Source organism: Mustela lutreola, chromosome 4 (genome assembly GCF_030435805.1).
Source record: "Mustela lutreola isolate mMusLut2 chromosome 4, mMusLut2.pri, whole genome shotgun sequence".
Classification (NCBI taxonomy): Eukaryota; Metazoa; Chordata; class Mammalia; order Carnivora; family Mustelidae; genus Mustela; species Mustela lutreola.
Genome location: NC_081293.1, coordinates 120,352,754 through 120,424,842, shown reverse-complemented (window position 1 = coordinate 120,424,842; position 72,089 = coordinate 120,352,754). Strand labels below are relative to the sequence as shown.

General features: G+C 35.5%; 1 long non-coding RNA gene across 1 annotated transcript; it reads right to left on the bottom strand.

The window, feature by feature from the left end:
• Positions 1 to 21,802: 21,802 nt before the first annotated feature.
• LOC131830380 (uncharacterized) lies at positions 21,803 to 30,085 on the bottom strand. Its single transcript, XR_009353133.1, has 3 exons — positions 29,987 to 30,085; positions 27,580 to 27,698; positions 21,803 to 21,959 (listed from the first exon to the last, which is right to left on the bottom strand). It is a non-coding gene; the product is annotated as an uncharacterized LOC131830380 (long non-coding RNA).
• Between the last annotated feature and the right edge of the window lie 42,004 nt (positions 30,086 to 72,089).

Here is a 72,089-nt window from a genome sequence, read left to right as displayed (position 1 = left end):
GCATAAAGTCAGTTTAAATTACTCAAATTTCATGAATTTATGCCAACAGTATTTTTCACTGAGAATGTATGGCTTTCCTTATTGTGCTGTATGCCAAGAGCTTCCAAAATAAAATACAGTATTAAGGAAAATTTTTATTTAATTTTAATTTATGTTGTTTTAAATTGTATTACCAAATAATTTATATGATCTGAGGAGGGTATTTAAATGATTTTAATATTAATTAATTAAATTATTAACTGATTTAATCAATTTAATATAAATAGTAGTAAAAACTTAAAATTTCTGAAATTCATTTTAAAACTCTTAAAATAATTCCATTCTGTCACAGAGTTCTGTAAAATATTAAATTTGCAATATAAATACCAAATTGTTATATAATATTGTTAAGAAACAGTATCATAAGATTTTAGGCACAAAGCTATGATAATCACCCAATAATCAAAATTAAAAACATTGTTCTTTTGTAAAGGGTAAAGAAAAGAGAATGTGAGAATGAAAGACAATAAGGAATGAGAATTGTTCATACTAATTTTACATTGGTAGTGGTGAAGTTTTGAATGGATATGACATAAAAAAGAAATTTCTGTGTCCTCAAAACTAAATTAATAGTTAAAACTAATTATATAGGTCAATTCAAAACATACAATTCCATTCTAGAATTTCAAAACTGGGATTGTACTATCACACTAATATGTTTAACCTTTCTTGACCTGACAGGATTTATGTAAATATTTTAAGCATGAATATGATTAAAATTCAATCTTAATGTTATATATTTTTATTGTCAGAAGATTAAAAATCTATAACATGCTGTTTTGTATGAATTTTTATATTTAAAAAGTATAACTATGTATATTTTTTCTTAAATCTTAGTATTTTTAAAAAGATAACACACAGTTCATGAGTCATAGTTCCATTAAATTCTTAATCTACTAGAAGTTCTGCATACCCATAATTCATCTGCCTAAATATTGGATGACTTAATTGTTTTTAATTGTATAAAGGGTATGTCTCCAGCAGTCTTCTTTAACTTAAGCAAGAACGATTGGTGTTAAATATAAGGAAGAACTTCCAGGCAATGAGATTTGTAGCACAATGGCCTAAATGAGAGGTAAATTATAAAATCTACTTTGGGGAGCTTTTTCTAAGAGCTCAATTACTTATCTTCTTTTCCTTGCTAGGTAAGACCTTACGCAAAGAGAGGGGTTGAGGGTAACATAATCAGTTTCAAATGTGAATGCATCTATGTCTGAGTAACACCTACAGACCTGTTGATTCAAGATACTCCTTTAAATTCATTAATTTCCATTAATTCTAGCCTTTAGTCATCTTGAGCAATGATATTGTATCAATGAAATCATAGTTTGATGAGCTAATTATATTTTATTGATGTACACTAAAATATATTATAGAAAAATGACACATCTTTGTTGTGTCCACCAAAAAAAAATGACGTATGTTCAAGTTAGAACCTTCAGTACCTGTGAATGGGACATGCTTTGGAAATAGGTTTTTTGCAGATATAATCAAGTTAAAATAAGGTCATTCTGGATTATGGGTTCTAATCCAATGACTAATATCCTTATAGAAAAAGAGAAATTTAGACACAGATATAGATATATAGGAAAAACATGATGTGGCAAAGGAGGCAAAAACTGAAGTAATGTGTCTACAGTGAAGATACACCAAGGATTGTGGGCTACCACCAGAAGTGAGGTAGAGGCAGAGAAGGATCCTCTCTTAGTGCCTACAGGGATAGTATTGCCCTGCTGACATTTTAATTTCAGAGTTTTAACCTCCAGAACTATGAAAGAATACTATTCTGTTGTTTAAAGCCATCAACATGGTCGTAATGGCTGCTGCCTTACCAAACTAATATATCAAAGAACAATCTGAACTCACCCCTGTCCTATCAGTAGGATGCATTCAATACTTGGGGGAAAAGTGCTGGGGTAGGTGCTCTGTGAAGGTCCTTTCAGTCCTGTGGTTGAATGATGATGGCCTTCTTTACATCAGCCATTTTTATACTCAGTTATGATGTGTCAGCACCCATACTTACAAAGGTGAAATAAAAGCTATTTTAACACTATCAAATAGAAAAGCAGTTATATCTTATTTGAAGCTATGTTTCAAAAATTTTAGGGAAGAAAGGATACCTGTGTTCCATTTTTTTCGGTCTGTAAAAAACTAAGGATAGATGATTATTGTAGACTTTTCTTTATACTTTCCATTTCTTACAAGATAAAATGGGTATTTCTGTATTTTAAAAAATTAAAAATACTGTATTTCCTATTATAAATTTTATTTCACATAAATAAGGTGCTCAACTACTACATGTTTCCTTACTCTAGAGTTTGTGGCTACAGCGATATGGAAATAATAGGAAGCTTAGCTTTTTTAGACATTAATTTCTCAGACCTATCATTTAGAAGGAGAAAGAGTTCATAATATATTATCATTTAGAAATCTCTTATAAATAAAAGAGGAAAGTGTTGTTTTCCTATTCTATGGCACTATAAAAGATTAATAGACAACACTCTTATAGAATTCTCTTTCAATTTGTTGGTAATACCAAAACCTTTTTTTGCAGGGGTGGGGGTGAAAAAGTTAATCTATTCTACATTTCACAGATAGACCTATAAAACTATATTCTTTAAGTTGAAATATGGTTTTTTACAATGAAAAATTTTTTGTTGATGTATAATGTATTATTTGCCCCAGGGGTACAAGTCTGTATATTGTTAGGATTATATACTTCATAGCACTCATGATAGCACATACCCTCCCCAATGTCCATAACCCAACCACCCTCTCCATACCCCTCTCTCCCGGGCAACCCTCAGTTTGTTTTGTGAGATTAAGAGTTGCTCATAGGGGCACCTGGGTGGCTGAGTGGATTAAAGCCTCTGCCTTTGGCTCAGGTCATGATCCCAGGGTTCTGGGATTGAGCCCCACATTGGGTTCTCTGCTCAGCAGGGAGCCTGCTTCCCTACCTCTCTCTGTCTGTCTCTGTGCCTACTTGTGATCTCTCTCTCTCTGTCAAATAAATGAATAAAATCTTGAAAAAAAAAAAAAAGCTTAAAAAAAAGTATTGCTCATAATTTGTCTCCCCTCCCACCCGATCCCATCTTGTTTCATTTGTTTTTCCTTCCCTACCTCCCAAACCCCCCACTTTGTCTCTCAAATTCCTCATATGAGGGAGATCAAATGATAATTGTCTTTCTCTGATTGACTTATTTCACTCAGCACAATACCCTCTAGTTCCATCCACATCATTGCAAATGGCAAGATTTTATTTCTTTTGATGGCTGCATAGTATTTCATTGTGTGTGTGTGTGTGTGTGTGTGTGTGTGTGTGTATGTATATGTATGTATGTATATACCATCTCATCTTTATCCATTCATCTGTTGATGGACATCTAGGTTCTTTCCATAGTTTGGCTATTGTGGACATTGCTGCTATAAACATTCAGGTTCATGTGACCCTTTGGATCACTACAATTGCATCTTTAGGGTAAATACCCAATAGTGCGATTGCTGGGTCATAGGGTATCTTTACTTTCAACTTTTTGAGGAACCTCCATGCTGTTTTCCAGAGTAGCTGCACCAGCTTGCATTCCCACCAACAGTGTAGGAGGGTTCCCCTTTCTCTGCATCCTCGCCAGCATCTGTCATTTCCTGACTTGTTAATTTTGGCCATTCTGACTGGTGTGAGGGGGTATCTTATTGTGGTTTTGATATGTATTTTCCTGATGCCAAGTGTTATGGAGCACTTTTTCATGTGTCTGTTGGCCATCTGGATGTCTTCTTTGCAGAAATGTCTGTTTATGTCCTCTGCCCATTTCTTGATTGGATTATTTGTTCTTTGGGTATTGAGTTCGATAAGTTCTTTATAGATTTTGGATATTAACCCATTATCTGATATATCGTTTGCAAATATCTTCTCCCATTCTGTCAGTTGTCTTTTGGTTTTGCTGACTGTTTCCTTTGCTATGCAAAAGCTTTTGATCTTTAAGTCCTAGTAGTTCATTTTTGCCCTTGATTCCCTTGCCTTTGGTGGTGTTTCTAGGAGGAAGTTGCTATGGCTGAGGTCGAAGGGTTGCTTCCTGTGTTCTCCTCAAGGATTTTGATGAATTACTTTCTCACATTGAGGCCGTTCATACATTCAGAGTCTATTTGTATGTGTGGTGTAAGGAAATAGTCCAGTCTCATTATTCTGCATGTGGCTGTCCAATTTTCCTAACATCATTTGTTGAAGAGGCTGTCTTTTTTCCATTGGACATTCTTTCCTGCTTTGTCAAAGATTAGTTGACAATAGAGTTGAGGGTCTATTTCTGGGCTCTCTGTTCTATTCCATTGATCGATATGTCTGTTTTTGTGCTAATATCACCCTGTCTTGATAATGACAGCTTTGTAATAGAGCTTGAAGTCTGGAATTGTTATGCCAACTTTGATTTCTTTTTCAACATTCCTCTGGCTATTTGAGGTCTTTTCTGGTTCCATATAAATTTTAGGATTATTTTTTCCATTTCTTTAAAAAAAATTGATGGTATTTTGATAGAGATTACATTAAACATGTGGATTGCTTTAGGTTGCAAAGACATTTTCACAATATTTGTTCTTCCAATCCGTGAGCATGGAATGTTTTTCCATTTTTTGGGGAGTTTCATTTCTTTCGGGAGTACTTTATAGTTTTCTGAGTACAGATTCTTTGCCTCTTTGGTTAGGTTTATTCCTAGGTATCTTATGGTCTGGGGTGCAATTGTAATTGGGATTGACTCCTTAATTTCTCTTTCTTCTGTCTTGTTGTTGGTATATAGAAATGCAACTGATTTCTGTGCATTGATTCTATATCCTGACACTTTACTGAATTCCTGTACAAGTTCTAACAGATTCGGAGTGGAGTCTTTTGGGTTTTCCACATAAAGCATCATATCATCTGCAAAGAAGTTTGACTTCTTTGCTGATTTGGATGCCTTTAATTTCTTTTTGTTGTCTGATTGCCGAGGCTAGGACTTCTAGCACGATGTTGAATAGCAGTGATGATAATGACATCCCTGCCATGTTCCTGAACTTAGTGAAAAAGCTCTCACTTTTTTTCTATTGAGAATGATATTAGCTATGGGTTTTTCATTGATGGCTTTTATAGTATGATATATGTACCCTCTATCCCTACACTTTGAAGAGTTTTGATCAAGAAAGGATACTGTACTTTGTCAAGTGCTTTTTCAGCACCTATTGAGAATATCATATGGTTCTTGTTCTTTCTTTTATTAAGGTATTGTATCACATTGATTAATTTGCAGATGTTGAACCAACCTTGCAGCCCAGGAATAAATCCCACTTGGTCATGGTGAATAATCCTTTTAATATACTATTGGATCCTATTGGCTAGTATTTTGGTGAGAATTTTCGCATCTGTATTCATCAAGAATATTGGTCTGCAATTATCTTTTTCAGTGGGATCTTTGTCTGGTTTTGGGATCAAGGTAATGCTGGCCTTATAAAATGAGTTTGGAAGTTTTCCTTCCATTTCTACTTTTCAGAACAGTTTTAGGAGAATAGGTATTAATTCTTCTTTAAATGTTTGGTAGAATTCCCCTGGGAAGCCATCTGGCCCTGGGCTCTTGTATGTTGGGAGATTTTTGGTGACTCCTTCAATCTCCTTACTGGTTATCGGTCTGTTTGGGTTTTCTATTTCTTCCTGGTTCAGTTTTGGTAGATTTATACATCTCTCAGAATGCATCCATTTCTTCCAGATTGTCAAATTTGCTGGTGTATAGTTTCTCATGATATGTTCTTTTTTTTTTTTTAAAAGATTTTATTTATTTATTTGACAGACAGAAATCACAAGTAGACAGAGAGGCAGATAGAGAGAGAGAGGGAGGCAGGCTCCCCACTGAGCAGAGAGCCCGATGCGGGCCTCGATCCCAGGACCCCGAGATCATGACCTGAGCCAAAGGCAGAGGCTTTAAACCACTGAGCCACCCAGGCGCCCCATGATATGTTCTTATAATTGTTTATAATTCTTTGGTGTTGGTTGAGATCTCTCCTCTTTCATTCATCATTTTATTTATTTGGGTTCTTTCTCTTTTCTTTTTGATAAGTCTTGCTAAGGGTTTATTAATCTTACTAATTATTTCAAAGAACCAGCTCCTAGTTTCGTTGATTGTTCTACTGGTTTTTTTGTATTCTATTTCATTAATTTCTGCTCTGATCTTTATTATTTCTCTTCTCCTGCCGGGGTTAGGCTTTCTTTGCTGTTCTTCTCCACCTGCTTTAGGTGTAGGGTTAGGTTGTGCATTTGAGACCTTTCTTGTTTCTTGAGAGAGGCTTGTATCACTATATACTTTCCTCTCAGGATTGCCTTTGCTGTGTCCCACAGATTTTGAACAGTTGTGTTTTAATTATCATTTGTTTCCATGAACTTTTTTCCCAATTCTTCTTAAATTTCCTGGTTGGCCCATTCATTCTTTAGTTTGATGCTCTTCAGCCTCCATGTATTTGAGTTCTTTCCAAATTACTTCTTGTGATTGAATTCTAGCTTCAAAACATTGTGGTCTGCAAATATGCAGTAAATGATCCCAGTCTTTTGGTACCAATTGAGACCTGATTTGTTACCTAGGATGTGATCCATTCTGGAGAATGTTCCATATGCACTAGAGAAGAATGTGTATTCTGTTGCTTTTGGATGGAATGTTCTAAATATATTTGTGATGTTCATCTGGCCCAGTGTGTCATTTAAGGCCTTTATTCCCTTGTTGACTTTTTGCTTAGATGATCTATCCATTGCAGTGAGGAAGGTGTTAAACTCCCCTACTATTACTGTATTATTATTGGTGTGTTTCTTTGATTTTGTTACTAACTGGTATATATAGTTGGCTGTTCCCATGTTAGGGGCATAGAGATTTAAAATTGATGGATCTTCTTGTTGGATAGACCCTTTGAGTATGATATAGTGTCCTTCCTCATCTCTTAGTATAGTCTTTGGCTTACAATATAATTTATTCGATATAAGGACTGCCACCCGAGATTTCTTTTGATGTCCATTAGCATGGCAAATTGTTTTCCACACCCTCACTTTAAATCTGGAGGTGTCTTTGGGTCTGAAATGAATTTCTTATAGAGAGGATATTGATGGGTCTTGTTTTTTTATCCATTCTGATACCCTGTGTCTTTTGATTGGGGCATTTAGTCCATTTACATTCAGGGTAACTATTAAAAGATATGAATTTAGTGTCATTGTATTGCCTGTAAGGTGACTGTTACTGTATATTGTCTCTGTTCCTTTCTGGTCTACTACTTTTAGGCTCTCTCTTTGCTTAGAGGACCCCTTTCAATATTTCCTGTAAGGCTGGTGCTGGTTTGATGTTTACAAATTCTTTTAGTTTCTGTCTTGGAAGCTTTTTATCTCTCCTTCTATTTTCAGTGATAGCCTAACTGGATATAGTATTCTTGGCTGCATGTTTTTCTCATTTAGTGCTATGAATATATCATGCCAGTTCTCTCTGGCCTGCCAGGTCTCTGCGGATAAGTCTGCTGCCAAATTAATATTTTTACCATCGTATGTTACAGACTTCTTGTCCCAGGCTGGTTTCAGGATTTTCTCTTTGTCACTAAGACTTGTAAGTTTTACTATTAGATAATGGGGTGTGGACCTATTTTTATTGATTTTGAGTGGGGGTTCTCTGTGCCTCCTGGATTTTGATGCTTGTTCCATTTGCCATATTAGGGAAATTCTCTACTATAATTTGCTCCAATATACCTTCTGCCCCTCTCTCTTTTCTTCTACTGGAATCCCAATTATTCTAATATTGTTTCATCTTATGGTATTGCATATCTCTCAAATTCTATCCCCGTGGTCCAGTAGTTGTTTGTCTCTCTTTTGCTCAACTTCTTTATTCTCCGTCATTTAATTCTCTCTTCTGCCTCATTTATCCTAGCAGTAGGAGACTCCATTTCCTATTGCACCTCATTAATAGCTTTTTTTTTATTTCAACTTGGTTAGATTTTAGTTCTTTTATTTCTCCAGAAAGGGATTTTATTTCTCTCTAATATCTTCCATGTCTTTTTTAAGCCCAGTTAGCACCTTGAGAATCATTGTTCTGAAATCTAGATCTGATGTATTACCAATATCCATATTGATTAGGTCCCTAGTCTTCGGTACTGCCTCTTGTTCTTTTTTTTGTGGTAAGTTTTTCTACCTTGTCATTTTATCCAGATAAGAATATATGAATGAGAGAATAAAATACTAAGAGGGTATCTAAGACCCCAGAAAAATGTACACTAACCAAATCAGAAGAGACCCAAAATCAGGAGTATATGAATGGGGGTAAAAAGAAATTTTAAAAAATTTTTTTGACACATATATGTGTGTGTGTGTGTGTGTGTGTGTGTGTACACACACACACACATACTGGTGAATAGAACAGAGCCACCCACTTGATTTTGTGTGTATTTTGGTCTCTTAGAAGAAACTACCTCCCAAAATTTTAAAGAAAGAAAACACACACACACACACACACACACAAACACAAATAAGGGTAAACATGATGAAGGGATGGAATATGACTGTAAAGATGAAAACTTTTAAAAAATTCTAAGAGAGGGATTGATAATATAAGTTGGTTGGAAAAAGAAAGTGTAGAGAATTTGCTCAGGCTGGAGACTAGAACAAAGCCCTTTGCTAGATTTAGTGTATATTTGATCTATTAGAAGAAATTGTATCCCAAAATTTTTTAGAAGAAAAAACCCTATATGTATACAAAAAATAAAGTTAGATGCAATGAAGGATAAGATATGACTATAATAATGAAGGTTTAAAAATATTTTTTATAAAGGCATTGTTAAGATAAACTAGTTAAAAAACATTAAAGTAGGAAAAAGGAAAAGTTAAAAAAATTAGAATAAGAAAAATATCAAATTTGAAAAGTTAAATTAACTTTGCAAGACTAAAGACTCATGAGGAGAAAATCATGAATTCCATGCTTTGCTTTCCCCTCTTCTGGAATTCGACTGTTCTCCTAGATCAGTGAGCTTGGTCTTGGCTGGATGTTCTTGCTGATCTTCTGGAGGAGGGGCCTGTTATAGTCATTCTCAAATGTCTTTGCCCGAGGTGGAATTGTAATGCCCCTGCCAGGGGCCAGGCTAAGTAATCTGCTTAGGTTCATTCTCAGGAGCTTTTGTTCCCTGAATGCTTTCTGTAGAACTCAGGAGGATGGGAAAGAAAATGGCGCCTCCCAATCTCCGGCCCAAAGAAGCTAAGAACTCATGACCCCACTCCATAGTGCGCCCTCAGAGAAAAGTGGTCAATCCCTCCCATCTCCCTTGTCTCTGGCTGCACTCTGAGCTCATCTGGCCTTTGACCGAGCGTTTCTGTCTCTGTCACACAGCCCCACTTAGAGTCTCCAAACCCAGCAGATTCCTGCTTTGCTGCTCTTCCAGTGAAGGAAAGTGGGGTCTCCCTAGATCTCCCACTCGTGGGGTCCCTGCTCAACAAGCGTGGGTCCACCTGTGCTGCGGATCACAGTTTAAGGTAACTGAAAGCTGAGATCTCACTCCTCGGCTCAGTTTCTGTAGTTGGCTTCCCCACTCTAATACCAGGGAGCTCTGCCACAGTCAGACACCCCCAATCTTTCAGTGACCCTACAGGTCCTGAGACCACACTGTCCCTGCGAGGACTCCACCCCAGCTTAGCCTCTGGAGCAATGTCCCTCAGTGGAGCAGACTTTTAAAAGTTCTGATTTTGTGCTCCAGTGCTCCACTGCTTTCTGGGAGCCAGCCCCTTCCCCCAACAGTCTAGCTTCCTGCCACTTTGCATTCACTTCTCCACATGTCCTACCTTTCAGAAAGTTGTCAATTTTCTGTTTGTAGATTTGCTGCTCTTCTTCTCTTCAATCTCCTGTTGGGTTTGTAGTATTCTAAATGGTTTGATAACTATCTAGCTGAACTCCTGCGACCTGATGTTATCTCAATTTGCTACTGCTCCACCATCCTCACTCTCTTCCACAATGCAAATTTTTATAAATTACTTTAGAATGAATAAATTCTCCATACATATGTTTTATTCATAATTACATAATGTAATATATTCACCATCTACCTATATTGCATAATATAATAATAAGCTTGGCCTCTCACATTTTGTAAACCTAACAAAGTTTGAATGAAATTTCAGTAGCACAATGGTTCTTCCATTGATTTGAATTCTAGCTTTACCATGGTAATTCAATACTATTAATTTATAGACTCTAGAATCTTCATGGGTGTATATCTTTTTAAGCACAAATTTCTTCCGTGTTCTCAACTCTGTAAACCATTTCTCTTGAAAACACGAAATGCATCACTTAGAATTTGTTAACTGTAATGAGTTCATTAATTGTAATGAATCAGGTTATTAAAAATCTCAGTGGCATGAAAATATAACTGTACAGATCTAAAGTCCTAATTAATATGAATATTCTCTTAACATTAGACTGGAGCCCAAATTTTAAATTTTAGCTACTCTTTTATAGTTTTTAATATTTATGATCCTCCCATGAGGCCCATAAAATTGAAGTAAGTTTTTAGGAAATGATTTCAAGGTGCTTACAATTTGGCAAAAGCCAGGTAATAGAAGAAACCATGAAAATAAAGATAGAGAGATAGTGTCCCAGTGAGCTCTAGTGTTTATAAAAATTCTGATACATAATAAAGAATATCAGAAAAGGAATTGGGGAAGGAAAAAAAATCTTCAGGGCTCTACGTATTCTAGATTTTTTTTTTTAAAGTGTCTATGATAGCCATCTGGATGTCTTCTTTGCAGAAATGTCTGTTCATGTCCTCTGCCCATTTCTTGATTGGATTATTTGTTCTTTGGGTATTGAGTTTGCTAAGTTCTTTATATATTTTGGACACTAGTCCTTTATCTGATATGTCGTTTGCAAATATCTTCTCCCATTCTATCAGTTGTCTTTTGATTTTATTAACTGTTTCCTTTGCTGTGCAAAAGCTTTTGATCTTGATGAAATCCCAATAGTTCATTTTTGCCCTTGCTTCCCTTGCCTTTGGCGATGTTCCTAGGAAGATGTTGCTGCGGCTGAGGTCGAAGAGGTTGCTGCCTGTGTTCTCCTCAAGGATTTTGATGGATTCCTTTCGCACATTGAGGTCCTTCATCCACAAGTGCTCCATATCACTGGGCATCAGGGAAATACAAATCAAAAGCACAATGAGGTATCACCTCACACCAGTCAGAATGGCTAAAATCAACAAGTCAGGAAATGACAGATGCTGGCGAGGATGCGGAGAAAGGGGAACCCTCCTACACTATTGGTGGGAATGCAAGCTGGTGCAGCCACTCTGGAAAACAGCATGGAGGTTCCTCAAAATGTTGAAAATAGAACTGCCCTATGACCCAGCAATTGCACATTGGGTATTTACCCTAAAGATACAAACGTAGTGATCCAAAGGGGCACGTGCACCCGAATGTTTATAGCAGCAATGTCCACAATAGCCAAACTATGGAAAGAACCTAGATGTCCATCAACAGATGAATGGATCAAGAAGATGTGGTATATATACACAATGGAATACTATGCAGCCATCAAAAGAAATGAAATCTTGCCATTTGCGACAACATGGATGGAACTAGAGCATATCATGCTTAGCGAAATAAGTCAAGCTGAGAAAGACAACTATCATATGATCTCCCTGATATGAGGAAGTGGTGATGCAACATGGGGGCTTAAGTGGGTAGGAGAAGAATAAATGAAACAAGATGGGATTGGGAGGGAGACAAACCATAAGTGACTCTTAATCTCACAAAACAAACTGAGGGTTGCTGGGGGGAGGGGGCTTGGGAGAAGGGGGTGGGATTATAGACATTGGGGAGGGTATGTGCTTGGGTGAGTGCTGTGAAGTGTGTAGGCCTGGTGATTCACAGACCTGTATCCCTGGGGATAAAAATATATGTTTATAAAAAATTAAAAATTAAAAAAAGTGTCTATGATATTTAGTGACTGTCATTGTTTTTCCATCTATGTATTATAAGAATCCATCTTTTTTTTTTTTTCAGAACATCATGGCAAAGGTAATTCCTGCAGTTTGTATTAACTTTTAGATGAAAATTTCATATTGCTGTGCACATATACTTTGTAAATAGGCCAATAAATAGCTGTCTGTGTAAAACCTGGTCATCTCAACAGACTGTTATACACCCTTCTCCACTCTCAAGCTACCTCTCCCAATGTGAAAAACACAGGATGGATAGTTACATAGACACACTTACAGAACAAGTTAAAGATAAGATTGATTCCATAAATGGAAAACAAAAGCTTTCAGATGTTAGAGTATTTTATACCTGGGGTGGGAATAGATGTGGGGATAACATTTGTAGTAACAGATATCAAGTAGCTCAGGTAAAAAAGGTAACATTGAATAGCATATCTGTTTCATGACCAGAAGAAAAAATGTAAAACTATACCAGGAACCTATAAATCAGAAGTTTAGCTGCTAATATCTGAAATTTGTAGTTGAAGAGAGCAAAGATAATCTTAGTCTGATTGAAAAGGAATGCTTGAGATTGAAAGAATTATAAGTAATAAAAATCGTGCATAAGAGTATATAGTTATATGTATAGGTTTTTTTTAGGGAGAGGGATACAATTTTCAGTTGGGAAATCTCATTCATATTGTTTCTTTCTTCCATACTTTTTAATATTTTTTCCTCTCCCATTGGACTATAAAATTATTGAATATAGGGATTCAGTCATACTCTTCTTTCCAACTTTCTCCTAAGTCAGATAAAATATTCCCATCCCTGTTCTCATTTCTCAAATTAAAGAAAAATAAAAAAGACCAACTGCAAATACATATTACCATAAGTGTTCCTTATAAATGTTTTAAAGTGGAAACAGACTTTTAAAAGGAGAAATGTCTTCATCCCATTTACTGCCTTTTATTGTCTACAGCCTGGCAGGAGTACATTGGATATGAAAACTCATGTTACTAAGCAAAGACTGTTTGGGTAAACAAGCTGTTACTTACTTAAACTTTACTTCACCTAAAGAATCTATTATGTGTCTCCAGAGGGCCTGAAATATAGAACATAAGAATCTAGACTGTTATTGTTTGTATGCTGTTGAAAATCTCTTAATCCTGAATCTCAGAGCAAAAGGAAAAATCATTTTACCAATCCTTCCTGGTATTTTTCTACCTATGAAATTGTGCCATTAATTTTTAATTATCTGAATCAAGAACTAATAATGTTTCAGCAACAATTTTTTATCCTTAAATCTAACTCACCTAGATAAAATGGTAATTGTGAGGTTTTTGTCAGGTTAAATTAGAATGCTATTTTGATTCATGATAAAGTCCTCAGTACACAAATTGATCTAACATACAGTTTCATTTAGTTTCACTGCATTAACAATATTGTGCTAGTCTTCTGGAGTATAGAAATATAAAATGTGGTTCTTGTTATCAAAGGATTTTAGATCTAGAAAGGCACAGAGACATATGAAAAAATAACTATAAAATCAGCTAACTTTAATGGGCCCTTAAGAAAAGTGTTAATAAAGTGCCTTTGGAATTAAGAGGACTAGCAAAACAATATTGATTTAAAATTATTTCCATCGGTATCAAATTTTAAATAAAGTGACAAAGATCATTCTTCATATTTTCTTTGCATTATAAATCCTCTTTGGACTTTCTTACAACATAAAATGAATATGTGTGTTTATATTCTCCCACATAGTATTGGCTTCTTAAAATTTTTCTGGAAATGTTATTATTCTATCTATATTATTACGGAGATATGATATCATAGATAATTTAATTTGAAATTTTTTAAAGAAGTCAATTTCATTATTATTTGCAGTCTATCTGATGCTTTAACTGCCCATCTGGTACTAGAATTTTTTAAATCTTGAAATTTATTTTTAGTTTTTTTTTTTTATCAATTTGCACAGGTGAGTCAAATTTTGGTCTCTTGCAAATAAAAGAATCTACAGAGCAATATTTCTTGATTCTCTTATTTATCTCATACATTACTTGTACTATCTGAATCCTGGTGTTTTTAAGCTAGTGAGTTTTAAATGATCTGTATACAGAATAACATCAGCGCTAAAGTCATTGCTATTCTATTTTGTGTTTACTTGATTGTTGCTAAATACACAGATGTGATCTTATCATCTGTAAATTCTGTCATGATTTAAAATCCATTTTTGGTATGTAAAAATGAAATCTTTTGGCAAAAAATAAATAAGTAAACATGGACTATGTCCTTCTAAACATTAATGTGGCCAGTTTGAGTAGGAAGCTAGAGAGGGGGGTTGGGAAATAAAGATAACTAACTAAGTAGGTCCCAGGAAAATTACTGCCTTTGCCTTAAATATTCTTTAATCTCACCTCATACCTTCTTCCCAGTTGTATCCCTATTGCCTTTGAAATTAATATCCTGTCCCTATCTTCATGAAAAATTTTGTAAGTGGAATATTTTAGCCGAGCAGCAGGAGCCAAATTCCTGGGAATAATCTCAGACTTCTGTCTCTCTCTCTCTCTCTCTCTTTCTCTCGTGTTCCATACCCAGTCATGTGAATCATCAGGTCAGGTAAAGTCTGGCTTCCAAACAGCTCTCCTGTCTACCTACTCTACTTATAACCAGGGCCTACCCTATCCAGGGCACTAACATCTCTCCCTTGAATTAGAACTCACTTGAAGCCATTAGAAAATGAACTATACTACTTGCTCCAAGCTTGTTGTCCCCACTCCAAATCACATCAATATTATAAGAGACAAATATGATTTTATCATTACTTTGGATGGCTTCCATTGCTCTTAAGTAAAATTTAAATTAGGCAGAATTGCCTTCAAAACCATACCACATTATCTCTCCATCCTTCTTTCATCCTCTGGAACCTATTCCATTTCTTCCATTGGACTATCATCTCTGTTAATTCTAGGGTCTTATATCAAGTGTTCCTTCATCCCTCCACAGTACTATCCTGGCACTCTTATATTTGTTTAGCTCCTCTTCCATTTTAAAATCTCTTCTTGTTATAAATGTCTTCTCATTTTCCCAAGACACTGATGCCCAAAAATGATTCTTAATCATTACTTTAGAGTTGCTGTGGAAATCCTAATGTGATTATGTTGCAGAAAAATCCGCATCATGTCTGTAACACTCCCTAGAATAGAAGTTCTCAGTGTGGAGGTGGGAGGGGCTGTTTAGACCTCAGAGAACATTCTGAAAATGTGTGGGGCTATCTTATGATATCACAGTGATTAATCAGCGCCATTGGTAGGAATATTAGCCATCCTGCAGAATGCAAGCAGACTGAAATGACTAAAAATGGTCCCATTTCCTTTGCAGTTTTTGACAATCTTATAATAATTTGTATAGAAGAAAAGACTTTATATAATTATTCAAGACTAGAATCTAACCCATTATATGTGTACTAAATATATACTAAAATTACCAAGAATGCAACTAGAGAATAAACTGAGGAAAAATTGAAATTAACAAACCTGATTAGAATTTTACAGATTTTGTTTTCTACTGTGGAAAATTTTGCCAGTTTGTAACTGAATTGACATTATAACACATAATTATCAGTCAACATTATAATTGTTGCATTCACAGTGATTTTACCTATAGGTGAAACAATCTGATTACTAGCCTGTTGTGTCTTTTAGTATAATAGTGACTGGGAATTTAAACACTAGGTATTTAGGTAGCTTAGTCGTTAAGCCTCTGCCTCCAGCTCAGGTCATGATCAGGCTCCCTGCTCAGCAGGGAGCCCGCTTCTCCCTCTCCATCTCCCTGGAGCTTATGTTCCTTCTCTTACTATCTCTCTCTGTCATGAATAAATAAAATATTTTTTAAAGATAAATAAATAAATAAACACTCAGTGTACATTTTGTGACAAATTCCTTTGATTCTTCCTTTATAGAATAGTTAGAGCATAATGTTAATCTTTTTATGAGTCTAGGCAGGCAATTTTATCTATGATCTTTATTCTGGACTAATAAAAGGGATATTGTAAATACATATTTCAAAAGAATTTGCCATCTGCCAAAGAATTCTCTGGAATTTACATACATGTATGTGATAATAGAGCTTGGGAAAACAATCTACTGTACCTCTGTTTAGGTTGATTGTTGATAGTATTGTCCCACAGACCTTGACTGTTTTCACACCCAGTCTTATTCCCACCAAGGTTCTGGTCAATTCCCCTATTACTGGGCTTATTAACTACCACCTGGTCATGAGGCTACTCTGACCATACCCAAACAAATTGCTAGGGTCAAGGCTTATGGTTAATAGGGATAGGCAAGAACCAACACATCATTTTATTAGTATCCTTTAGTACTGAAATGTTTAAGGAGTTATAGGAGTACATTAATCCTTTCCAGAAAGGTTAAAGTTCAAGACTTAATAATTCAAACTGAGTTTAAAGAAAAATGTGAAGTTCTTAATTTATGTATTGACTCTTTTATTCTCTGTCACATTCCAACAAAGTATTTGTCTTGGAGAATTGTAGCAGCACTCATGAAGATGTGCTCTTCATTTTCTCTTTAAAGAGAATTTGTCCGTGAGTTGCTTTCAGCATCCACATCAGCTTTAGTGCTTAGATTACATTTTTACTGGCAAGTCACAGTGCTCAGCCAATAACAGAACATGGTAGGGATACCAGGACCTGACCATTTCTGCTCCATGTGGGTACTCTACATAAGGCAGTCTTCATGTCAGAGCTCCTCTTTGAGGTCCCCAAGACTTATTCATAGTTGTGCGGTACCCAGTCCTCCTTTCTTCCTCTTCTCCTTTGAATGAAGGAGGTCAGACCTGCATTCCAAACTGAAGCCTTTCTTTGTTCACCTCTGTTCATCCCATTTACCTTTCACAGGCTTTATCCCCAATAAATCTCTTACAGTTCCACCTTCATCTTACAATGTGCTTTCAAGAGGATCCAGCTAGCTCAACAACAACAACTGGGGATCTTCCAGTCAAAATAGTTTATACAGCAGCTCAGAAGACTAAAGGAACAAGGCTTGTAAGAATCTGATGGAAATTTAGTTTGGTTAAAGCATAAGTACGTTTTGGAAAAGATGTTAAAAATGAGACTGAAAAATTAAAGCAACATGTGATCAAACACTTACGATTTTATTCAGACATATGTGGAACACTCTTAAAAACAATGTAGTATAAACAAATGAGAAGAATTATGTTTTAAATAAAACAAAATTTTTAAAGGCAGTATGGTCTGAGGTTGAATTTAGTGCTACGAAACTATCAGAAGAGATTGATCAGGAGTATATAATAGTATAGATGAATTAATGCAGAACTAAGATGATGTCTACAAATAAATAGCTGAGAAACCAAAATAAATACGATGAGAATCAATTAATTTACAGAGGAGGGAGGTGATGTGGCATAGAGAAGCATAATGAGTACATAATGAAGGCATTAATTCTGATGCTGCTGGTCGCTGAGATACAGATGTGCAGGGAGAAGCTGACTTGGTGTTTGCGGATATGTTCATTGGACACTCTGAAACATGAATATGGAGCTCTAAAAAGAAGAATGGATCAAGAATAAGAATTTATTATTAGAAGAACTGTTGTCTTATTTTGTAAGTTGGTAGTTGTTGAAATTATCTAGAAAGAGAACATAGATATATGTTCATTCAAGGGAGAGCAGTATCATTCTCTGTGGGCTTTTTTCACGTTCTTCACTGCTATTATTTATTTGTTATAAGTTATGCAAGTGGGCTCTTATTCAAAATTATGTTAAAAGTTTTAATACAATGACGACAGACCATTAAGTATGGGGGCCTTCTAAGCATAGCGTTCTATGTGAATGTATGAGTCTCACATCCATAAAGCTTGTTCTGTACAGTCGTTCCCCTGCACTCAAAGATTTTCATATACTATAGGACAATGGTTTTCAATCCTTCTGAACCCAATATCCATTCTATAAAACAGACATTAGAAAAATCTTTTGTTTATTAATTATAAGTGAAATTATAGATAAAAATGTTTATATACTCTAGTACATAATTTATTTTTTTTAAGATTTTATTTATGTATTTGACAGAGATCACAAGTAGGCAGAGAGACAGGCAGAGAGAGAGGAAAGGAAGCAGACTCCCTGCTGAGCAGAGAACCCAATGTGGGGCTTGATAAAGTCATCCCTCTAGTACATAATTTAAAAACACTTGCCATTATGCCTCAACTAAAATACAAAGGGAAACTAAAATTTGTGACTTTGTGATTAAAAATATGTATTTAGCTAAACGTTTGGTTGCAAGTTCCTTAGAAGATACAATGAGGTGACCATATGCTTGTACTTATTTAAAATAAGTTTACATTTATGAGAAATAAGAGAAAGCCATTCCATAGAAAAGGTATAGATAGCTGAGAGAGCTACCTTATAGGTATGGGAACATCAGAGTTCAAAAGGTGAGAAGTTAAAACCAGACTTATTTATATATGGAAAATTAAAATTATCTTAGTTGAAATAGGAATATCACATCAATACAAATCGCCAACTGTCAGAGAGGCAATACTATAAACAGTATTCTCACAAAGATCTAACTTAGAAGTGTAGTGTCAAAATAATTCCTTACCGGGGCACCTGTGTGGCTCAGTGGGTTAATGCCTCTGCCTTCAGTTCAGGTCATGATAGGGTGCTGGGATAGAGCCCCACATCAGGTTCTCTGCTCAGTGGGAAGCCTGCTTCCTCCTCTCTCTCTACCTGCCTCTCTGCCTACTTGGATCTCTGTCTGTCAAATAAATAAATAAAATCTTTTAAAAAAAATAATAATAATTCCTTACCTTACGACAATAATTCCTTAATAGTATGGATTAATCCTATGTTGAGACTATTCCTATATATTCATGCCAAAACATAAGTTTTATTCTTAAAATAAAAGAAACAAAATAAAAAATTTAAGTTAAATAAACATTTAAAAATACAATAAAAGTTCCTACGGGCTTAAAATGAGTTTCTTGGAGGCAACATATAGATGGGTTTTGTTTTTTTATCCATTCTGATACCCTGTGTCTTTTGATTGGGGCATTTAGCCCATTAACATTCAGGGTAACTATTGAGAGATATGAATTTAGTGCCATTGTATTGCCTGTAAGGTGACTGTTACTGTATATTGTCTCTGTTCCTTACTGATCTACCACTTGTAGGCTCTCTCTTTGCTTAGAGGACCCCTTTCAATATTTCCTGTAGAGCTGGTTTGGTTTTTGCAAATTCTTTCAGTTTTTGTTTGTCCTAAAATACCTTGAATACTTTTATATTTCATAGATAAGATGGAATAAGGAATGGAATAGAAAAAGAGATAGTACCATAGGGTAGGTATGGTATATCTCCAGGGGTAGTATCAGAATTCTGCCTAAATAATTGCAGGCAATCTAAACATAAATATATTTTCAATAAACATTTATTCAACATAGATTTACAGTCATTGTACTATAAAATACTCATAAGTAATATAAAATATTTCTAAATGACATTTATTAATAAAATTCAGTGAGATCACTGAACTTAGTATATTTTTTTGGTTTAATAATAATATTTACCCTAAGTCTGATAAAAGTTGCTTCAAGTCTCCTCTGTTACACATTTGCTATAGATTATATTAATCTTGCCTTGACTGTTCTAGTGCATTGGATCTTCTTTTTTACCCACCGAAGAACAGTAAGCATCCCTGCATCTGATTTTAAGGCATTATTGCACTTCCAACACCCAATCTTTGTTCAAGCACTTTGCTTCTAAAAATTTCCAGTACCTCTTAAAGCGCCCACTCTAAAAGCACATGTGTGTCACAGTTTCACAATTCATATTCAATGATGTGACTTTTCTCTATACCACAGGTGTTTAGCATGGAGAAATCTTAAAAATCAGTGTTGTGGAATATCAAAGGGCCAAGCAGAGCCCTAGTAATCATGAATATTACAGGAACAAATAGAACAACTGAATCCCTTGAATCAAAGAGGAATAGTCAGAGTTGAGAAGTATAAAATGGAGAAGTGTTTTACTATTTCAGTGACTTTTTTTCATTTTAATGGAAAACTTACAAATCTTAATAGAAGGGAATATATTAATAAATATGTCATTTTTATGTGATAGAGTGGAAGAGAATAGAAAAAATCATTTGAGACCCAGTTTCTTCTCACTAGATGGATGATTTCTAAATTATGATTGTAATTATTTTCATAATATAAAATGGGCTTGATCAAGCTCTCCTGGATACAAATAAAGGAACATAGATCTTGAATTTTTTATTTAAAATTTTATCAATATAATACTATATATACAACAACTGACATTAAACAGATATAATATTAAAATAAGTTGCAGATTATACACCACAAACTGTCATCTAAATGTACTGTCACTATAAAATCTTGTTGTACATTACAAAAAAAATTTGAAATTCATCTGTCCAGGATATTTAACTCTATAAATACCTCATATCTATCATAATTATATTTAATACTTAGCCAAATTACTTTATTTTCAATTGACTAGAATATCAGGAAGATCAAATAAATTTATCTCAGCTACAGAGATTTCTGTGTGTGTGTGTCTTACCTCCTCAGTTAAGGTAAATAATCTTTGAAGATTTTTAAAAACAACAACAACAAATTGGACTAACTGTCCTAATATCAAAATTAGAATCCTTGTAACTATTTAAGGACCATAATTTTACATAGGCTAAATTCTTACCAGGGAAAGTGAAAGAAATGATCATTTGCTAATGCCAACTTTTCCATCTTTATAAAAAGTAATAAGTCTATCTCTACCCCTGTGATCACATGGATAGGAAGGAAGCAATTTCCAGGAAAAAAAAGTTTGGGAGGAAAGAGCTGCAAATAAGGCCAACAACTAGTAGACCCAAAATGAGGTCTGTTTTCTGTTTAAAAACAGAAAGAAATATAAATAATTGTCTGCCAAACGCATATTCTAAAAACAATAGAAGAATGGATCAGTATCAGATTAGGACAACCTAGGAAGAAAAAGTCTCATCAAATTTTCAGAATGAGTTAAGAACGATAACTTATAGGTTATGTGGTAAAATATGCATCAAAAATATCTCAACACAGCAGTATGAATTAACATGGTTAAATGTAATACATCTAAATGTACATTCTGAAGTCAAGATTAGAAGTGAAGACAAATGAGTATATGAATCACCACTAACCAACTGAAGGAAAATTCTAAGCTGGCATCTGGACCTTGCAAAAAAAGAAGGTGGGGCTATAATTAATTGTCAGTGTCTGCCATAGGTAGTGGTAGGAAGCAATGTAGTAGCATGATATATTTCTGTCATTTTAAAGTACAGAATATGTAAAACTAAGCTTAACAGTAAATAATGAAAGAAAAAGTAAGAAAACAAACATACAAGCAAAAGCAAGAAAGCTACAGCAGAAATAATTTTAACCACAAGACTATGAAAATCCTAACAGTCTGATGAGATTCACAAAATAAATAAAATCGTGTTTTTTATTAAAAGAAATACAACTCTAGAGTATATTCAATTGTTTCATTTGCACATCAGCTCTTTCACTGTATGCCTTATTTTGAAAAAAATAGAAATAGACTGTAATAAATATCCTTTATGGAATAGATTTTGCCCTGGGAAAGGTTATTTGTTGGTGTGTTTATACGGGAAAGGTAAAGACTTGAAAACCCAAAATAGTTACCTTTAGCATTATGGAAGAGGGTGAGATGATTTTGTGTAGTTACAAGAGCAGAACTAGGGCTAATGGATGAAAGTTAAGAATTAAGTGAGGTTTGAATCCGTTAATTCATTATACATTTATTGAAAAACCACTATATTTAAGGACAGAATATTTGATGAATACAGCAGTTCAGTTATTCAACAATAACATTAAACTCCTTGGTAGAAGTGAGGTTTCTGCCATCTTCAACAGTCATCAAATGACCTCTTTCCAGGAATTTCTCTGCCAAATGGAAATTAACATTTTTAAGATTTATTTATTTATTTTAGAGAGAGAGAGAAATGAGGGTGATGCAATGCACATGGGGCAGAAGGAGAGGGAGACAATGTTGAGCAGACTCTCTACTAAGCCCAGAACCCAATGCAGGTTTCGTCATACAACCTTGAGATCATGACCTGAGCCTAAATCAAAAAAGTCAGACACTTAACCAACTGAGCAACCCAGGTGCCCCAAAAGTTAATTTTTTTTTAAAGATTTATTTATTTATTTGACAGAGAGAGATCACAAGTAGGCAGAGAGGCAGGTAGAGAGAGAGAGGAGGAAGCAGGCTCCCTGCTGAGCAGAGAGCCCGATGCGGGACTTGATCCCAGGACCCTGAGATCATGACCTGAGCCGAAGGCAGCAGCTTAACCCACTGAGCCACCCAGGCGCCCCCAAAAGTTAATTTTTAAGACCACTCCCCAGGGGCCTCTGGGTGGCTCAGTCATTAAATGTCTGCCTTTGGCTGAGATCATGATCCCAGGGTCCTGGGATCAAACTCCGCATCAGGTTCCCCATTCCTCCTTGTGTTCCCTTTCTCACTCTCTCTCTCTCTCTGTCAAATAAATAAATAAAATCTTTTTAAAAAAGATCATTCCCAACCTAAAATTCAGTTATTTAAAAAAATCTATTCACTAAATAATACTACATATTATATGAATATAATACAAATACAATGTACAAATATTGTATAAATGAATGTTCAGATAGATATAAATTTATGATATATATGTGTAAGATACTGTGTGACATTTTAGGTATTCCAAAATTTTATTTATTTATTTATTTGTATATGAATGAAAAGGCTTTTAATTTTATCAATAATCATTTTAGGAAATCAGTGGTGTTGCAGATATGATGTCACTAAATTCTTAAGTTTATATGAAATATTTGACCTTACTTTAAAATCATACCCATAGCAGACGTGTTTTCTTGGCTTTATTTTCTTGGTGAAGAATGAGATGGTTCAAACATACAGAAATCACTTGAAAAATAACCACTTTATAGTTTCTGAAAAAAAACCTATGCTTCTAGGGTTTTACTATCCAAGAACAGATGTGGAAAACAAAATTTACGATAGCTCCACATAATAAATATCTGGGTAGTCCAGGCAAAACTGATATGGATATATTTGAAGTTTTTTAATTGTTTAAAAACACCATCTCAATCTGCTTTCTCACTTAGACTGTCAAAATGGAGTTTAAAGCTTGTCACCATAATGCCAAGCCACTTTTCAGATAGCAACTATAAACTTTAATGAAATATATGCCTAACTGCTTGTTTGGCTGAATTTAACCCACATTGAAATAAACTGATTAGTTCAATTCCATTTGAATTATAAGAAAGGATCAGTTTTCATTAATAGAAATATCATTAAAGTAAGATCATTATTAAAATTCTATATTTAAAGTCATTTATACTATTTTACTAATCTTGAAAGTAATATTAGACATCTTTAACCCAAATAATTAGAAAGATTAATATTTCCAGTTTAATTATAAATTGAACATAGGGAATTTCCATATTTTTTTAAGATTTTATTTATTTATTTGACACAGAGAGAGATCACAAGTAGCCAGGGAGGCAGGCAAAGAGAGAGAAAGGGAAGCAGGCTACCTGCTGAGCAGAGAGCCCGATGTGGGGCTTGATCCCAGGACCCTGGGATCATGACCTGAGCCGAAGGCAGAGGCTTTAACCCACTGAGCCACCCAGGTGCCTCAAGGGAATTTCCATATTTAGAATTGAAATTCATTTTTGTAAAATTTAAACAGTAATAAGTTTATATTTTATTTTATTCATTAATCCCACTATGTTAGGCAATAAAAATATGTATAACAATAAGTCATATTCCAGCCTTTGAGGAATTCATTGTTTTACAGAGCTGTTAATTTGGGAAAATTATTTTTATATCAAAAGGACCCACTGAACTTAATTTTTATAAAATTTCACTTTTAAATTTTAATTTCACTGTCACCCCTACTACCTGCAAAAAGATCCAGAATTATTAGGTCATGGTTTATCTCTCCCTTGAATTTGCAGTTTCTCTACTTTACTACATACATGAGCTTTCCACAAGTGTTACATTAACACTTGTTATTTTCTATAGTTCAGGAATTAGGGGGTTAAATAGAACAAGTTGTATGTATGTATTTCTCTATTGAGTTCACATAAAGACAGAAAGGGCGATGTGCAGATTTACAAGTTGTGTGGAGCATGATTGCCAAGCAACAACATCCTTATTCAACCTCTTGGGAATTACATACTAAGGTAGAAACATGGGCTCCAGAAATACTGTAATCCATCTCCACTGCAAGAGCCAATACAGAAAATGTTGGTATGTATTATGTTAATTAATCTTTTGACAGTTGTAATTTTTTTTTCAGTAAGAAAATTGCAAATCTTGGGGCACCTGAGTGGCTCAGTGGGTTAAAGCCTCTGCCTTCGGCTCAGGTCGTGATCCCAGGGTCCTGGGATCGAGCCCCACATCGGGCTCTCTGCTCAGCAGAGAGCTTGCTTCCTCCTCTCTCTCTCTGCCTGCCTCTCTGCCTACTTGTAATCTCTGCCTGTCAAATAAATAAATTAAATCTTTGGAAAAAAAAGAAAGAAAAAGAAAATTGCAAAGCTGAAGGAAAACTAAAATGCATTAGCTAACAGTTCAAACCAACCAAGACAATGTCTTTTCATATAGTTTTCTATAGATAGTCTAAATAATTTCCAAGTTTACTGGGTGAATTTTTAATGCCTTAGAAACTTTAAGTTAATCCTTAAGCAAAATTTATTTTCTATTTTTAAAATTTTTTTTGTTTAAATTTAATGTAGTTAACATACTGTATTACTAGTTTCAGGGGTAGAATTGAGTGATTCATCAGTTGCATGTACCACCCAGTGTATGAAATATACCCTTGTCTTTCATTTGCTAACCTCTGTAGTTCTAAAAATTCTGTCTATATAAGTACATGAGACATTCATTTCTTTCCTGCCTTCCATTTTATTTTCCTTATATTGAGCATGCAGATTCCTTAATAACTACTTGGCTGCTAAGACTGACTACACCATACATTTTCCAATATGTTAGGAAAGTAATTTTATCTTGCTTTATTTTATTTTCCTCATTAGTAAAAAGAAGATGGTAATAACTGACCTTCATAATCTTAAATGTTGAGTATGATAAAAAGGTAGATGAAACACTACTTCATGTAGATTAAAGCTCTCCCATAAAAGTTATTTTAAACTTTTTGTAAATATATTTCCAAACCTGAAACCTTTGGAGCTCTAGATCACAAAATGACTCCTTCCTGAAGCCTTCAGTCATTTTTCCAGACTTCACTGAGCAGGCTCACCTCTGACACCATCCAACACTCATTAGCACTTACCGTTAAGGAGACAAATGATTTGATTTTTCAAAACACAATATAAGAAACTTCACAGTCTTTAAAAATGTATGGTTTTGAATACTAGTAAGTATAATTATATTAAATTATATTAGAATTAGAAAATTAATCTAAAGATCCCCTAATTAGGGAACTGAAAATTACACCAGAGGACCAATGTCCATTGCCTCTAAGCAAGTTTTTCCTAAACCAGGAAACTACATAGCTATGCTTTGTGTGAAAGGTTTTCAAAGGTAAAGATACAGCACTATAAAATGATTGTCTATACCAGTATTCACTCATTCTTACAGCAAACAATTTTTCTTAACATACGGTCTACATGTAGATTGTTTAATTTGCTTAGTGTTATTCATTTCCTTCTTTTTTGCTGTGCTTCTCTATAGATAAATTGTAGTAGTTTGAATGGTTCTCAAAGATACCAACTCCTATTCTCTGGGACCTTTAGTGTTACATTATTTGGGGGAAAACATGATCTTTGACAGTGTAATCAAATTAATGATCTTGAGATGGGGAGACTGTCCTGGATTATCTGTATGGGCCATGCATGTCACATATCCTTATAAGAGGGAAGCAGAGAGAAATTTAATGCATGCAATAAATGCATGCATTAGGAGTCCATGTGAAGACTGAGGCAAAGATTAGAGTTATATGGCCACAAGTCAAGAAATGCTGGAAGCCATCAAAAACTGGAAGATGCAAGGAACAGATTTTACCCTAGAGCCTCTCAAGAGGAGTGCCACCCAATCTGCATTTTTATTTTAGTCCAGTGACACTGATTTCAGGTTCCTGGCATCCAGAATTTTGAGATAATAGATTTTTATTTTAAACCACCTAGTCTGTGGTAATTTGTTACAACAGCCATCAAAAACTAATACATAAACTACATTTCTCTGTCTCATTCATTTTTGTACTTTCCCATGTAACTTGTTTTGACCAATGGACTATGAACAGATATTATGGATGTCATGTTCAAACAGAAGTTTTAAATGAGCGCTCCTGTCCTCTTGCTCCTGTCATCCTTCCTTATAATATATCCAAGATACAGGCTACTCCTTCAGCCTATGTACCAGAAGAAACACATAGATTCAAGCGCAGCAAAGCATACACAACAACAAACACAACCAAGCCTGACCAAGTCAAGCCAAACTTAAGCTGAACCCAGCAGAGCTGCAGATAACCTGTGGCACTCACATAATGCAAGCAAGAAATAAATGTTACAAACCACTGATATTTTAGGTTGTTTGTGAATTATATTGTACATAAAGAGCCAAAGGTAAATGATAATAAACATAATGAACTTCTGAATATTTTACCCACTCTTGTTTTTTTCCTTTTGATTTTTTTCATGATTATTCTTTCTTTTAACTAGAGAGGTGTTTCTTCTAATTAAATACTGCATTTCTGTTAAAGTTCTCTAGGGAGATGAATACTCAGCACTCTCAGAATAACAAGCCCTTTTGTAAGTGAAGTGGATTGATAATTCCCTAGTCTTCCCTTCTTTATCACAACTGATGTCAGCCTCTTAAATATTTTCTAATTGTAATAACGTTCTAATTCTTTGATATTACCAAAAGTTTATATCCTTTCAGAGATGTGAAAACTGTTATATCACATTCATGACCATATTCAGACAGCATAGTTTATGTTCAAGGATATCTTAAAGAAAATAGATGAGACATTTTTTTACCATAGTGTTTACTTTTTTCCCTTCATTTTTTTTGCCCAGTCTCAATTTTCCTCCTTCAGATCCCCACAATCAACATTCTGCTTCTTTTGAATGTATATTTTCTTTTCCATCAAAATTTGCTTTCCTATTCCTAAGGTTGATTCCAAGTACTCGATTCTATTTTTATTTTCAAATTTCCATAATAAAACCATTTATCTTTTGTTGGTGAATATGCCTTGTGAAATATTTGCAAGTGATTCTTATTTTTATTGAAATAATTCTCCAATGCTTATATATGTATTTTGGCATCTTTAACAGAGAAATTATGGTAAGTGAGGGCGATTATTTTAAAAGTTATCACAAAGGTTTATTGATTACTTACAGATTGCTATTTGAGGAAGGTCAATTTTAGAAATCTAGACAAGGAATCAAGGCTCCACACAGGATTGTACAGTCATCTCCTATACAAGAGCACCCAACCCAAAGGGGAAAGTGGTAGTTGAAATTCAGCCTGCCTGTCACTTACCAAGCCCTAGAACTTTTCTATGAAATCACAGCCACACAGAGGGAGAAGTGGTATAGTTTTGTGTTTTCCACAAAATTTCCATACAGACCCCAAGACGTGCCATTGTGTTTTGTATCCGTCTGGAAGGAGTGCCAGAGAGAAGCAGTTCAGCAAGGCTCTGTAGCCAGGTCAGACACATTTGCCTCTGACTCTATAATCTGGAATGTATAAAACCAACACTGAATTGAATTGGTTGACTCAGAATAGCTGACATCTGACTTGTTCTTTACGTTTCCTGCCAGGTGTAAGTGTTCTATGCTCACAATTACTCACTATAGAGTGACTTCAGTCAGAAGGCTTTTGCTGAGTCTTGCTTCAGACTGAGGCAGAAAAATTCAATTCTAGGATAATCCCTTGAGATTCCTGGACATGTCAATAAGGGTATAGATGGAACACATGGATCCATGAAACTCATGAGTTCATATGCCAAGTTATAGCAGTGAGTATTTCTTACAGATAAGGAAAACTTGTGACCTTACTTCCGAAGGCCAATATTGGCTTATGATTGCAATCTTTTCATTCTCTGTTTGTTAGTGTATAAAAAACTTAGTTTGACCTAGGTAAAACAATGAAGAAAATGTCTGGTTTTCAGTCTTTGCTGTTCACTATCACCACCATTTTTCTTTATGGCCTTCTATTAATTGATCATTTTATGTTGCTTAAAGATTCCCTTATAGTGTTCCTTTTCACTGGCCACAGGGTTGGCATAAAGAATCATTAGCTGAAATTGCAAAGCTAAAGCCCTCAGAGACCACCTGTTCAGGTCCCTCTTAAGCACCTTCCAGGGCCCACACTCTTTCTTTAGAAGTGGCTGAATTAAAACCCACCCATCTCAGTAACCACCAGGGTTCAGTTTACTCTCTTCTCTTTCTGAGATTAAATGGCCTCAAACCGCTGCAGGCCTTATCCAACATTGCAGCCTCAAAAGCTCAGATTTTCCAAATTAGAGACTTGGGAAGGACAGCTTTTAGCAGTAAATACAAATAATATCTTTCTGAAATAGGAAAACCTAAGACTCAGGTACATGGAGTTGGTTGTAATAGTATTTTTGGTTTTTTTGGCTGATGATAAAAAAGGCAGTTGTATTCCCTACATTAATAATAACAGCATTAATAATAACAGTCCATTAAATAACAAAACTACTAAAGAGTAGAATAAAATAACATTTTAAATAGCTTTTTCTTGCAGTGTATGTGGGTGTGTGCTTTGGAGCTTGGAAAACACAATGTCTGTAATAGGGCTTTCAAATTTTTTGAGAGTCTGCCAAGGAAGTAAGTCCAGTTCTATGACACAACTCACCATAAGATCCAAATTAAATTTAAAAGCAAGAATATGAGAATATGCTAGACATAATAATCAAAATGGTAAACTTCTTTTGAATTCTTTTGCAGTGTTAAGCCATGACAATTTCTTGAGCAATTTCCAACTTTGCATTGTGGAAGCTTTAAAGTGTGTTAATAGGTTATCTAAAATAAGAGAGTGGCTGAAATGAAGAAATTTTACATAGAGCACCTGTGTTCAATTTCACTCAAATATGTGTTAGATTTATCACTGGTTTTAGCTAAATTCAATAATGTGTTCACTGAGTAAAGCCAGTGATGAAACCTTGAGTCAGTGAGCTAGCCAGACTGGAAGTGGCCAGGTGCTGGATACTAAGAGATCCCTTGGGAGCTGATGGTGGCCACAGGTGGTCAGGACAGGTTTCAACAGCAGCAAGTGCAAGGAACTGCAATAAGAAAGCATATTCTGTCAGAGGGACCACGCCTCAGTGGTAGGCAGTGTCTTGGAGGACGGGACAAAAGTGAGAGAAGTATCAGATGGTGGAAGGATTGAGCAAGCAGTTTCAGAGGCCCAGACAATATGCTCCCATGACTAATTGAAAAAAAGAATAGTAATAATTTCTCTTATGATGTACAAGACCTTCTGAAATTATTAAAAATCAGTGAAGTTGATATGATTATTACCATTGTATAGATGAGGATACTGAGGCTCAGACAAGTAAGCAACTTGCTTAATACACACAAATAGTCAATGAATGGGCTTACACATCTAATTTAATCTGATGTTTTGGAAGACTGTGGGTGGAAGACTCAAAGGGACTAGGATATCAGGCATGAAAGCAACTAAGAGCTTTAAGTATAAAGATATAAGGTAGGGATGTGAAATATGAACTGTAAAGTGGAGGGGGAAAATGCCATAGATTCTAAAGCCCTTTCTGCGAAGTATCTTTTAGGTTAATTTTCCAGACAACTAACCTTAACTGTCCTTTTATCCCTGACATCAGGTTTCAGACACCCTTATATAAAGATGACATCTTTCCTTATTCATGTATTCATTGAAAGTACAGATATGCATGAGACTGACTCACCTTCTGTCTTTAAGGAGGTCATTTTCTGTCAGGATACCCTGGGCAAAATAGAAATTCTCCTCAGCTTTCCTCTGCTCTCTGCCATTCCTCCAAAATCTATGCTACTTTTAAGTATATATACTAGCCCCTTCCATTGTGGAGTCTTACTGCAAGAGAAACAGGTGGAAGAGCAATCATGACAAGGTACACATCCCGTGGAGTACTTAAGGTCTGTGTATTTCCTGAATGTGTTTTAATAAGGTGTGTGTGAGCATCCCACATTCCATTTTTATTCTTGAGTGGGATGTTTCAAACGTCACCTCTCCTTCTAACCTAAATTTTAGTAAGGGTTATGGCAGCCTCTCCTCATTTCCTGGACTGAAGGAGCAAAGCAAGGTATGAGGGAAGAATTAAGCTCACAAGTAGCTCATTGACATCACTGAGAAGCTCCAATCTAGGACTAGTGGGGATTAACCTTTCACAAGGCCTCTGCCCCCAACTGAACCCCCATATATGACTCAGTGCACATTTTCTCACTTCTTTGGAAGGGAACAGCAGAAAGCCTGCCCTGATGCTGAGACATGAATCTGCTCTCATTTGTTTTTCCAGCTTGGAATGGCCTGAAGTGGAGCCGAATCTGCAGATGGAATTCAAGTGCCCCCAGATGTGAAGGCCAGTGTGCTGAAGGGGCAGGAAGCCAAGCTGGCTATTATATTTATGATCCTTTATAGTCTTCCAATGTAAAGCCTTAATTGCTAAGGATTTCCTTCCAAATTAACATTGAATTTTTTAAAAAGATTTTATTTATTTATTTATTTGACAGAGAGGGAGATCACAAGTAAGCAAAGAGGCATACAGAGAGAGCGGGGGAAAGCAGGTGCCGTGTTGAGCAGAGAGCCTGATGCGGGCCTCAATGCGATAGATACCTCAGTCTGGGATCATGACTCGAGCTGAAAGCAGAGACTTAACTCACTGAGCCACCCAGGTGCCCAACATAGAATTTTTTGTCAATTGTGATTTGCTTATAACAATTTATACGTAGATAAAGTATTTTACAAAAAGGACATTTTAGGAAAGTTTCAAGGTACTACCTGTCTTACTTTAGCCCTTAGTAACAACATGAGAGTAAATGACAGTATAATTTTATCCTCTTTTTCTCAAGCTTTTCAAAGGTACTGTTTCCTTTGCTTTTGTCCATTGGACCATCTCTTCAGGTGTCATCTCTCATTTTAACACCTACTTTTATTTGTCATTATCTCGTAGACCAGAAGGTAGTTTTTCTTTATATTTTAAAAAGTACTTAGTTATTTTGAAACCTTTCAGAATAAGCATTTTTAAATCCAGATGGAGTGTTTTGAATAGTTTAAGAAAACAAATTCTTGAAAATCTTGCCCTGTAATAGCATTATGGACCTCAAACTCCTAAGACATTCATTCTTTTGTGGTAGGGCTTGTGTTTTGCCTTTGGGTAAGTAAGAAAATAGACTGATATTTTGTATGCTTATTTATGCTACCTGATGTGTGTTGCATTTTTAGATTAAAATTAATTAGAGTTTTCAGAACACACTGGTGTCATATAATAAACCTGGAACAAAAAGTGAAGAATTAGTTCATTAAATAATTTATTTAACTTATTTCATTTCACATATTTTATATCATATAAGCTTCACAAACACTGAGCTTCAGCTAGGTTAAATGTTTTATACAAGGATCTGTGGTTAGTAAATATCACAGCTGGAGTTCAAAGGAAGAGCTTCTCAGTCTGGACCTATTATTTATTTCAGCTTAAGCATTTTTAAAGTTACCTACCTAAAATACCTTGTGTAGAAAATGACCTACCATTGTGTTTGAGTGAAGCAGGAAGGAGTGAAAAGAAAAGGCAGGCCATGGGTTGGAAGCCCTAAGCACGTAGTTTCCCAGCGATGCTCCACAAGAGTGTAATTTCTGCTTCTCAAACTGTAGTAAGTCCTCTTCCTTAAGTATTCCACTTTCTGCCATGCGGGCAAGAAATGCCACAGAATTCAAGTTAGTAAAGGACATAAACAGGCAGTTTATCAAAAAATAAATACAATGACTTTTAAATGTATTGAAGTGCTTTCAACTGTGTTTTTACAAATTATACAGGTAATGACATGTCATTGTTCATCTACCAGATTGAGAAAGCTAAAAAGTTTTTAATGGAGTATTGGTAAAAATACAAGGAAACTGTGAGTGGAACATCATACATGTTTTGGAAAAAATTGGCAATGCTTATCAGAATATTAAAAGCACTTCCTATTTGAATTCTACTTCTAAGAATTTATCGCATAAAATACGAACACAGGCAAAATAACATAAATAATGAAAATATTTACAATAATTAAAAAATAATATATATTTCTATCATCACAGGACTAGAATAATTTATGGTATACCTGTGCAATGGAAAAATACTACAAATATATATAAGGATATATATACACATACATATACATTTGTTGTTAATGATATATTTTGGAGACTAAGTGATAAAGCAATGTGAAAATGTGTTTTTAGCACATAGATGCATAGGGAAGCTAGTATAAAAATCTTTTAAAATATTGTTGCCTACACACAGGGAAGGAGACCAAAGCCACTGATGACAGACAAACATATTTCATTACATACACTTTTGTCTTCTTTCACCTTTTTTACATTTACATGTATTTTAATAAATACATAAATAATACATAAATAAATTTTAAAAAATAATAGCTAATGCAGAAAAATAATCAAAATGAACAAATATTTATTGCTGTGGTAACTAGGATTCTAAAATGGCCTCTAAGATTTCCTGCCTCCTGGTGTACACGCCCTGTGTAATCCCCAATCTTTGAGTACAAGTGGAGCCTATCAACATGATGGATTTCACTCCTGATTACATTACATTAGATTAGATTATGGTAAAGGTGAAGGGGTTTGCAAATGGAATCAAAGGCTCTCATCAGTTAACTTTAAGTTAATCAAAAGTGAGATTTCCTTGGAGAGCTTGAGGTAACCAAGTGTGCCCTTTTTTTTTTTTTTTTTTTGCTATTTTTTTTTAAATTTTTTATTTTTTTTATAAACATATATTTTTATCCCCAGGGGTACAGGTCTGTGAATCACCAGGTTTACACACTTAAAGAGGGTTTAGAGGTTGTAAAAATATTCTTTTTGGTCTCACAAAAGTAAGCTGCCATGTTATGAAGGGGCCTGTGCAGCAGGAACTTGAAGATAGTCTTTATTAGCTGAGAGCAATCTCTGCTGACAGCTTGATTACACCCTTGTGAGGTTCTGAGCAGGGGACCCAGTTAAGCTATACTGGACTCTTGGCCCATGAAAACTGTGAAAAAAATACATTTGTGTTGTTTTCAGTTGCTAAGTGTCTGGTAATTTTTTATGCACATATAAAAAATGAATACAACTGAATACTCACTGTGCACCAAGTGAATAGGTTTAAGCACAACATGGTAAAGAAAGTATTCTCTTTTGTCAAGTAAGGAGAATTTAATTCCATAAAATAAATCCTCATAATGTAACACCCATATGTGGGTATACAGCAACCATCACAGCATCTGCCAAAACAAAAAGTAAGCAGTGAAAGAGCAACCTTGCCCTACATATTTTAATGTAGATTGGTGAATTTAACCTCCCAGAGCACTCGTATTTATATTGTCTGCTGAACCAGTACTGCACAGAACAACTCCCATTGAAAAAGGCGTGTCTTGATGGACAGGCAGCAGAAGGGACATATGTGAGCCTTCCTCTAACAACAGTCATGGCCTGAGAAAATAAGTAAGGATCAGAGTGATAGCAACTGTGAAAAAGTTAAAGCATGTATGAATGAAGTCACGGAATCATGGTTCTAAAACTTAGGTCTCCATCACTTAACACACTTTAAAAATCAGTTTCTTCAGCTCTAAACAAACCTAATCAGTGTGACTAAGAAGGTTAGGATGAGGCATAGGAACTAGCATCTTTAATAGCAATGTCAGGTGATTGTGACGCAGGGGTCTAAGGACCACAATTTGAGCAGCTCCAGTGGAGCTGTGAGTCTCATTCATTGGTGACATCCTATCAATGCAGCATTGTACCCAGATAAAGTGAGATAAGAAGAAAACAGGCAAGAACAAAGGGTATAAACCTCAGATGCTTCGGGAAAAGAGGTTCTAGGGTGATTAATACGTTGGGTAAATGAATTATCCTCTCCATAATGAGGGGAATTTACTTGAACAATGTATATGAAAACACTGCTCCCCCTATTTTTTTAATTTTATTTTATTTTATTTTATTTTATTTTATTTTTACTTGAAAGAGAGCACGTGTGAAAGTGGGGTGAGAGGGAAGGACAAGCAGACTCTACTCTGAGTTTAAGCCCAATGCGAGGCTCAATCTCACAACCCTGAAACATGACCCTAGCTGAAATCAAGAGTCGGACACTCAAGTGACTGAGCCACCCAGATGCCCCTGCTCTTCCCTACTTTTGAAGGTATTATGGAAACAAAATGTATTATGTATATGAAGAGCTTTGAAGGGCAAAGTTTTTTTTTTTAATTAGTGGAAGATATTTTAAGAAATTTCAAAATTATGTAGTATTATTAATACTGTCTTAAAATGTGATTTTTCCCTCTGTGGCTTTGGTGTTTATGGTTAAATACAACTTAAAAACACATAGAATCTTCATTTATCTTTACCTATAAGAATAATTTTCTTGTAGTTTATATGAAGGTCTGTCCTAGAACTATATTAACCTAAATAAATTTCTTAATTGATACCCATTTTCTCATGCTTTCTTCATATGCAGATGGTAAGAACATAGTATGTGCAAAGCACACAAAGAGATGTCTTGAATTTGTCAAGCAAAATATTGTAATGCTGCCTGATAAGCACATGTAGAAACTATATGAATACACTAAAATGGCACACAAAAAAAGTGTATTCTAAGGGGGTGGGAATTTAGGAAAGTCTTCACAGAAGAAGTGAATATTACCAAAGGTGAGCTATGTGTTAGCAAAGATATGCCTCTTATGAGCTATGGGAATTTTTATCAATTAAGATGTTTTTAATAGTAAAGAATGGAAGATCCATTTAGAATTCACTCAAATAATCTGAAAATTGCCATCTCTTAAAGCAAGATTGGAGATAGATAACCTCCAGAGTTAATGCAGTGGTTTGTGGACATCATTAAGGAATCAAGTTTCTTTTCTCTTTCTATTATGTTATTCTCAGAGTTGTGTTTTGTCCTTGAATTCTTCCCCCAGAAGTGTTTAGAGTATCCCCATCCTCCCAAAATATCTACCAATAATAGGAACAAGGAGATATTCTGGTCTTGTTCTGGCTTTAAAAGTGAGAAGAACTTTACTGGAAACCTTGTCTCACATGCTTATACTAAAAGTGATCTCTGGCAAGAAGAAAGGCTAGGAGAAGAAAAAAACACGATAGTGGGTTTAGACTAATCATGATTCATCCCTGAGAGCTGTGGAGGGCTCGGTGCCCCCACTCAATTCCAAGTATGGAAATGCTATAAATGTTATGTGGAGGAAGCAAAAAATTTAGTTGTTGTTATTTTTTATTTTTTTTTCTTTGCAAGGGAAAATGGGATGAGGATGACTGTTGGTGGCAAAAAAATTTCAGAAAGTGTGTGAATGAACGGAACCATTAGCAAGTATGCCCTTTTGGGAAATTGCAACGAATTCAATATAATTAGGTCATAGAGACCAAGCCAAGCTTGACAGACACAGATCAGGGAGTGTCTCGTGTTTATCCTATAGCAGATAGAATGGTAGGAAATTACATGGTGAAACCTGTGTTCTAGAAAGATCATTATGGAAAGATAACCGATTTTGTAGGCAAGTAAACTATTAGGAGGACATTAGGAAGTTCAGGGGAAGGATTAGACTTTAAAGTACTGGCAGTATATGTGGAGGCAAAATTGCTGGTTCCAGAGATACTTGAGAGATAGAACTAATAAGATTTGCTGCCAGTTACTTGGTGGGAAAGATGGTGGTTAAGTCAAGATCAATACAAAGTAATATTCATTTCTTTTCATTTTGTACATTAAATATGTACAGTAAGAAGTTAAAAACAGAATTCTGTTATGTAGAACTGCAAAAATACTGATTTAATTGAAATAGTTTCAAAGATGATAATGGATAAATCCACTTAAAGTTTGATGCATAAATAAGTGGCAAATTTCTGAAATTTCCCACATATGAATATAATTTCAAAAGCTTTTTTCAAAAACTATTGATTGATTCTTTGTTAAACATCCTCACTTTAATGTCTTAGGCCAGAAATATTTATTCTCACCCCTAAAAATCTAGTCCACTTTATAAAAAAAAGGCAATCTTAAAAATATGCATTCTAGGGTTACCTGGGTGGCTCAGTTAGGTGAGTCTCTGACTCTTGATTTCAGCTCAGGTCATGATCTCAGGGTCATGGGCTCCACACCTGGTGTGGAGACTGCTTAGGATTCTCTCTCTCCCTTTCCCTCTCTTCCTCCACCCCCACTGCTTGTGTGTGTATGTATTCTCTCACTCGTTCTCTCATATATATATATATATATATGAAGAACATATTCTAGTTAAAATTTTGTACACTACTTTTTTTAAGGTTAATATTCATTAACAATTTTTTTTTCCAGGAAACACTAAAAAAGACCAAGTGATTTTCTTTGTGATTGCTTGTCCTTACATTTTAGCAGAAATTATTTGATATGGAAAAGAATTTATGTGTTGTCCATTGGGGGACCTATCAGGTCTTTAGAGAACCTGGTCCCTCTTATGGGAATAACCTCACACTTGGAGTTCAGCTGGCACTGGCAGGAATAAGGCTGTAATCCATGTCTGTTACAGAGCTTTCTCTGTGTGAAGCAAAGTGATCTGCTCAAGTATTGAACTCATGACCTTTCACTCACTGGCAGCAAACTCCAACCAACTAGCCTAGCAGCTGAGTGTAGAATGGAAGAATTCCCCCCATAAATGTCTGCTTTAGGGCTTGATCCAATGGAAAATACACTCTGGCCTCCTTAGCTGGAACACACTCCCTGTGAGAAATCAATTAAGTCACAAGAATTGTCTTTTGTGAAAATCAGCCTTTATAAATCTCAGAAACAAAAATCCTTTCCACAGTCAAACAAGGCAGCCAAACAAATCCTACAAGTGGAAATCCAGTCATTTATCAGGGCAGATATCTAAAACTGATATCTTATAACATTGTTCTGGCCTTTTTTTCTCCTTTTGATATGTTAAAGGGGAGAACCCCCTTTTCATTCATTATTTGCTGAATTTGTCTAAAAAGTTTAATTACTATGTAAACATCATAGGCAACTACTTAGATTATTCAAAACATATTTCCATACCAGATTCACTGATTCAGTACTCTGAGATTATAGAAAGTGAGTATTTTGCAAGGAAGACAAACTTCATTAACAACTCTACTGTTTTTACAGATTTCACTCTTACATTCGACATTTCTTTTTATTTTTTTAAAGATTTTATTTATTTATGGGGGGGGGGGTAGGCAGAGCAGAGGGAGAAGGACAAACAAACTCCATACTGAGCACAGACCTCAGGCTCTATCTGAGGACCCTGGGATCATGACCTGAGCTGAGACCCAGAGTCAGGTTGCTTAACCGACTGAGCCACCCAGGTGCCTTCAACAGCACACTTTTATTTATTTATTTTTAAAGATTTTATTTTTTTATTTATTTGACAGAGAGGGGGAGATCACAAGTAGGCAGAGAGGCAGGCAGAGAGAGAGGGAGAAGCAGGCTCCCTGCTGAGCAGAGAGCCCGATGCAGGGCTTGATCCCAGAATCCTGGGATCATGACCTTAGCTGAAGGCAGAGGATTAACACACTTAGCCACTCAGGTGCCCCAACAGCACACTTTTAAATCAGTCTATGAATCAATCAGAACCTCATTGTTTCTTGAGACCTCATCTATCCAAAAAAAAGCTAATTAAGGAAGCAGAACCTTAGAGAACAGCTAAAACTTCAGAAACAGAGGGAAGATATCTGTATTAAATATTGAAATGTAACTGCTTTTATATTTTGATCTCAAAGATTGCTTTAAAAGTGAATCCTAGAGACCAAGACAATGGCGCAATTATCTCATATGTTTATAGTTACCATGTACAACATTGTTCATTTAAAAGCTCTTAAATTTGCTGGGAAGCTGACATGATAAAAGAAAACCCAAAATCTCTTCGATATCAGCCACAGCAACTTCTTTCAAGATATGTCTCCAAAGGCAAAGGAAACAAAAGCAAAAATGAACTTTTGGGACTTCATCAAAATCAAAAGCTTCTGCACAGCAAAGGAAACAGTCAACAAAACAAAGAGGCAACCCACAGAATGGGAGAAGATATTTGCAAACGACAGTACACACAAAAGGTTGATATTCAGGATCTATAAAGAACTCCTCAAACTCAACACACACAAAACAGACAATCATATCAAAAAATGGGCAGAAGATATGAACAGACACTTCTCCAATGAAGACATACAAATGGCTATCAGACACATGAAAAAATGTTCATCATCACTAGCCATCAGGGAGATTCAAATTAAAACCACATTGAGAGATCACCTTACACCAGTTAGAATGGCCAAAATTAGCAAGACAGGAAACAACGTGTGTTGGAGGGGTTGTGGAGAAAGGGGAACCCTCTTTCACTGTTGGTGGGAATGCAAGTTGGTGCAGCCTCTTTGGAGAACAGTGTGGAGATTCCTCAAGAAATTAAAATTTAGAACTTCCCTATAACCCTGCAATTGCACTCCTGGGTATTTACCCCAAAGATACAGATGTCATGAAAAGAAGAGCCATCTGTACCCCAATGTTTATAGCAGCAATGGCCACGGTTGCCAAACTGTGGAAAGAACCAAGATGCCCTTCAACGGTTGAATGGATAAGGAAGATGTGGTCCATATACACTATGGAGTATTATGCCTCCATCAGAAAGGACGAATACCCAACTTTTGTAGCAACATGGACGGGACTGGAAGAGATTATGCTGAGTGAAATAAGTCAAGCAGAGAGAACCAAGTATCATATGGTTTCACTTATTTGTGGAGCATAACAAATAGCATGGAGGACATGGGGAGATAGAGAGGAGAAGGAAGTTGGGGGAAATTGGAAGAGGAGGTGAACCATGAGAGACTATGGACTCTGAAAAACAATCTGAGGGTTTTGAAGGGGCAGGGGGGTGGGAGGCCGGGGTACCAGGTGGTGAGTATTAGAGAGGGCACGGATTGCATGGAGCACTGGGTGTGGTGCAAAAATAATGAATACTATTATGCTGAAAATAAATAAAAAATAAATTTAAAAAAAAAGAAAACCCATTATGCCTTTATCTTTAAAAATATTTTTAAAGTATTTTTTCCCAGAAATAGAGGTCTAAATTGTGTCAATTTATTGGCAGCATCCAGTTTTGCATATTCCACATTAATTATTTTGACTTTGCTACCCCAAGTTAACCCATTTTCCCACCTTTGGATTAGAATGTATCTGACTGATATGATAATAGTAATAATACCAACCTATGTTAATCTTAAATTTTACCCTCTAATATGCAACAGAACAACATTGATTGAATTGATAAAAAGTCCTCATGTCCATGCTTTATCAGTTCTTTGTGCTGTTATAAGGGAAATTGTTTTTCCTACAGTTACAAAAAGGAAACTAAGAAGTCTCCATTACTACATAGCTTGATAGAATACAATTTCATATTTTATAATTATATAAATAGTTGACAAATTATAAAACTGCGTAAACCTCACTTGGGATTTACAACATTTCAGATTTTCTATTTTTGATCTGTTTTGGTTACATTATTTCTAAGATCATTTTCATTTTACCAGCGTTAGTCTTTAGCTTTTTACAATTAGATCAATTCTCTCTTCTCTAAATTTGATCCTAGTTTCAGAGGAACTGATTTTATATATAAACCCAGATATAAAGATGCACAAAATCTATAGTATGCTTTCAAATCCATATAATCTCTATACTCTTAGTAAAATACAAAAGAAAAAACATATTTGCAATCATTGCTTGGTGTCAGATAGAGTTTGAAGCTAGGCTTTTTTGTTGATTTCATTGGGGAGATTATTTAAATTCTCTGAGCTTTGTTTCTCCATCTGTAGATAGGGGAAATAATTCTACCTTAAAAATCTCATAGATGTGCAAGAGGGATGGCAAGAGTTTTATACAAAATGATGATTATATAAAGGGTATTATGGTACTTGGCACATATTAAAAAGTAGTACCTTTGTTTGTGTACACAGCTCTACACAGGAAATTGTTTAAAGCTCAAACATATCCCGATCCAGTGTTTAGGTAGTTGGATATTTACAAGGACAATTATGTGATTGTTAAATCTTTAAATAGGACTGTAAATCTAGGGATTAGAAAAACAGTGTTATTCACAACTACTTTTACATAAAAGGCAAGAGGATCTGAAATGCCTAGATTTATAGACCTCTCTTGTCCTTTGCTGTAATTACCATGCACAAGTGATACTGATATGAAGAGAAACCCTCCACTTCAGGGAACTGGAAATTCACAGAAGGCTTGAAATTACAGGGAATCACCATATTCAGAAAATATGGCAGCCACCTGGGAGAATAAGTTTTCAGTGCAGTTTTCAAAGCATAAGAACAACGATGTTTGGAAAGCTTCTGCACTTACAGGGGAAAATAAAGGAAAGTTCATCTTTTCCCTTAAGGAAGTTCTTAACAATATTTATAGCTAATAGACAGTAGAACTGTGGGAAGACATTTTGCTAAACATCAAAACCAATTGGGCAACTACACTTAATCTCTCTGAGTGGTGACTTCACTTCTCTGGAATAGGAGAACTTAGTATCAAACTGTATTTTATTTTTGGAAAGAATTAGTTATTGTTAGTTTCAAGAACATGGCTTCCTGTCACAGACATAATAATATTTAGTGAAAGAAGCCAAAAGAAAGTACAGAATATACAGTGCCACTTATGTGAAGTCAAGAAATGAAAGAAACTAATTTCTTAGTGATTGAAGTCAGAAGAGTGGTCTTTGTGGAGAGGGATTTATTGAGAGGGAAGAAAACAAGGAAGCCTTCTGAGGACTGGAAATGTAGTTACACAGGTGTGCACATAAGTTAAAAATTCATCAAACTGTAAACTTGAGATATGTGCACTTCAGTATTGTGTATGTTACACATTAAAAAATGTAAAAATATATGCCATAGTCTTTGGAGCATCTTCTAAAATACAATATGGTTTCGACTTTTACAAAGTGACTACAAAATGATTACTCCTGATTGCATTTTACGAGGCTATAAATATGATGAATTTTTTCATGGAGTCTCAAGAAAAGTAATTGACATTCTTGAGAAAATTAACACACAGCACTGTATGAATAGTGTATAATTTAACAATAAGATATTTTCTTATAGGGCATCTGGGTGGCTCAGTCAGTTAAGTATCTGACTTGTTTTCAACTCAAGTCATGATCTCATTGTTTATGAGACTGAGCCAGGCACAGGGCTCCACACTCCATGGGGAGTCTGTTTGAAGAGTGTCTACCTCTACCTGTCCCCCAACTCATGCATGTGTGTGTGCACGTGCACACGCATGCATGTGCATGCACAGGCCTGCACTCTCTCACTTTCAAGTAAATAAATATATCTTTAAAAAAGAAGATATTTTCATATAAAGATAGATTTTGTGCCCCTTTTCCTTATCTGTCCTATTAACTAAAATCTCTTATTCTATGACCATGAAGACAAGTAGAAAAGAAATGTATACTTGGTATTGCATTCTATAGAAATGTTGCCCAATGAAACTATCTGTGATGATAGAAATATTCTATGTCCTTTCTGCCAATATAGTAGCCATTAGCCACATGTGACTGTTAGTACTAACGATGTGGTTAGTGTGACTAGGGAACTTAATTTTAAAGTTATTTAAATTTTATTTAAACTTATATAGCCACATATGGTTAGTGACTACCATGTTGGACAGTACAATTCTGGAGTTTAAAAAAATAATTTCATGTATTTTTTCATGTTTTAGAACAAACCTACACATATTATTTCCAGTTTACAAATGTTCAGGCTAAAGCTGAGGTTGGCAAAGGGATTCCAGCAAGATCCACTTGGCAGAATTGTAATCTTAATTCTTTTATAATATACCTCACAGCTTCTCTGGCTACCCCATGGTCTCTATTGTCTGCTTTCCTGTCAGTTACTCTCAGGAAAAAAAAAAAAAATCTTCTTTAAAAAAATGTAACACATTTTAATAGTCTAATGACATTAAATTAACATAGAAGAAAAAATACTTAATTTGTCATCCCCAAACTTCAAATGCTTTACTGGCTCTTAGAATGAATCTTAAACCTTTCCACATGACTCACAAGCCTCATATCATCAGAACCTGATTGCATTTCTGCATTACACTAGAACTCATTTCTAGTGTAAAACCTCCTTATTCTTAATTGAACCTTGTGACTATCTAATTGTTCTTTATACTTCCTGGAAGAGTGGACTGTCAAGGCATAGCGTGGTTGATGTCTTGTCACCTCTTCAGACAGCTCTTGGCCAGCCAGGCTAAAGCCAAATCTATACTCTCCCCTGTTCTCCTTTTCACTTCTTTTCTAATACATCAAATGTTTCTCTGGGCTTTTTTTTTTGTTGTTGTTGTTGTTGTTTATTTCCAATTTATTTATTTATTTGAGAGAGAGAGAGAGAACACAGAGGGAAGGGACAGAGGGACAGAGAGAATCTCAAGCCGACTCCTCACTGAGTATAGAGCCCAACACTGGGCTCGATCCCCACGACCCTGAGATCATGACCTAAGTTGAAACCAAGAGTCAGACACTTAATTGACTGTGCCACCCAAGCACCCCTTTCCGGCTTTATTTATAGTGTTTTCATATGAGTAAGAGAAATTTGGAGTTATATTGATCTATTCAAGTGTGGTCACTGGCTTATGTAATTGGTTAACACGAGGCCATTTTTTTTCCCTTTCTCTTAACAGTGAAGCAACTTCTTCTCCAGAGGTTCAGCACAATCTTCCTCTCATGTTTAATTGGCTAGAATTGTTTATATACCATCCTGAACCAACATCTAAGGTCAGGTAAATTAAAAAACTGCTTTAATTAGGTTTGAATTGCTCAACCAATTGCTTACAAAGAAATGGAATTACTTTCAGAACAATTGTGTTCAGACCTATTACTAGGGCACATATCAGCTTGCCCTGAAGTATATGAGCTATATGGGGAAAGAGTAAATCCCCAAACATCAGAGCAAATAGATGCTGGGAGACAAACATAATGTGCACTACAACCCAGTTTTAGTTCTCATACCACCGTTGCCACCTAAAATGGTTCATTTATAGGCTTTTAAGTTGATTTTCTTCATTTCCCCCAAACCCATAAGAACAAGAATCTGGTATGGTTGGTCCATTGCTGCATCCTCAGAGACTAAGTTTGACACGTGGAATATTTAAAAATTTCTGCTATCAAAATAAATGTCACTCTACCATTCCACTTGTGCTTTTTTCCTGCAAAATTCCACTCATTCTTTTGATCTTAACCTTGACATCACTTTCTCCACTAAAAATATTCTTTACCTACCAAATTTAGTATCACAGAGCAGCACAGAATAATTATGTGTTTAATAATGTCTATCACAAGACCGTAAACTCATGTTGATCCTCTCTTTCTAACTTGGTCACTGCTGTATTGACAATGTTGAGCAATTTTTCTATAACACAGTAGGTTTCTCTCCACAGTTGCTGACTAGAGGAATAAATAAAGGAAACAATACATATAGGTTCTCTTTGAAAGTGTCCTTTCAGCTAATGTTACCTTTAGGGGAGAAAAAATATTGGAATCACTACTTTAGTGTATGGCAACCCTACTGTAACAATTTAAGGTGGCAAAAGCCTATAGTTACCATAAATAACATGTAAATTAAGAAATAGGTAGCAAACAAGCAGATGGATGTCAGTACTGAAATCCACAGGAAAGTCTGCTGAAATATCGCTGGGCCTTACCAAGTAAAATATTGATGTTAGGGATCTGGCCCCGTGCTTTACAAGAAACAGCTTTTGGTGCACAGGAATAAAGAGGTCTTCAGGGAACTGACAAAAGTTAGAGTTTATTAATTTGTGATGAGAAACAACTGTGACATGAACCATATTAATTGAAGTCCAAATTACCAGAGCATTCTTTCCCTGAATCATGCTGCATAGGGAGTCAGTCATCAGTAGTGTGCTTTACCAGGAGTAAATTTAAAAATCAAACAAAAATATCTATCTTTCTATCTATCTATTTCTATCATCTATCTGCCATTTTGTAAATAACTTTGCCAGTTGTATGAATATTAAAGTCAGCTGATCAAGACAAATTTTAGCCAAAATAATGAGAAAACTGCTTATGATGGAGCTTTGCCAAGTTAACTAGAGTATTGGAATACTTAGGCAATATATTACAGAATTCTGCTTTAATATCCTGTGCTTTCTGTTTGATTCCTGTCCTGATGGTCCTAAGCTTCTATTTCACTTTACACTGTTATGTATAGATACCATGTTTTATGTTATAGTGGTTTTTGTTTGTTTTTGTCATAGTCTTAATTACCGATGAAACTAGCCTGTTCCTACAACAGGTTCCTTGATTAAGGAAATTATTTTCATCATATTCAAACTTTTTGTTTGACTTAGTACTTCATGGCAAGCTAACTTTTCATTAAGTATGAGTTTATGGTTAAAACTTCTACATAAACTTTAAAATATACTTCATTTAAGTCCAAAAGAAGGAATTGTTTTCTGTTTCATTTTCTACACTTTCCTTTGTCAAGATATCTACTCAAGTTTGGAATTCTGTAAAACTTTTGATGTCAACTCATATTACCAGCCACTTTTTCTTTTGCTTTATTCAGCTGGACTCCTTGTCAACTAGAGCTTCTGACAACTGTGAAAACACTATTTTAGATTCTTTGAGTAAATTCAAAAGAGATGAGTTAATTTTGCTTTGTAGTCTTTGGTATTATAAGTCATCCTCAATATGTCATTGCTCTTATTTCTTTATTATTTCCACATAGCCACATATTGTTTTCCTTTTTATATTTTCTTTTCTGTGGTTATCTTGATGTAAGATATGAGAGATGTAAGATGTGAGAGATGCAAGATGTGAGAGATGAACTTTATTTCTGAAAAAAAAATCAATGTGACATGATCTAAGCAACATTGACTACGCAGAGGGATTATTGACATGCTTGCCTGAGATCTTCAGTTATAGATGTGTTTGTCATCTGAAAGTTTTTCATGGGAACTTAAGATGTTTTATGTGGGGCTGGAAATATTATTTTAAATAAGATAATGTCTTCTCAAATCTAAATAAAAAATTAGTAAACCTTTAATTATTTTTGAAAGATTTATTTATTTATTTTAGAGAGAGAGGGAGAGCATGAGGTGGGTAAGGGAAGAGGGAGAGAGAGTCTTAAGCAGACTCTGAGCACAGAGACCAATGTGGGGGTCCATCTTACAACTCTGAGATCATGACCTGAGCCAAAACCAAGAGTTGGACACTTAACCAATTGTCTACCCAGGTGTCTCAGAAAATTAGTAAACATTATTTTTAAGATTTTATTTATTTATTTGTCAGAGAAAGAGAGAGCACAAGCAACAGGCAGAGGGAGAAGCCGACTCCCGGCTGAGTAGGGAGTCTGATGTGGGACTTGATCCCTGGGATCAATCATGACCTGAGCTGAAGTCAGGCTGTTAACCAACTGAGCCACTCAGGCATCCCAGTAAAACCTTCAGAGTGAGTTAATTTTTTGGAAAAAAAAAGAATAGTATGACTAGTGTATATGATAATTGGAAATAGAATGTAGTAAACAGGGGACTTCTCCCTTTCTTTCCTTCCTTTCTTAGGCTTTCTAGGAGTGAGTGAAAATGATCTTCTAAACTATGGCAGGATTAATCAGAAGAAATTTCTTATCTGTATTAGCTAAATAGCAACCTATAAGCAAGACTTACAGATTGATATTAGAACCTAGTACATGTGCGTGCATGCACACACATGCAAAAACAGTTATGTCCTACCTACTTGTTTTTATAAACATTTGCCCCATGTAAGAGAAACTGAGTCATTAGTACCCCTTAAGAAATCGGTTGTTAAAAGCACATATTTTCATGTGTTAATGCTGCATGGGTACACCACTGAGGAATGAACAAACAACTAATGCTCCTGCGGCTGCCACATAACCCCAGCTCTACTAAGACTGCCACTTCCCTCTCTGTGCTGTCTTTCTTTGCTTTCCTGACACCATCATTGGTGTCTCTACTAAAATTTGAATGAAGGTTAAAATCATACAATTCTATATCCATTAAAGACAGGGAAAGAGTATTAGGAGGGGGATTAAAAGGAAAAAAAAATGAATGAAGACAGTCCAGTGTAACCCAATAACCCAGCCAAACAAGACAATGAGTACACACTGAAGTCACAGTGACATTATTACCAAACTTTACTAGTTTGTCTTCCATAATTGGATGACTTCATTATCCCCCCCCCTTTTTTTTTTAAGATTTTATTTATTTATTTGACAGAGAGAGATCACAAGTAGGCAGAGAGGCAGGCAGAGACAGGAAGAAGGGAAGCAGGCTCCCCAATGAGCAGAGAGCCCGATACAGGACTCAATCCCAGGACCCCGAGGTCATGACCTGAGCCAAAGGCAGAGGCTTTAACCCACTTAGCCGCCCAGGTGCCTCCATTATCCCATTTTTAAGTGTTCTCACCGTGTGTCATGTTCTTCCATCTATAGTCCTGAGTTTTAAAACATGTGACAAAGGTGCTTCACTATTGTCATGATAGCAGTACCTTTAGAAGGGTGATTGCCATGTCTAGACTTTATTCAGCTGGTGCCTCAAAAGCTGCAAATCACTGTGGGTGACTGTGACCAAACATTATACTTTTAGTTTCCTATACTGGTAACAAAATGTAGAGACCTCAGATTGGCTGCTAGAGACAGCTATGGACATGCTACTGTGGAAAATATTTTTGAAATTCCTCCCCCACCTTCTGCCTTAGAATTAGACAGACACCTACCAACTCTAGCTATGCTGAGGGTAGTCCATTCAGTTTGCTTAGTTAGCATCTCCTCCATATCTGAAGCATTTTTGTATGTGTCTCCATTGGATCCTTCTCCTCAATGATGACCATGATTTAGTACCTTTGAAAATCATACTCTTCTCTCCTTACAGAGGCTTAGTGGTGTGGAGGGCTAATAGTTTGCTTATTGTCTCATGACATCTGGACTGAGATATCTGTTTTTTCCTTAGGGCTTCTGTTACAAAGTAGGTCCCAGCTATTAACAATCACCACCACCCTAGGACTGTTTAGGTATTTAACAAAATACATGTTCCATCCTCAGAGTGTTGCCCATTTTATCTGCTTCTCTGTTCTCTTAGTTCTGCTATGAAACACCATACGTTCGGCAGACAGGTCAGTATCTAAAACTTCTTGATGACTGCCACTCTCTATGAACAGCAATAAAAATTGGGTAAATCCAAGATTTTCTCTGTTAATATCCATTTCTTTACTTTGTTCCCTGTCTTGTTTGATCTTTAGTTCAACAAGGAAGGAAGAAGGGAAAAGTCCCACTTGGTTCCACATTCAAGTCACATTCTCCAGTTCAGATTCCCCCCCTGAAGTTAATATGTCTGTTCTTATCTTACTTCTGTATCAGTGTCTCAGTTGGTTTAAAACCTAACTGATAGAGAAGATGAAAAATAAGTTTCTCCAAACTGCAACACATTGTTTTTGTGAGACTGTTCTCTCTTCTCTCTCCCTTTCCTTCTCTCCTCTCTGATGCCTCCATCCCATTCTTACTCATTTTTCAAGCAGAGTTCTTAAAAGTTCGTTTTTTGTCCTTTTGCAAACCATGCTGTTAGAGTCTAATTTTTTATTCTAAATGGTTTATCAGTTTATTTTGCTAAACAAAGCTCTTCTCTAAAAGAAATCTTAAATTCAGCTGTGATGATTTTCTCTTTTTACTGTCAATGGATCTTTGCCTTGTCTTATTCATTTGTTTAATGCATAACCTTTAAGTATTGATGCTTCATTCCTTGATAATTATGAAAGAATAAGTAATTATTCTATATTAATTAACAAAATATTGTCTCAGCTATGTTCTGTCTTTTCATTTTCTGCTTGAGAATTTTATGTGTACATTCTGGAGGGAGAGCAGATGAACAAATGAACAAGTAAACCAAAAATCAAAACAAAATGAAATAATTCTTCACCTTTTCACATTTCTGCATTAGCTCATTAGTTGGGAAAGTTTTAGTAGCAAATAAATATGTGCCCTTGCCCCCACCTTTCATTATCTCTCATAACCTCTTTCACAAGGGAGGAGAAATGACTTTCTTAATCTGAAAAACCGGAGGAGTTTCTGAGCAGACATACTTGAGCCTGAGATTCTCTCTTAGAACCAGCTTACCTACAGATCCCATTAGTACTTCTCTGTGCTATGTCTGTGATGTAATCTCACCAAGACAGCCCTGCCCTGGTTGTTGGATGTCACCATTGCCCATCTCTTCAACCTATGAATATGTGCGTTAGTTCCATTTAGGAGGCGAAATAACAGAAAATCCAATCTGACTCTAAATTCAATCCTGTAATCCAATACTACCTCCATTTAAATTGATATTCTCTTCCTTATCTAACTCCTATATCTATTTTTGAGTTGGTACAGAATCTTTGTGGGGGAACTGATAAAAAACAAGATTATTCCATACTATAACACATTCTTTTTGTGGTGTTAATATTCTTTCCACATCTTTTCTTATCATATCTATTCTTAACATATCTTGATATGGAAATCAAGATGATGTGGGGTCATCTTGTTGAATGGATTCTTTGATTAGACTAGGAGCTGAAAATTGATAACTAAGTATCTATGTATGGACACAGTGTTAATTCTTGCCTAGCAGTAGTTACTAGAAGAGACCAAAAGTAGCTTGGAATAATTAAAGTTTTGTCTTATAGACTGAAATGTGTCCCCCTCAATTCATATGTTGAAGCCCTAACCTCCAGTGGTATTTTGAAAATGGGCCGTTGGGAGGCAGTTAAGTTTAGATAAGGTCATGAGGCCACTTGGGGCCCTCATCATGGGATTAGTGCTCTTATAGGAAGAGACATGAAAGAGCTTGCTTTTGCTCTCTATCTGACATGTGAGGATACAGAAAGAGGGTAGTCTGTAGGCCAGGAAGAAAGACTCACCAGGACCCAGCCATGCTGACATCCTGGTCTTGGACTTTCAGCCCCCAGAACTGTGAGAAAATAAATGTCATTTGTTTAAGCCACCCAGTGTGTGATATGTTGTTACAGCAGCCCAAGCTAAGCCATTTCGTTATTCAAACTGTATCAGCAGAACTTTCTGTCTTCATGGTAGGGAGCAAGGTACTTCAAGCTTTTCAGCTTTTGAGATTTTATGGAGCAAATAGTTTATTTTATGCCTACTGAAGAAATCTGAATTTTTTCCTATATACCTCAAAAACCTATATATGTTTTTAGGAGTGAATTATGTGTTCTGGATATGTTTAAAAGAAAGCAATTAGTGATAATGTGAAGAACAAAAAAGAATATGGAGAGGACAGACAGAGGTTTGAAAGACATAGCCAAATAAGTGAGAGTTTCACTGGTTAGGTGAAGGTAAAGTACATCCAATGAAGTGGGGATAGAGAAAAAAAAAATCAGATCCTTAAGTCATTTCTGATGTGCCATCAATAGAACTTATTTATAACTGAATGCATATCATTAATTAAAAGTAGTTCAACATAGACTCAAAATGGATGAAATACCTAAATGTGCAACAGAAATCCATCAAAATCCTTGAGGAGAACAAAGCCAGCAACCCCTTTGACCTCAGCCACAGGAACTTCTTCCTAGAAACATTGCCAAAGGCAAGGGAAGCAAGGGCAAAACTGAACTGTTGGGATTTCATCAAGATAAAAAACTTTCGCAGAGCAAAGAAAACAGTCACCAAAACCACAAGACAACCGACAGAATGGGAAAAGATATTAGCAAATGACATATCAGATAAAGGGCTAGTATCCAAAATATATAAAAAACTTATTGAAGTCAATACCCAAAGAACAAATAATCCAATCAAGAAAAGGGCAGAAGACATGACCAGACATCCAAATGGCCAACAGATATATGAAAAAGTGCTCAACATCACTTGGCATCAGGGAAATACATGTCAAAACCACAGTGAGATACCACCTCACATGAGTCAGAATGGCTAAAATTAACAAGTCAGAAAAGAACAGGTGTTGGTGAGGATGCAAAGAAAGAGGAACCCTCCCACACTGTTGGTGAGAATGCAAGCTGGTGCCGCCACTCTGGAATACAGTATGGAGGTTCCTTAAAAATTTGAAAATAGAGCTACCTATGACCCAGCAATTGCTCTACTGGGTATTTACACCAAAGATACAAATGTAGTGATCAGAAGGGACTCATGCATCCAAACGTTTATAGCAGTTATGTCCACAATAGCCAAACTATGGAAAGAGCCTCGTTGTCCATCAACAGATGAATGGATAAAGAATATACATACACACACACACACACACACACAGCGAGAGGGAGAGATACATACCATGGTATATTGTGCAGCCACACACACACACACACAAAAAATCTTGCCATTTACAACAACATGGATGGAACTAGAGGGTACTATGCTAAGCAAAATTAGTCAATCAGAGAGGAACAATAATAATTATGATCTCACTGATATTAGAGGAAGTTGAGAAACAAGACAGAGGATCATAGGGGAAGGGAGGGGAAAATGAAACAAGATAAAACCAGAGCGAGAGAAACCTTAAGAGATTTGTGGTCTCAGGAAACAAACTGAGGGTTGCTGGAGTGGAGGGAGGGTGGTGGGAGGGATGGGGTGGTGGGGTAAAGGACACTGGGGAGGGCGTGTGCTATGGTGAGTGCTGTGAATTGTGTAAGATGGATGAATCACAGACCTGTACCCCTGAAACAAATAATATATTATATGTTAATTAAAAAAAAAACTTCCAAGGAAAAAATGGTAAACAGGACCATGGATAACCTCTAACCTTACCTGAATAGCCGTTGGCTAGAAGGCACTAGAGTTGTCTGGAGCAGGATTTGCTTTCCTATCACTCCTATGACACATATATTTTCTTACTTAATGTAATATATTTTATATATTCTGTATTGTAAAATTGAAAAAGATCTCCTTACTTCTCTTCCATTATTATTATCTTTCACTCTGCTTTCCAACATGGTGTTATTCATATGTAACAGTAAGACTATGCAAGTCAACATAGCTTTACAAAGAGTTGAAACTGGAGATAAAAAAGAAAACCTTAAACAGGAGTCAAGACACCTCATCTAAATTCCTGTTTCATTCACTTGCTGTGTAATTGTAGAACAGCCATAATATTAGTGTGTCTTACTTGACTGAGAGTGAAATCCTTAAGGAATTCTCATCTGTCACTCAATTTTCAGGTCTCCCCCACTCCCAATCTAGTAATATTAGAAACTACAGCATTAAACATAAAATATTCAAATATTATTTATGAATGAGTATAGCATGCTAAGTGCTGTGTTCTATTCATTACATAAAATATCACATTTAATCCTTATATGATTATTTCTAATTTGAATGTTTATCCCTAGGATGTAGCCTAGGGCTATGCATATGACAGATGTTCAACAAATGTTTCTTGAACTGAAAATTCCAACCTTTCTGATTTCAGAGTCCTCGTTTGTGAAATCAGAGTGCTCCAACACTTGATTTCCAAGATCATTCCAAGCTCTGGAAGTTCTGTAACTAAGCACAGGGTGGGGTTGATTAGTCCTGATCTCATCTCAGAGGATAAAATTCACATAATCATTATAAAATGGAGATCAGGGAAAAGATTTAATACAAGCACAAGTCAAATATATAAATGACTCATGAAATTGTTCTATTCAATTTAATCAAGAGATAGTGCAGATATCACCAAAAGAATAGGAACTTTCTTTTTAACAAATAGAACAGGTATCAATTGTTTAATACATATGTGCCTAGATCATAAATGCTAAAGGTAATGTATTTATATTGATCATAAATAAAACATCCTCTGCAAGCATTGATTCTATATAATCATGTAGGCTCTTAAAGAAGACTCAATCCCTCCTCTTAAAACATAATAATCTAATTAGGGAGTTGAAGCATAAATACATGAACAGTTTCAGTATACCTAAACAATTGTAATATTTTATTGAATGCTAGGGTAAAGAGACAAGAACTGCTCTAGGAGTAGACCAGCCCAAGGACTATAGCAAAACCAAAGGTTGAGAAGCCCATTTCTGCCACACTTGCAATCCATTAGCAACAAACTAGGGTGGTGGGCACAGATTGGGAGATTTTTCTGGAACAAAAGCCTTCTCTGAGTGTACAACTATCATAAAATGAATTTAATTAAAGTTTGAAAGTTGGTACCATAGGCTAGAATAGTTCTTAGGGCTAACCATCCATTTGCTTCTTCAAATGGTATCCAGTGTAATTTCAATTTTCTATTTAGAAATTTTTAAGAGCTTCATGTATATCCCCTTTGCTATCCAACAGCATACTGTACTTAATGCGAAACTTAAAAATACTGTATTTAAAATCAAGAACACTATTATATTTTCTTGTCACTATTAAAGTGGAAGAAATCCATGATTAAATTATAAATGTGTGAAATTATAGGAGAGTTTTGGTGGTGTCCTTACCAAGACTTCTGTGACCTAGTTGGAAAACAATTTTGTCATGTAAACATATTATGTATGATCAATAAAATGCTTAAGCAACTGTTTTTAAAGTCAATAGATTTTTTAAAAGATTTTGTTTATTTATCTGAGAGAAAGAAACAGAGATCACAACAGAGAGCACAAGTGGGAGGAGAGGGAGAAGAAGGCTCCCTGCTCCATTGGGAGCCCAAAGTGGAACTCCATCCGAGGACCTTGGGATCATGACCCAAGGCAAAGGCAGATGCTTAACTAACTGATCCACCCAGGCCCTTATAAAGTCAATAGATTTTTATATCTTTTGTTTAATCGAGGAAATTTGAGAAAGATTTTTTATGTAATATTCTATGAATGTATACTCTTCACAAGGCATTATGATCAGTTTGATTGTGTGTATGCATATGTGTAATCACATTTTATACTTATGACAATAATTTGTGAGGTAGATATTGTTATTCTTATACAAAAGCCTAAATATCTATAAATATATACTCTCTTCTTCCTCACTAAAAAAAAAAAAAAAAAATGTCTGTTACTTTGTTTTGAGTGGCCATGAACTCAGATTAAAGAGCTATATTTCTCAGATTGCTTTACAGCCAGGATTGGACATGTATTGTTTTGGCCGAACTGATGTACATGAAAGTAATTGGGCAGAAAAATATATTAAAAGGAAAACAGAGCTAGTATATAACTCTTGAGCCTATTGCTTTTCTTTTCTTTTTTTCTTTATATTTGAAAAGACTGAAGTTTAGATGTGCTCACTGATAGTTTTAGCTTTTATAATTACAAAGTCATGTTTTTAAACTTCAGTCTACTGGGCTTCAGAGCCCATGTTTTAAAACCCCATGATTCAGTAGAAGAAAGAAATAAAGGGTACTAATTATAACTGTAATTCAATCAAGTTCTGTAAGCATGTATCTTCTGAGGGTCTGTTGGGTGTCCAGAATTTGTACTCCTTTTACTACTTCTATCAGAGGACCTATTTTTATAAAGTCTAGAAATACTGTTGCTTATGTAATAAATACGAAGAAACCAATTGTTAAGAATTTGTGAAATTAACATTTGTTAAGTAGAGCCCTGGTGTGTTGGATAGTGAGACAGGATTCAAGAAAAAACTGCAAGAGAAATTGAACTAGAAAAGTTTATTACACACTGAGCCCTGGAGGGAATATACAGAATGCCTCAAGGAGCACACAGGTTGATCAAGGCAGGGTGCTGGCAGAGAGAGAAGCAGGACTTGGGAACACACATTCATAAGGCTCTGTGGGTGGGGTGCTTCAGGGTTCCTAGGCTAAGGCTAGATTGGTCAATTCAAACCAAAAAAGGTAATTTGTCAAGTTCCATGGGGTCTTATCTAAGGAATGCTGAAAGAGAATGCCCTGGGAGTCAAGAAAAAATGTTGATCATAAGTGCTGCTGGGGAAGTCCTATCTGGAACATATTTGTTTGTGATTCTGCAGGTTGCTTGCAATCTGTGGCATGCTTACATGAGGGCTTAGTGTTGGTTCAATGCCCCTGCAGTCCACTTGGCCAAACAAAATGGGTGCCGTGGCAGCAATGCCCTGGTGTGGTTTAGCTAAACTCTCAACACCAGCTTGACACCAACTGTGTGTGTGTATCTGAATATCTAAAATAGCATGCAAAGAAATTGTTTAGAAACCTCTTTAGAAGAATGAAACTATACCTAATTTTACCTTGGTTTTAGAAAATTAAAAAAATATATATGTCAATAGTTACTTTACAATTATTTTTTATTCACTTACATGAAAGTGAATAATAGCCTTATGAATTAATGTGGGCAGTAAGTTACAGTAAAAGAAATCATGCCCTACAAAAATATTTGAGATCCAATTATTTACCTGAACTTCACCAGAACACACTGCTGGTAGGGTATGGTTGTAATTCAGAGAAAACCTTTTTAAATTTTTCCTTTTATCATCTTAGTGTCTCAACCTATATGAGAGTAGCACCCCTCTTATCTTTTCTCCCCCACCAATTTCTTAAATCCCCAATACTCACCTTTAAATCTTTTCACAAGCTCTTTCTTACCATGCCCTCCCCATTTTGTTCTTAGAACTATCCTCTGCTTTATTTTTCTTGCTCTCCATTCTTTTTAGTGTAGAAATTCCCCTAGACTCCCTTTCCAATGACTGCCAGCCACTTCCACATCCTAAAGTACCTGCAAAAGACAGGATTCAGGGGAAGGGAAAAAGCCTTTTTGTGAGCTAGATTTCCTTTGGTTTGATGGGTATGGGGCCAAGTCTGTAAATATTTGACCATTCTTATTCTAGTTAAAGTGAAACTATACATATAATATATACATATACAGGGTTGTCTGTGTTCCTCTGTAATTAATTTTCTATTTTAATAATACTAAATACTTATATGATAAATATTACATATCTTTCTTATTTGCTTTAATGACTGTCCCAAAATTTATATATCCCTTCCTATAAGGCCTGTATTTTTTCCCCAATTTTTAACTTACCAACACCCATTTATGTCCACTATCTTTGTAGTCTCAGGTTCCTAAAAGTAGGACTTCGGATGGAAAGGTAAAATCATGTTTTACTTTTACACATACAATTTCCCCTGCAAAATGGAACCAGTTTTCAATCCCTGTAACAACATTGGAGAGAATTATTTTTTCCTACAGTAATAAGATAAATCTATTTTTAATTTTTCATTGTATTGATTTACTTTTTGCCAGACTGATAGGATTAAACTTGTCTCTCACTTTAATTTACATGTATTTGACAATTTGCTGTTACATACCTTCACTATTAAATTTAAAATATATGATTCTCACCAAAGGCTCAGTTAGTTGCTCTATAATCCTGGTCCCCATCTTTCTGAAATATATCCTAGAAATTCTATTAATATTATATATCTCTTCCCTCTGTACTCCGTGTGTTCTTGTTAACAGATTGGTTGGATTTCATGTTGTTGGTCATTTAAAAAAAAAAATGATTACATTTAGTCAAGTGTGATGCTGCTCTGAGAGATCACAAGCTCAGCTGAGTTTAAACTTAAAACCTCATGGAAGGTGTTTTCTGCCAAAACAGGATTTGGAGGAGTGTTCTGCATTCTACAACTTGTTATGGTGAAAGCACGGGAAGTTCAAGTACAAGCAGAAACCTTGTACAGAGAGAGCTGGTCATGGAAAACACTAAACAATTAGCAGATGAAAGCATTTCTATATTGGCTTATTCCTAAAAACAGCCCTCATGCTGCAGCATGACATGCACACAATAATTATTGCACTGACTTGTATAGAAGGGCATTTGTGCAAAAGAGATGAGGTTCAGAACTCGTGTGGCAGCAGATAGATAGCAGATCCCTCAGCACAACACCCACTTTAAAAACATAAAAATCCTCATTGAATTGTTTTGGGTTTTGTTTTGTTTTGTTTTGTTTTACTTTGTCATGGATAATTCTCAGATCTCTATCTCTTGTTCTCATCTCTCTCCTGAATTTCCACATGGGTCCTGAACATTCTGATCTTGCTGTTACCCTTTTGCCCTAATTTATCACGCCTGAAAACAATCCCACAATTCCTGCCCTCCACCTCCAATCTGCACCACCCCCAGTTTCGCTGTTTCTGTTCAGCATTGCTGTCCCTTTTATTCTGCTTCAAAAGCCTTTTCATTTCTCCCATTTTCAACCTGACTACTATGTTCTTGTGAATTGTTTGCTGAGGTGGTTTGCCAGGGCTTTTCCCTCTAGCCTTTCTTATCCATCTCAATGATATTTACCCTAATATTGACTGTCATTACCCCACTTCTTTAACAAGGAAAGAAGATGCAAGAAAGAAAGAAAAGAAGAGAAAAGAAAGAGAGAGAGAGAGAGAGAGAGAGAAAGAAAGAAAGGAAAGAAAGAGGAAGGAAGGAAGGAACTTACTTTTAAAAATTGGTCTCCTTATCTTAGTACATAACCTGCTAGTTCTTTCAAGTAGCTGCTTGGTTGATGTTAAAACAGAGAGATTTTCATAGGCAGGAAATTATTAGTCTCTCTCCAGTCAGTAATTGAGCCTGCCAAAAGAGAGTATGTCGGACTCCGGTAGGTTTTGCGGGCCGACAGGCACAAGGAGAGCGTCTGGGCCAGCCGGTAGCTCCCCTTGGGGCTGAGCGGGATGGCGAGTGTCGCGAGTCCAGGCGCATTAAGGAACCACACCAGACTCGGGGGATCTGTCGAAGCAGGATCTCACTTTATTGAGCGGGGTTGCAGCTTATATTGGGTAGGGGATGGGAAATGAGGTCAGCGGGGAGAGAGCCTATGGGGTTTGGTTACGTAGTCAGTAACTGGGTAGGGTGTGTTGGGCGAGAGGAGGAAATATCAGAGATATGCGGAACCGAAACCGCCACGTTGGCGCCAATACTGCCACAGTGGCGCCTTTTCTAGCCGGAAGAGAAGGCAGGCCAGCGCCATCTTTGCTGTGCCCAACAAGAGTAAATCTGTGTGGTGTGACATTCAAACCCTACGTAATCTATCACCACATTAAGCTTCAATATGGCTGTCCTCCACAAACCTGCATTTGTATTCAGCTAATCTGAACGACTATCCAAATATTTTGAATGTTCCAATCTTCTACCTTTTAAACACACCATTTTTCCTGTCATTGTTTTTACCATTGTTTTTCACATTTGAAAGCAATGTCTTCTAAAATGATGGGTTCTGTCACTGGCCATCATGGGGTCATTCGTACAGTGACCTCTCTAATAACCATATTTCTCTCTTTGGCCACCTGTTGACTCTCTTTCCTGCCTTAAGATTTAAGTGTATCATACATGTCTTTAAGCAAGGAGTATTCAGATCTCTAGGACAGGAAGCATTACCCATACAATTTTAAGAACACAGGCCCATGCTCTATTATGCCAGTCTTTCTAAGATTCCTATCTTTGGTATTTGCTCTCCAAGGGCAGGGAGCAGAAAGGGTATTAGAGCAGGTCGTCTTTAACTACATCTTCCACTTAAGAAATTCTAAGGAGCAAATGTTTAATTTATATGTCTCCTACTTTTTTTTTACAAATATACAAGTTAAAAAAAAGAATCAAGTTTTTTGAAAAGATTTACCATGGACTAAACTCACAAAATTATGACTAACCAAGATGTGAATATCCTATCTTGAAATAAGATATCAAATAGCTCTCATGCTTTTGATATTAAAAAAAAAAAGTCCAATGATAAAGTCTAAACTCTTCCTAACCATCCTGAAGTATAGAACAGACCTATGCTATGTCTTCCCCAAACTCTTGCCCTGCTCCTCAGCAATAAACACAACTTGTCTGAGGTTTGCAAAACAGTGACTCTGGAAATTCAATGTCTGGCTGCTGGCCTGGCCTATCTTTTGGGTAAATTTAATTTGCTTAGTGATGGGAAGGTTCTTTTTCTACAAAAATACAATTTTGATATTGTCGTGATAGGTACATGACATATCATCCAATGGTTTCTCCTTTATCAATGCTAGCATCACATATATAAATATTTTCACTAATTATGAAGTTAGTGTTAGCTTAGTAGAGCTTTGGGATAACATAACCAAGAGGCTATCTATCACTATGTTACACTAAAAAACTAAAAAAGTAAATAAAAATAAAATCAAAGCTGCCAGAGTACTATCCAAACTCTTCCTTCCACACTATGTCTATGATAAATATATCCCAACTGCTGATAGAGGCAAGCTAGTTCTAAACCTCCCCCCACCAAAAAAAAAAAAAAAAAAGAGAGAGAGAGAGAGAAAAGAAAATGAAATTTTGTTAGGCAGTTATGCAGAGGCATCAGTTGGAGACATGATGGTAAACAATTTTAACAAAAAATAAATAAATAAATAAGGAAAGTTAGAAGAGACCCTTGGGAAGTATCTATATAGGAGTTAAGAGAACCCCAAGTGCTGGCAAATAAAACCAAGAGAGAGAGAGAAGGGAAAAGGAAAATAATAGTTAGCAATATAAAGCTGAAAAGGAAAGGGCCTATTTAAAAAAGCTATCAAAATGTTGAAAATAAGTCAGAGCTTCAAAAAGCACTGCAATAAATTAATTAATTAATTAATTAAAATAAAGACTGCAAAGACCTTTGAGAGACCATAGATTTTCAAGAAAATTTCAGAAAAGTGTTGGGAGCAGGAGCATAAAATTAAGGAATTACTTGGTGCTGAGTACATGAAAACACATTTTATAGACATGGATATTACTAAGAAATGGAGAGGCAACACCAAGGCAAGAGATAGGACAATAGTTTAATACAGAGTAGTTTTTTTTTTTCTTTGCTTTGTTTATTTTCTCTTACCGTACTTGTTTTTATGCAGGGGAAAACAAGTCAGTGGAAAGGGTAGTAGCCTGCTGCTGCAAGCAGGATCGGATGTAATTGAGAGTGGAGGACATGGCAAGAAGTCCTGGTAAAGGAAAATTGCTCATCTTTGGATTCCTACTTCCTAACATAATTTCTGGCTCAGAACAGAAGTGGATTAAAAGTTTTTTGAGTTAATGAACACAATGGGAGAGGTTAAACCCAAACAGACATATTATACTAAGTGGGAGAGGTTAGACCTTCTGAAACCAGAAAATGACAAAAGCATGGGTAAACTTGTGAAAACAATCTGGAGGTAAGAGGGGTTACAGAATATAGAAGAATTTCATAAAATAGAAAATTTTAGCAAAGTAGGAGGCAGGCTATTTTGTGAGCGTGAGTAATGGGGATAAGGGTGGGAAAGTGATTATAGCAGATTTTTGACATGAATCTTGTGGAGAAATAAACTGTTAGAAGAGCCAATTCTAAGAACCACTGATTGTTCCAAATGAAATACAAAACTTCAGTCAATAAAACTCAGAGTAAACTGTTTATGCTTTTTACAGATCTTTATGATAGCATCATTTTTTTCCAAAATCACTTTGGATTTAATTAGTAATATTTCATATTATTTATGTTCTTTTGAAGAAATATTTCTATCACATAAGACTCATTATACCTGCCAAATAACTTCTAGAATTTGGAAAGATAATGCCCAATTGCTGGTACTCTTGTAATACAATCCTTTCCTATTCTTAGAAAGCCAAGACAATTAATAAATTATGTTCCATTTATAGAAATTCTTATTAACTTAGTCTTTTCAAAATGCATTGTATCTAAACAAAATGGAACAATATAATTCTATTTCCTTGTCTAACTTGGATCAGCTTTTAGTTGAATGGAAATAAGACTAGTTTTCTTACTTCCAGCACTAGATGGACCTAACAATGACAGATCAAAGCTATTAACCAGTCCAGAAGATCAGTTAAAGTGGAAGTTTCTCATCATAATCCTTGTAACAGCTGTCATTAAATTTCTACTGCTGAGTGAAGGGCTGGAACAGCTGGAAATGGAGAAAAGCAGTTAGGAAAACAACTGGGTTTTGATCAAAAGTGTTTCCTTACTTTTGTCTACTACCTTTTGACAGGGAGTACTGCTGTGCACACACACCGTTTCTAGACCATGAGTTGCAACACTTTCTTATCAATTTTGTTCTTTGATATTATATGGATATGGAGAAAGAAGACAGGTCTGATCTGAATTTGAGCAAAATAACATTCAGCTATGTGGATAATACTCTCTAATCACTCTTCTCCACCTGGACTCAGAATAACCAAATTACACTTGGCAATACTTTGAGATAGCATGATGGAGTTGATAGAGAATTCATTGTGGGTGAAAGTGAAATTTCCTTTCAGTCCAGTCTCAACTGCTATCTTAAGTGTGTGAAATGAAGAGAAGTATATAATCTGATGTTTTAGTCCATCATATTTCAAATTAGGTAACAGTAAGCACATAGGGTTGTTGGGAAAATATAATGCAAACAAATCCCCTAATTCAGTCAGTATCTGATATACCACAGACACTTAATAGATGTATATATAGAGTTGATTCCTTTCATTCATGTATAGAGGAAGGAATCCGACTAAGTTTGTTAGATATAAGTTCTGGTTTCATTGTTGTATTTACTTCATAGCATATAGAGTTTTTAAAAAGGAAAATGGTATTGATTTTCTTTGAGGAAGGAAAAGAAATGCCCATCAAATCTCTTTTTGCATAGTAATTATTTCATTTCAAACTCTTTCAGTTAGCTTAAAGTAAAGCTTAAAAAAGTCTTTCACCTCACCTTCTTTGTGGAAAAGATATTTTCTTTTGCCCTCAAATTCTGTTAGTCACAAACTAAGTAGTTCACATCTTGTAATTTTTATGCAAAAGGAATCAGACAATTCAAAGACTGCTTTACAAAATAATGCATGAATTTTGCCTTCCAAAAGAATCTTGCAAAGTGAATTTTCTTCTTTCATTCAATAAAAACAATTATCTTCAAATTGTTGCCAGAATTCTCTGCCTTTAGTGCCCAGAGTTCTTGGTCATGCCACTACAGAGAAGGAAGAGGAAGACCAGACAAAAAGTGGTGGGCAGCAAAGCAAAGTTTATTGAGCGAGAGTATAAAGCTCCCGGAAAGGGAGGGGGGCTGAGAGGGCTGCCTTCGGAGTTTCTAAGTTTAGGGGCTTTTATGAGCTCTTTTATGGAACTGTCTTAAACAGTCAGAGTGTGCTGAGTAGTGCCAATCAGGGCTTTGGTCACGTATCTATCTACCTATTAGGTTAATGTCTACGTGCTGATGGTCTTTTTTGCTGATATCTGGGGGCTTATGTCCTTATGTAGGCAGTCCTGCCTAAGCTGCAAAACAGGATGTTAGTGCTATTAGATTTTAGCTGTCCTGACTCCATATTTTCTTGTCAGTGTCTCTGACCCTGACTACCTAACTGTCCAAAGAACTCCTAACAAAATAATTTTAACTACCTTTTATATCTAGTGTGCATATAAGTCAGATTCTTTTGTAATTCCACAAGATGAATTATTAGGAAATATTATACTGAATTTTTATTATATCAAAATGAATAAGTGAATGTGTCTTCAATTAGGATTCAATTAGTAGAACATGTTATTTCTTTATAGGTAGTTTAAAAGAATTATAAGTACATTCTGCAAATATTTTCTCTTAAGGCTAGATGGGTTTTAGGAAAATGTAATCTTTATTATTAAATCATTGATCTTGAACTCATTAATTTTTTGACCTTTTTTTTAAAAATTTTTTACTTCCAAAAAATTCAGCAGGGTTTTTAAATATCCCATAGATGAAAATTATTGTCACAATTTATCAAGAAAGAATTCAGTTTCTTTTACCACTAATCTTCAAGGTTAGCCATATTAATTCTCTTTCACCTTTGCCATCAGTTTTCCCTAATGACTAATATATTAGAGCTCTTATGAGGTTTATTTCAGTTATTATCTTTCCAGTCTCTGAGTTTCCACTTTGTTGGCTTTGTATTTTTTCTTTCTTTCCTGAGACATTCTGTTTTTTTGTTTTTTGTTGGCTTTTTTTTTTTTAATTTGGCTTATCATCCATAATTGCTAACAAGAAATTTTTGTGATGGCTGCTTTAAAATCTTTGTCAGGGGGCGCCTGTGTGGCTCAGTTGGTTAAGCAACCGCCTTCGGCTCAGGTCACAGTCCCGGAGTCCCGGGATCGAGTCCCACATCAGGCTCCCAGCTCCATGGGGGAGTCTGCTTCTCCCTCTGACCTTCTCGCCTCCCATGCTCTCTCTCACTATCTCTCTCTCAAATAAATAAAAATCTTTAAAAAAAATAAAAAATAAAATAAAATCTTTGTCAGGTAATTGTGACATCTTTGTCATCTTGGTTTAGCACACATTGATTGATTGGACATTTATTTGCAGAGGAGGAGGAATTACTCTACCTGGACTGCTTTCTCTTGCTAGTTGGGAATCAAGCAAAGCTGACCATAGGATATCTTTTTCTCTCAGGTTGGGGTAGAGTAGAGCGGTCATAAGTTACCCTGCCACTATATTGTTCTTCTAGTCCTGGGGTCTCTAATCATATTGTCTTCCTCACTAAATTTCAAAAATTCTCTTTTGAATTTCATAATTTTTATCTGTTGGCCTATTGTGTTATTTCCAGTTATAATTGTGCTTGATATTGAGAAATAGATTTATATCATCTTTTCTGTTCTGGAAGCCTTGAACTTGCTCTTTAAAACATGAATATTTATTTTATAAGTTAAAATTACTTTGAGAAATAAATATATCGTATGAAAATCACTTTTTTTATTTTGTAATCTGTATTTTATTTAGTATGTATCATAGAGAAACAGAACTCTAATCACCTTTGTTTAATGTTCTAAATGGATACAGATGAAATTTTAGTGACTCTTAACCTATAGTAATTTAAAAACACTTAAATGTTAGAAAACTATTTTTTTGCACTAACAGGAAAAATTTATCTAAAAATGAAAGCAGAAAAAAGAAAAAAGCGTAACAGATTAAAATAGGATAAACTATCATTCTGGAATCTGTTTCTCATTTTGACTGCATAATCATTGTATATTTCAGTTTGCTTCCATTCTTGCTTTCTTGATCATGAAGTTCATTCCATGGCATCACAAAACGTTTTTTCAAGTTGAAAATCAGGGAGTGGTCTATGATGTGGCTGATTTACTGAAAAGTGTTAGAAACGAGATAAAGTGATTTTGAGAAGGAAATAATGTATTTGTTCATTTTATTGGGGGATTTTGAAGTTTAAAGCAAAGACTTATTTAATAAACACAAGGATTAAAAATCTAAATAATTATCTTTCTCTTCTCCACTTCCTGATCTCTGTAGTCACTTTGCATTTTGTGGAAATCACCTTAAAACTATATTGTGGAAAGTTGACTTTAATATACCAACATACTGTTATATATTAATTTATAACCTTGCAACTTAATACATATTTAATATTCTCTTGGAAGTAATGGACTTTTTTTTACCTGTGAGAAAATCATCAGGATCATAGTACTCTTCAAAACAGACCTGATTATACATCATTTAATGACTTGCTTAAACTTGAATTTCTGATTAATGCTCAAATTGAATGTGTTTTGCCCAAACTAAAAAAAATGCTTAATAAGAGAAAATAGTAACAATAAAATTTCTTGTTCTAAAACTTAACACTACATCATGACATAAGTTGGCTAAGTTTTTTCATTTGCCTGTATTATAAATGGAATGTCCTATTTATTATGATACACATCAGGTACCCTAATTACAGTTCATTATATCAGAAATAAAACAAGGAGTAAAACAGTGAGTCTTTTTAGTTAAACTTTGACTTTTGGCAAACCTTGGTGGGTAGAACAATTTTGCTTAATAAAATAGCTACTAAACCTAACATTTGCTCATGAGAAAATATACAATCAAAGGACCATGGCTTTTGTCAAAAGATATTTTAAGAGACAAATTGTATTTAGACTACCAAATAGTTGCAATGAACCCTTACCTTTCAACTAGGGAAAAAGGAAGTCCATCATTAAACAATCTGTTGGGCAATGCCATGTTTAACTGTTGACATTGTTTGATTTTAATTACGTGTTTGTATCAGGAAAGTGATTCATATCCTATGAATGCCATCTAAAATTATAGCCCAAAATCTAAGTGTATTTGTTATTAAACACTAGGTACCATGTAGGAAGAAAAAGCAAATGTGCCTTCCCACCAGTATCTTTGTTATTTCTTTAAATAGCCTTTTACTTTTTCATATTAAGGGTTTCAAATGAAAATGCAAGGTTATCAGCTCTAGCTGCAGTTGTAAAGGCTTACCTGTCACAGTGACCACTGTTCATGACTATTACCAAAATTTGTTCTTCCAAATCTAGGGTTCACCTGTCTGGGAGTTAATCAGATTCTGAGACAAATAGATACAGGAAACATTTCTCATTTTGCTTTTGGGTACACACATTATGTTTCCTATCTTAACTAGTATTTCTATAGATTAGAAATTTAATAGATGTTTCAGTTATCTTATTTTGTTGAATAGATAATATATTCACATTGTTCAAAAATCTAAGTTCACTTTAGAGTGCCTGGGTGGCTCAATTAGTTAAGCATCTGCCTTCCGCTCAGGTTGTAATCTCAGGCTCCTAGGATCAAGTCTTGCATTGGGTTCTCTGCTTAGTGGGGAGTCTGCTTCTCCCTCTCCCTCTGCTACTCTCTTTCTCTCTGTCAAATAAATAAATAAAATCCTTAAAAATATTTAAGATCACTTTGATCATTGCCATTTCAGCCACTGGAGAGAAGAAAAGAGCAAATCTCCAGATCCAAAGTTTTCCTCTTAATTAGGCAAGGCAGAAGTTGCACACATCACTTCTGTTTATATTTCAATGCCAAGTAGTCATAAACCTACAACTACTATAGAAGCTTAGGGACATATCCTTCCTAAGTGGGCAGCCATGACAGACCAAATTCTACTACCATGGGAATAGACAAGAATGATATTGATGGACATTTGACAGCCTTTCATCACCAGAGTATGCCTATTTCTGAGGGTCTCTGGAGCTTGTATGACTCAAAATCCCATACTCTTACTTGTCACTGTAGAGCCTAGTTTCATATCCAAATGTCTTGGCATCACTTGTGTTTCGTTTCATCACCTTTAAAAATGTTTTTTCCTCCTAATAGCCTTTCACTAACCGTGGATTTAAATTTACCTGTTTTTGGTACATGATTCACTACATTTGGAATATTAGATTTCTCTCCAACTACAGGAATACTAAATAAGCTATGGTAGACATGAGTTTTTTTTTTTTTTTAAAGATTTTATTTATTTACTTGTCAGAGATAGAGGGAGAGAGTGCAAGTGAGCACAAGCAGACAGAGAGGCAGGCAGAGGCAGAGGGAGAAGCAGGCTCCCTGCTGAGCAAGGAGCCCGATGTGGGACTCGATCCCAGGGTGCTGGGATCATGACCTGAGCCGAAGGCAGCTGCCCAACCAATGAGCCACCCAGGCGTCCCTAGACATGAGTTTTTGGTAGCAATCACATGATAGTTGAATATTGGATTTGGAAGTTCTATTAACTTAGTAGCACAACTGGCCTATGCAGGCAAGAATTCTGGTAAGGGACTCCTTGGCCATTGTTGAAACATTACTTCTTGAGGTAGAGCATACTTCATTCATGAGGCCATCCCTTCCATCATTGGATTGCTCTGATTGAAATGTTCTTCCTTAATTAAATAAAAATCTCTTTCCCGATAACAATTAGTAACTTTCGTTTATGCCTTCTAGAGTTGTGCTGCCCTTTATGGTTGCCACTAGACTCATGTGACTATACAAATTTAAATTTGAACTAAGTAAAATTGAAAATTCCAGTTTTTGTAGTCACACTATGAGCACATTTTAGGTACTCAATATTCATATGTGGCTACTTGATATTGTAGAGAACATTTTCCTTATTACAGAAAGTTCTATTAGACAGTACCATATCTAAAGCAAAGCAAAATAAATATATTACAGTTATTAATTACCCTCCTAACATCACAATGCTTTGTCTTTTTGTTCGTTTTAAGAGTGGTCAAGTTTATGGAACACCTGAGTGATTCAGTCAGTTGGGCATCTGAATCTTGGTTTTGGCTCAGGTCATGATCTCAGGGTCCTGGGATTGAGCCCCACTTTGGGTTCTATGCTAAGCAGGGAGTCTGCTTCAGTTTCTCTCCCTCTGATCCCCTCTCACTCTCTCTCTCTCCTTCTCAAATAAATAAATAAATAAATAAATAAGAGTGGTCAGGTTTAAAATCACTTTGAAACACAAGGTAGGGGGATTGGGATGCACGCATAGAGATGGTTTGTAATTTGAATAGAATTAATCAGTGGGCTTCATGGAAGTGATATTTGAACAAGGACTTAAAGCTGATAAGCAGAATTACCCATGTGACTTTTTAGAAGTATGTTCCAGGTAGAAAGAACAGATTGGGCAAAGCAGACAGTGTGACTGGAGCAAAGTAAACAAGGAAGGGTGTAGCCAAAGACAAGAAGATCAGGGCCAGGGCAGGGGGGTGTACCCAGCTTTATAGACCTTTTTAAGTAATTTGTGGAGCAATTATAGTGTTTGAGAAGTGAAATTTTCTGCCATTTTCAAAAGTTGAATTCCCCTGCAATGTTGAGAATAGACCCAGCGGGGGGGGGGGGGGGGGGTGTAGAGTGCAGGATAAAAGCATGGAGTTATATTTATTACTTTGTGTGGTTTATAAAATTACTTCCTGACCCTTATCATCCTAAATTTCCATTGTATCCTCTACTTGGCATGATTCCATTTACAAGTGTCCCTCTTAAAATGTGGATCCAAAAATAGAACACAATACTCCAGAAGATGCAACAAGAGAAGCACATGAGACAATTACTTCTCATGATATGAATACTATTTTTCTAATGCTACATTTTAAGATTTTGATAGATGTTTTTAATTGGCCATGTGTTTTGAAAGGCTTGACCAGATTAAAAACCCTGAAAATTTTATTGGATTTGTTAACAGAAGTTTTCTAAATTATGCAAGTGGTTATTTTGAAATTAAATGCAAATCTTGTATCTGTCTTTCTAGATTTTGTCCTAGTTTTTTTAGCCCAGTGTTTCATATTAGCCATTTTCAAGCTTTATTGAAATTGCCTTGTGTTTTAGTTGTATGCTTTCACTCAAATTATCAATATAGTTTTTTGATAAGGCAGGGATAAGAACAGAGCACTGTGGGATTCCATTGCCTAGAAATTACATTAAGTGGAAAGCAGTACATCTCTGGTCATATCTGTTATTACTCACCCTTTGTCTCTCTGCCCTTGCCATTCAAGATTCCTTCGTGTTCCTCATACATGCCAGGGATGCTTCCACTCAGGGCTCCTGCATGTCTTGCTCCCTTTTGTATATAATTTTGCTCCCTGACCACACACCTGAACAGATTCTCCCAAAACTTACTTTAAATATTTCCTGAAATACCATCTGTTACAATGGCATTCACTCTCTATTCTGCATGACATTACAATATGCCTCAATATTTCCATTCCCTCACCCACCTTACTTTTTCTTCATAATAATTTACATTTTCCAACACAATATATTGTATTTTATCTATTGTTTGTACCTTACTGCTGGATCATATGATCCATGAGATATGGGCTTTAGCTTATTGCTATATTAATTGTGCTTTGCACATAATAGGCAATCAGTAAATTTTTGTTGACTGAATAAATGAATAAATCATCCTATCTTCTGGGCTTATTTTCTTAAATAATCTGATTTGGTTGGTTACCTGTGGAAATCCAAAAAGAAAAATCAGTGAAGAAAAATCACTGACATCACCATTTCAGATGAAGTAAGAAAATCTACTCAGCTCCAAGAATTTTAATTGACTCACCATCACCAATATCAATCCTTGTCCATATTATAAATACTAATCATGAAGACAATGAAAGATGATCTTTGAATCTTAATTTGACTGTAGATTTTAATATTGTTTACCTATAAATATTTTATCAGATATTAATAAGAATTGAGTTTATTTATTTTAATATTTTATTATTTTTTTCTTATTTCTCTGATGTACATTATTCTCTGGGATACTAAAGAGCACAGAACTGGAGCCTGAAAATATAAAAAATTGAATAATCATTTATCATATAATTTTTGTTGAACCATATTAAGAAAAAAAATTTAAAAGAAAACAATTTGATATTCATTGTTAATCTGAGTAGAGCCTTAGTGGTAAAAGAATGTGGTGATGGGGAGAGTCTACATTTGAGAATGAACAGGTCAAATGCTGGGTCATAATATTTCATTCAATAAAAGCCAGACAAGCTTTTTAGATAAATATTCACAACCCTGGTCTTTGGAGAGTTAACTTCCAAGAAAAATACATCCTCCCAGTCATGAATTCCAAATATAGTATAAAGATGATTTGAACTGAAACACATGATTTGTGATACAAGTTAATCCTTCCTCTTTTGAACTTCAGACACTGGAAACTAAAAGCCATTGTTCAGTTATTTCTGCCGTCATATGATGAATGCAAAAATTTTATTTTAAATCTATTATTGTTGATACTGAGTGGATATCTTCTTTTTCCTCAAGTTTTAATTTAATTCCAGTTAGTTAACATACAGTGTTATATTAGTTTCAGCAATTCCATACATCACCCAGTGCTCATCACAACAAGTGCCCTCCTTAATCTCCATCACCTATTAGACCCATCTCCCCATCCACCTCCCCTCTAGTAACCATCAGTTTGTTTTCTGTAAGAACTATTTCTTGGGTGCCTGAGTGGCTCAGTCGGTTAAGCATCTGCCTTCATCTCAGGTCGTGATCTCGGGGGTCCTGCAGTGGAGCCCTGCATCAGGCTCTCTGCTCAGCAGGGAGTTTCTTTCTCCCTCTGCCCCTCCCGCCTGCTCATACACTGTTCTCTCTCAAATAACAAAAATCTAAACAACAACAACAACAACAACAACAAACAAACCAAAAAACTATTCATTGGTTCTCTCTCCCCTTTGCTTTTCGCTTGTTTGGTTTGTTTCTTAAATTCCACATATGAGTGATATCATATGGTTTTTATCTTTCTCTGACTTATTTTGCTTAGCATTATACGCTCTAGCTTCATCAATGTTGTTGCAGCTGGCAAGATTTCATTCTTTGTTATGGCTGAATAACATTCTCATGTATATATACACACACAACATCTCCTTTATGCATTCATCTATCGATAGACACTTGGACTGCTTCCATAATTTGGCTATTGTAAATAATGCTGCAATAAGCATAAGAGCGCATATATCCTTTTGAGTTAGCGTTAACTTTTTAGGAAGCTCCTTACTGTTTTCCTTAGTGGCTGCAGGGCTTTGCCACCAATAATGCATAAGGATTTCTTTTTCTCCACATCCTCACCAACATTTATTTCCTGAGTTATTTTTTATTTGTAATTTAAATCCAATTTAGTTAACTTATATTATATTCTTAGTTTCAGAGGTATAATTTAGTGATTCATCAGTTGCTTATAACACCCAGTGCTCATTACATCAAGTGCCCTCCTTAATGCCCATCACCCAATTCCCCATAATTCCCATTGCCCATTCCCCATACCCCTACCCACCTCCCCCCCAGCAACCCTGTTTGTTTCCTATAATTAAGAGTCTCATATTTTGCCACCCTCTCTCTTTCCATCTTATTTTATTTTTCCTTCCCTTCCTTTAGGATCATCTGTTTTGTTTCTTAAATTCCACGTATGAGTGAAATTATATAAGTGAAATTATATGAAATTATATAAGTGAAATTATATGGTATTTGTCTTTCTCTAACTTCTTTCTCTTGCCATTATATCCTTTGGTTTCATCCACATCATTTTGATTTTAGCCATTCTGACAGGTGTGAGGTGATATCTCATTTTAGTTTTAGATTTGCATCTCCCTGCTAATAAGGGATGTTGAACATTCTTCCATGTTGGATATCTGATGTGTTCTTTAGAGAAATGTCTGTTCATGTCTTCTGCCCATTTTTTAATTAGGTTTTTTGTGTGTGTGTGTGTTTTAACTCATTTAAGTTCTTTATATATTTTGGATACTAACCCTTTATCAGATATGTCATTTGCAAATGTCTTCCCATTCAGTAGATTGCCTTTTAGTATTATTTCCTTTACTGAGTGGAAGCTTTTTATTTTGATCTAGTCCCAATAGTTTATTTTTGCTTTTATTTACCTAACCTTAGTAGACATAACTAGAAAAATGTTGCTACAGCTGGTGTCGGAGAAATTACTGCCTATGCTTTCTTCCACAATTTTTATAGTTTCAGGTCTCAAATTTACATCTTTAATTCATTTTGAATTTATTTTTGTATATGATATAAGAAAGTTGTCCAGTTTTATTATTTTGTTTATAACTCTCTAGTTTTACAACACAATTTGTTAAAGAGACTGTCTTTTTCCCATTGAATCTTCTTTCCTCCTTTGTCAAAGATTAATTGACCATATAATTGTGGGTTTCTTTCTGGGTTTTCTATTCTGTTCTATTGATCTGTATATCTATTTTTATGCCAGTATATACAGTTCTGATTACTATAGCTTTGTAGTATAATTTGAAGTCAGAATTCTGATACCTCCATCTTTGTTTCTTTTTTTTATTTCTTTTTTTTTAAATATGTAAAGTTAGTCACCATAGAGTACGTCATTAGTTTTTTATGTAGTGTTCCATGGTTCATTGTTTGTGTATAACACAAGTGCTCCACGCAATACGTGCCCTCCTTAATACCCATCACTGGGCTAATCCATCCCCCCACCAACCTCCCCTCTAAAACCCTCAGTTTGTTTCTCGGATTCCATAGTCTCTCATTTGTCTCTCCCTCCAATTTCACCCCCTTCATTTTTCCCTTCCTTCTCCTAGTGTACTCCACTATTCCTTATGTTTTACAAATAAGCAAAACCGTGTGATAGTTGACTTTCTCAGCTTCACTTATTTCACTTAGCATAATCTCCTCCAGTCCCATCCATGTTGATTCAAAAGTTAGGTATTCATCCTTTCTGATAGCTGAGTAATACTTCATTGTATATATGGACCACATCTTCTTTATCATCTCTGTTTTTCTTTTTCAGGATTGCTTTGGATATTCAGAGTCCTTTGTGGTTCCATACAAATTTTAACATTACTTATGCTAGTACTGTGAAACATCTTATTGGTATTTTGATAGGAATTACACTAATTCTGTAGATTGCTTTAGGTAGTACAGACATTTTAACAGTATTTGTTCTTCTAATCCATGAACATGGAGTGTCTTTTTATTTCTTTGTGTCATCTTAAATTTCATTTATCAGTGTTTTATAGTTTTTCAGAGAAAAGATGTTTCATCATCTCGATTATGTTTATTCCTAGGTATTTTCTTTTGGGTGCAACTGTAAGTGGGATTGCTTTCTTAATTTTTCTTTTGAACCTTTTACTATTATTGAAGAAAATGCAAGACTTCTACAGACTGATATTGTATTCTGGAACTTTACTGAATTCACTTATCAGTTTTAGCAGTTTTTTGGTGGAGATTTTTGGGTTTTCTATATACAGTATCATATCATCTCCACATAATGAAATTTTACTTCTTCCATACTGATCATGTGCCTTTTATTTCTCTTTGTTGTCTCACTGAAGTGACTAGGAGTTCCAGCACAATACTGAATAAAAGTGGTGAGAGTAGATACCCTTGTCCTGTTCCTGACTTTAGGAAAAAAGCTTTCAGTTTTTCCCCATTGAGGATTTTCACTGTGGGTTTTTAATATAAGACCTTTACTATGTTCAGGTATGTTCCCTTTAAGCCTACTTTATTGAATGTTTTTGTCATGAATAAATGTACTTTATCAAATACTTTGTCAAATGCTTTTTCTGCATCTGTTGAAATGATCATATGGTTTTTATCCTTTCTCTTATTGATATAAAATGTCACTTTGATTGATTTGTGAATATTGAACCACCCTGAAACCAGGAA